Source organism: Pimephales promelas, chromosome 11 (assembly GCF_988280905.1).
Source record: "Pimephales promelas chromosome 11, fPimPro1.hap1.1, whole genome shotgun sequence".
Lineage (NCBI taxonomy): Eukaryota > Metazoa > Chordata > Actinopteri > Cypriniformes > Leuciscidae > Pimephales > Pimephales promelas.
In genome coordinates, this window is record NC_142779.1 from 10,640,021 (window position 1) to 10,712,109 (window position 72,089).

The 72,089-nt window shown below is 37.0% G+C and overlaps 1 protein-coding gene across 1 annotated transcript; it reads right to left on the minus strand.

Annotated features, from left to right (window-relative positions):
• Window positions 1-42,972: 42,972 nt before the first annotated feature.
• rab11fip2 (RAB11 family interacting protein 2 (class I)) lies at window positions 42,973-59,973 on the minus strand. The gene is made up of 6 exons (XM_039672143.2): window positions 59,733-59,973; window positions 58,414-59,014; window positions 52,230-52,633; window positions 51,111-51,459; window positions 48,206-48,302; window positions 42,973-43,349 (listed from the first exon to the last, which is right to left on the minus strand). The coding sequence occupies exons 2-6, from the start codon at window positions 58,764-58,766 to the stop codon at window positions 43,119-43,121; spliced, it is 1,434 nt and encodes a 477-aa protein (XP_039528077.2). The 5' UTR covers window positions 58,767-59,014; window positions 59,733-59,973; the 3' UTR covers window positions 42,973-43,118.
• Between the last annotated feature and the right edge of the window lie 12,116 nt (window positions 59,974-72,089).

Consider the following 72,089-nt stretch of genomic DNA (forward strand, 5'->3'; position numbering starts at 1 on the left):
CACCTCACCAACCCCTCCCTTATCTACTCCCCACTTTCTTCTGGAGATCTCTGTCACTTTAATCCAGCCAGTCTGTGGCTGGTTAACAAGGAAATCCTGTGTCAATTATCACCAGGCACTTCCTGCTGGGAGAGCAATGGCGAATCAAAGTGGTCTGAGAGTCTTTCACACCAGAGGGAAGCAGCAGGCCTAATTAAATGGACCCTGTGTCCTGCCAGCAACCCGTAGCCCTAGCTACAGATAGCTCGCCCCTCGATAACCCTCACCTCTCGCCGGGCGATTGTTTTGATTGGGTGGAGCTGGCCGTTCAGTTTTCCCCACAGGCTTTTAAGGAGGGTGATACTAGACTAAGGGAAAGTGATGGATGAATATTTAGATGTGGAGGAGGCATGTGTGAAAGGGAGATCAGGACAATTTGTCCACGGTGATATGGATGGTGACAGAGAGGAGGGGGCAACATGCTTGACTTGTTCTCCCATTTTTTTAGGCTCCTGTGTCGGCTCTCTTCCTCTTTGATGATCATTTTTGGTGTCGTTACTTATTCGAACTTATTTTAAAATGCATTTTAGAAGACATGCTTATTTAAAGTCTATATAATTTAGTCTAAAAAAACAACATAACTTTTTTATGGTATTTATTTTAGGACATTTATTTCACTACTGCTACAATCCATGTACTGAGGGACGCTTTTTAAAATGTCAGAAGTGTGCTTTTCAACACCACACATTTAGATATATGACTTGTTATAATACTCTTCTCAATTTTGTAATGACTTACTGCTGCCATGATCACTACAAAAGTCTCCAATACAGCCATATTGTGATCTGAGTGAAAAGATTGCCCTAAAGAAAAACATTGTAGGGCAGGGACTTGGTTCAATCCATTGGTTGTTGGTTGGATAGAGGCAGCTCTAAATATGAGCTTACAGTCAATTATAAGAAAGGTCCAGAATTTAAGCAGACTGAAAATAAAGATGTTATGCGACATTCACAATAAGATCAATAAATTGCTTTTAGAAAATAGATGGGGTGAGTTTTCATTTCATACTGACTGTAAATTGGATTAAGGGTGCTTATAATGAATAAATCTCAAGTTATGGTGGTGAAATACTATGTATCAATGGTGCTACTATTTAGTAAATTTGCCAAATAGTTTTATAAATATTAATACCCCATGATTTACTTAAAGACTACTTAGAACTTTTCTTTGACGCATTAAAAGCCAGCAAATAATATCTGGATTTGTGTGCATATAAATATGCCTCTGGCAGTATAACACTCCAATATGCTGAAAATAGGAATTCTTAGATATGTTTCAAGTGGCTGTTTATGAACCTTTGACTTCAGGTTCAAACCAGTATTTATCATCCTATCAGTCTGAGGGGGTCAGAATGTGTCCCATTGCCTTTACTTGTAGCAGTCGCTTCACTGAAGGCTGTCATTTACAGAAATAGAGTCGGCTGCATAATGTCAGATTATGCTGTCCCCCTCGTGTCACCACTGGAAAAGCTCTATTTATGACTCCATGAATCTATTTATGAGCCCATCTGAAAGTTTAAACTGTTGAAATGAATCATTTAAATGGTGCCAACATCTCGGCCAGATAGAAAGCGAAGCGGGAACTGTATCTCCAATGCACCATTAGAAGTGTTGGTGTTGAAATTGAAAACTGTAAAAGAAGGCTTATATCCGCATTCTCGCACTGTATAACTTGTTCAAAAAGAACTTTCCCCGTGTTCCCGAGACACATTTTCCATAAATGAATCGAGCTCTAAAAAATTCCGACATGCTAGAAACTTTTATGATCTAAACAGTGACAGAAAATCTGAAAAAGACCATATATATATATAAATGTATAAAAAGACTATTCTGCCTGGAGTGCTCACACACTTCTCTCAGTATATCCACAATTCCATATTCTGTCATCTCCTTGCCGTCCACCTCATCCACCTTTTACATTTCCATATGGAGAAGCAGAGACATGGGAATGGGAAAAACCAATTTACCCACAGAGCGACATCATCTGCTGGGGCGTTTATCTCTGACACACCACCCCTCTGTCCACTGTTGACAGTACATGATATTCCATTAATCTGCCTAATGAAAATTTAACCAGTGTTATAAACAAATAATTGGCCATTATCCTCTCAAAGATCCCGAATAAATTACTTGGGCCTCTCTTTTTTTCCTGCCGACTAACAGGAGGAGGAGGGAGAGAGAGCTTTAGAGAGTGAGACGCGGAGAGAGACACTGAAAGCTAGAGAGAGAGAGAGACGGCCTTCCTGATTGATGTCGGAATAAACGCATAGGGTTCCCTCCGCCGCTGTGAGTGGGCTTCGGCTAAGCCTGTGATTGACTTAATGAGAGTCTTTGGGGTGAGTAAATGTTCCAAATTGCTCAGTCATTAGCTTTTGCGCGGCTGTCTGAAGATACCCCCGATCTGCTGCGCTGGGTCGACTCCTCTTGTACCATTCCGCCTGCAATTACATTTTCATTTAGAGCAAACCTCTGAAGTCCGATAGCCAGGCCCCCTTTTCATTATGCTGGCCTCCTTTTTCTTTTTTTATCTAAATGGTGTGAAATGTCTCTTCATTTAGACCAATTAAAGTTGAAAAAGACGCCACTGTAATGAATTATCATACAAATTATTTACTTAATGCTACGATCTCGCTCGCTCTCTCGCTTTCGCATCCTCTCATCTCGTCCGGCGCTTCCCATCAGGGATGCGGAGCATGGATGGGAAGAGGCAGGAAAGAGGACGGCGATAAGAGGGAAGTGCATTTGGCCTGCTGAGACCACATTAACATCTCTCGGCCTTTTAGAGAATGCTCTTTGCAGCGTTTTATGTGTTTTATGATGACACCGAAAATGAAGGCGACGTTATTATTCTATATTATATAGAATGTAATATGTTATTATAATATTATTCTACCATTCGAGAGGTGATGAGGATGGGGCATCCTATGAGCTGGGGAATATGAGGACATTAAAACTCATTTCAGGAATTTGATTTCAGTGCTCAACTAACCTCCTTTAATTAAGTAGCTTATGCTTTTAAATTAACTCCACTTGATTGATGGAGACAGACGTTGGCTGTCGGAGGCAGGGGAGAGGATATTCCTATATCTTCGGAGGCTGTCGGGTGTTCGCAAACACTGTGACAGTTTGAGACTATCACAGTCTCCACGTCACATCCTTGGGGAATGTACTTTTTTTCTGGCCGTTCTTTTTCTTCTCACTGTATATTGGCCTCATCATTTCGACCTTCGAGCTTGATGTTCTGTGATCTGTGATCTGTTTGGAGACCCAAAGAGAGACACAAAAGCCTATTTAATGGCTTTAAGTATATCGATAGGGCTGATATATCAAGATATATCGAAATATCGTAAATGGCAAATGTACATATCACAAAACTGCATGAATTTAAATACTCCAAAAGATTACAAAAAGTCCAAGTTTTAGGTTGATGCAGACAGCAAAGAGTAGACTGGACAAAACATTACATAAGTCTAACATGCTCAATGTTATTAAATGCAATTAGCGAAGTAGTCACGCACACAGAAAGCTGCTTCTCAGATAACGTGTGATCGCAAATTCAGTTATTTTCTGCCGCTTGTATGGCCATATACAGACAAAATTATGTCAACATAGCTATCTTGGTGAGAATTCACGTAAACAGTCAGTTATGCCTTAAGTAGACTAAACAGTTGAGAAAGAAAGCATGTGTGTAACATATTGTGTCAGTGCAGCTCTTAAAGTGACAACGGCTTAACGGCTTCATATTAATCAAACAACAAAAGACAAAGAGAAAATCACTCACTTCTCTTGACTGAATAACTTTTGTAGCTTTAATACAAATCAGTATGTATTTAATTCATACAGTGAAGATTATAGTGTTTTATTTGGACATTTAATTATTCAATTTCTGTCGTTAAATAAACCTATATAGGCCTACCTGAAACCCTAATACACCCTGTTTTAGACTGATGTCAAAATGATACTTGTAATGCAGTAAAACATAGCTGTTCACTTTGAGAAGTTGGGATGCTTTTTTCTCACAAAAGGAAAGTTATAGGCCAATTTAAAAGCTGAAAATGAACCAACATTTTCAGCTTTTAAATAGGCCTATAATTTAAATTTATTTTACACACCTAAAGCATAATCGGATCTCATGTCGAATAGCACATTATTTAACGAGTTATAGAGATTTCCTAATCTAATTAAAAAAATGTTAATTGATAATGGGCTTTATGCCCAGCTGCACTACTTCCTGAACTTCAGCCAGCTCCTTGTTTCCTGTCTGCCATTATTGGCCAAATTGATTAATTCAGGTGTACCTGACCTCAGTAGTCATGGCAACAATAATCAGACACACCTGAATTAATCAATTTGGCCAATAATGGCAGACAGGAAACAAGGAGCTGGCTGAAGTTCAGGAAGTAGTGCAGCTGGGCATAAAGCCAATTGACTAATTGAAATTAATAAATGCAGTTTTCACAATTTACATTGATACCATTAGAAGCTATTTCTTGGATCCAACCCTTAAAATTCATTTTGTCTGTGAAACCTAACATATTCAGTTTGATTCAGTGTTAGGTAATTGACTTCATGCAATCAAACCATTCAGATTTTTCTGTTATTTTTTAAATAAGAAAATTTGCATTTCATAAAAGAATTTCAAAGTATAATAATAAGTTCTATTTTATTTATAATAAGAAGGATTTTTACAATTGGATAATATGGATCTCTGAGACCTCGAAAAACATGAAAAACAGTAACGTTAAGCTTACCAGAAAATAATTACAATATAATTATTTATTCGTCATAATTCACAATGTCCATCAAACATACAGTAATTATTGTGATCCATAAACCCAACAGTTAAATTCTTCTATTCTTTCAAATTCAGTTTGATTCAAAGCTTGTTAACACTGGGCACTGATTGAACTGAAGTGGCTTGTCACCATGGCGACAGCAGCTTCTGTGGCATGCCAAGCCTCTGTATACTGGGGTGGTTTAGGGAGGGCTCCACCAACGTATCTCTGTAAACCCCTAAATACTCCCATTCCACAGCTTAGAACTTTATTCCAAACGACCCGCCTGCCTAATTTTTTTTTTACACACTGACATGTATAATTTGTGACTGGGGTTCTTATCAAATTTAACCACAAAAAAAAAAAAAAAAAAAAAATATATATATATATATATATATATAATATATATATATAATAAACTTGGGCAAGTGGCACATCGCAAATTTTACACGAGGTGTCAAGCTGCTATTAGCCCTTCTGGGCAATAACGTTAAGTGCTGGGTGATTTGCACTAATCGCTATGAAATCAGCTACAGTGCTAAAGTGCCACTTCCGACACTGCTTCAGCACAGCGTCTGTTCAGCATCAGCCCGTATTCATTCTGACAGCTAATAACACAAATGCCAGATCACTCCTAAAGTGAACACCCAACGGGGGGACCATTTCTCCATTGGTAAAAACAGATCCCAGGTCACCAATCAGACTCTTTGCAGTTCCCCAAGCATATTTTTTGAAAATAAAGTAGCCTATTTCTTTTAAAGAGTTAGTTCACCCAAAAAATGAAAATTCTGTCTTTAATTACCCACTTCATGTCATTCCAAATCCGTAAGACTTTCATACATCTTTGGAAGACAATGAAGATCTTTTTGATGAAATCAAATCTTACTGTCCCTCCATTGACAGCTACGCAATTTCCACTTAGTTCATAGATCCATATGAATTGAACTGTTTAGTGCAAATTTTCTGAAAAAACACAATTGCTTTGTATGATGAACAGATTTTTTAGGCTTTAGGCTTTTATTCACATTTAAACATCGATCAGCGAACATAAACAGAAGCTTAACCGAAACTGCTTGATACACAAGAACCTCATAAACCTTATTCAGAGCAACGCCATGATATGAAAGTGAGGCTGTGAGGGATAGATTAATCATGTTTTAAATGATATCCAGTGTAAAAAGCTGTATAAAGCTCTTATATTACTTGTTTTCAGCAGCTCATATTGTTTAGAGTTTTTTGTCTACTGAAATGTCTTGGAAACATACTTTTGCCGTGTTTCATCATCAGAACAATCCAAAAAAACACATACAACCAATGAAGAAAGGTATGTCTACGTCTACCCAGGGGCGCAACTACCCAGTTTCAGAGGGGTATGCAGCAACAATTTTAGCGCCCCACACCTCCCCCCCCCCAAAACAGGAAAAATAAATGTAATGTAAGTGTGCTGTGTAATAAGTGAGTAGGAAGAAATGAGAGCTAACAGAAAAAAATAAGTGCAAAATTGTCGTTTATTAACACAATTATACTATAGCTACTCCACCTTGATGAACCCCCCCCCCCAAAGAAAACTATAAGCTCCATTGTAACAGCAATACCAGTGTTTCTCACAGGATTTTAGGTAAAACTGTGGTAGGTGGACCTCTGTTTCTCTAGGGGGGTTCGGGGGCATGCTCCCCCGTAAGAAAATTTTGTGTTCTGTAATGTTAAATTCAGCAGTCTGGTGCACTTTGAGAGTTCAAAATTAAAAGCTCCAACCCATATTCAGGGTGCAAATTAAACAGAGAAAAATTTGAACCTCTTTTAGTTAGTGTCTGTCTACATTACACTACTGGCCTACATAATAATAGTTATAATATTAATCCCATGATAGTAATAGCCATAAAGGCTATTGTAAAACAAATGCACAGAAAAATAAAGGAAACTTTCATAATTAGTTTTGCACTAATTTCTATAGTTGAAAGATATAAGCGCATAATGACATATTTCATGGGCCAGTGTGTCAGAAAAAAAACTAAAGCTGACTTTTTTTGACCAATGCATTACACCAGCACAGCGCCGCCAATTAAGCAAAAAACAAAACAAAAACAAACAACAAACAAATGGGCCGCCGATGTATGAGTTTTGTGGGCCGTTAAAACAAATAAATTAAAAAAGGATGAAATGTATTGGCTGAAAAGCACGTCGGCCCAGCGGGAATCTCCCGGTAGTCCCGATGGCCATGCCTGGATGTCACATTTTAAATCCTACCTGTTGGCTTTCAGCAATGCATGCAGTTATTTAGCTGCTGTCGCATCAGTTGACATGCCATCTCCTTTTCTCTCTTTCTTTTTCTATTTTTAGCCCCACAGTATTTTGTTTTATCCATCTTTTTCGACGACAACTCCTGCTCGCTCAGCGCTCACGGCGCCCCCGCCCGCTCGCGATATTACCCGCCCCCCTTCTCCATGAGGGCGCCTACTCTAGCCTGGCTGTTAGTCCTCTAAAATTTTATAAAACATTAAAGGAATGCAGAAATTAGATTTTCTAGATTTAGAAACGCACAACGGCAGCTACATATAGAAATACAATATAGCCTATATAATTTATTTATTTTTATTTTTTTTACCATCGCTTTGGCGCCCCCCATTGTGCTGCGCCCCTATGCGCCGCATATAGCGCATACCCACTTTTTGCGCCACTGTGTCTACCTCGTTTCATTCCCGTCTTGGCTCTGCTGCAAATAAGGCCTATAAGTTCTTGCGGAAGCTCAAAGGTACTACCTAGCATGTGAATGAACCTTAGTGGATCTTGTGGAAGCTCAAACGTGCTGCGTAACACATGATTAAACCTTATTGGTTCTCGCATGTCAAGCTAACATACTTGAGCTTCCGTTTACCACAAATATTGTGTGAGATGATGAATGTTTAACTGTGAATAAAAGCCTAAATTCAACGCGTTCATCATATAAAGCGATCTTTTTATGAACTTTTTCCAAGTGTAAAAGTAGTAGTTGCATACAAAGTAGTAGTAGTAGCTGTCAATGGAGGGACAGAAAGCTCTCATATTTCATCAAAAAGATCCTCATTTGTGTTCCGAAGATGAACGAAAGTCTTACTGGTTTGGAATGGCATGAGGGTGGGTACCCAATGAAAGAATTTTCACCATCTCTCATGGAGTAAATGATGGAGTATATATATTTTTTTAGTGATCTATCCCTTTAAAAGACAAAAAAACTAATTTGTGATGTAAGGTTTGTAATCTGGAAAAATATGCAGTGCAGAAAGAGTTATGACCAAATAATGTTCTATTGCTCTGGTTAAACTGCTTGATAAGGTAAGGTGGAGTTTGATGTCAAAAAAGGATTCTGTGAAGTTGCTGGTAATCAAGGCTAAGTCCCACCTAAACACTGTGTAATTAAATTGTTGACATGCATAATTGCTCACCAATTAGAAGCCTGATGCACTTGACTCTGCTTTCAGGGTCACTCGGTAGGGTGGCTAGCATCCAGTCAAGCAGACACGTGTTTGCACACTACAGCACCGAGCTGCCTGCAAGGGGTCTAGATAGCAGTGTACATAAAGCAAGGCTGCATGCTGTCTGCAGCAGATGTATGCTAATTGTTAGCCGAGTGTGGACAACTGATCCAAAAGCAAACATCAGTCACACCGATGAACAAACACAATGCTAGCTGTCTAGGAAGCATGCTCAGATTGCCTTCACTGTTGTCATTTACATTAAGGAGTGGTTAGGCTTTATTTGGGACTGTCTCTTCAGATTAGCAATACTTTATGGTAGAGGTTTTCCTAATAACCCACACATTTGCTTTAAATTGGCATAAAATGAAAATTCACCCTAGATTGAAAAAATGTTGGTGTAGAAACAATTTGCACTCAAAAAATGTCAGTAAATTTCACAAACAATTATGAAACAGCAAGTAATTGAATTAATCAGGACATTTTGAAGTGCAATATATTAAATAGTATTTTCTTGTAAAATGTACTCTAGTAATCTAGCATTTGAGTGTGTGCTACTATGAATGATTTATAAATTTATTCATATTCATTATTTTTTTTCATTCATAATATACAATAATACTGTATGTGTGTAATAATAATATGCCAATGTGATGCTCAAGAAACATTAATAATTATTATTAATGTTGAAAACAATGTTTTTTGTAATGTTTTTTCAGGATTTTTTGATGAATATAGAAGAGTTTTTAAAAGCATAAAAAATCTTACCGATCCCAAACTTTAGAACAGCAGTGTGTGTGTGTGTGTGTGTGTGTGTATACTGTATCCTATATTACATATTAACAAACTCAAAATGTAAAAAAGTCCGACTACTCTCTGCTTCCATGCAGCCCTTCTCCAATCCTTTGGTCTGCTTAAACCCCATACTCACAAGCTCCATATTCGTGTGCCACGCCCACATCTCAACATCCAATCAACTGGTATCATAGAGTCCCAGTCCCACTCAGATTTACGTCACAAAACAGAAGAAAAGGTCTGTTGCCACTTCTGTTTCATCACGACTAAGGTACATTCATAATTAACTGCCAGAAGAGCTTCCCGAGTAGGCTACATCATGACTTGAGTCGACGTGAGTTTTGAGCAGGCTATTTATAATAACGAGCAGTAGAGTTACGTAATTTCGGTTGGCAGATCACATCAGAATTAAAAGCTTTTGTAAACCTGTGTGATCAAATTACTCCCCTGCAATCCTAGAACAATGCTTTTGTTTTTCCCCGTGCTAATGAGCAAGCTCACCTCCGGAATCAATTTAAAAGTCTGCCGTAGCCTTTGAATGAAGAAGAGTAGAACCATTAATTAAAAGTGGAACAGGTTCTTATTTTAGTGGAAAGTGGAAAAATCGTGAGCCTTTGTTGAGGAAAGCCCAGGAGCCAGGCTTTCATTAGCCTACATGCATGGCAGAAGCAATTCATCAACCGTAATTTTCTCTCAATGGGGAAAAAAGAAGGGGATGAACCTCAGTACGCTATTTATGGTGTTTTACGGAAGTGGGAAAACAGTAATGTGATTAACAGTTATCTACAACATGTTTGAAATGGCCCCTCCTGCAAGTGTTTGGGTCTAGATTAAAAAATAGACTGCAGCAGAAAGAGAGAGGAAGAGCGGGAGGGAGGAAGATATAGGTTGATATTAAAAAAATCTGCTTTGCTGTGCATGCGGCACTGTAGCACATTGATGGAGATTTTCTTTCTCGCTTTTTAGCCCAATTCTCTGTCACATTAAAAGCGGATTTTTTTTGCGCCTCATCCACCCCCCTTCTCTAAATATCTGTATTTAAATGTGTCTGTCCCTTTGACGAAGGCGCGACGAGCCGAGTGTCTGCCTTTGTCCTGCGCGAGAGTATCTCCACGACATATGAACTGCTTTTAGGATTAGCTGAGTGCAGATTTATTTAATGCAACCTCGTGAAGTATTGTTGAAAATCTATTTTGGGAAACACAGGGCTTGCCAAGCTCTAAGCCTGGTAATATATGCCTGCTACAGTTTAAGAGACTAGGTTCAGGCACCCTCTTTATGCTGGGATCATGTGGTTCATGCACACCAATTCAATATGAAAATATCGCAGGGGCTGATGGGACACTATGCGAAATAACCCCCTAAATAATACAATCCCTCCGGTCACTTGTTTGTCCGGCCTGTTTAAATATTTGGTATTCTGAAAAGATATTCCGTTGATAGGATACTGTGCATGCATATGCGTGGATTGCTTAAGAGACATGGCTATATGGCTAACAATGGAGGAGAAGATGTGAGGGAAAACAAAAACCAAATTGCTTTATGAAAAATTTAACATTTGAAGTGAAATGGTTCATATGGTCATGTAATTATTAGTATTAGTACATTTAATAGAAACTCATTTAACGTATTCACGAAACCCTTCCTGTATATAATTTCCTCATTGTTCTTTACAGTATATGGCTTTCATATGATGAAAAATGATCTATTTTGAACTAAAATCTAGCCTGAAAGGCTAAATATACACAGCAACAGCAAGGGTCAAACACAAAAACAAATGGAAGAAAATAACCCACAAAACTATTCCCTCAACTACATCTCCCATGAAGCCTCGGGATAAGGCTTTGGGCCCATTCTCCACACAGTGTAATGTGGGCATGGTGACAGGCGAGCAGACAATAGAGGGGAGCCAGGGGGAGCGCAGGCAAGGGGAAGAGAGCGTCAGACAAAGGGGGAGGACATGGGCTTTGCACGGAAGACACGCTAAACCCGACGGCTTTATCAGAAGTGTGAAAGACAGGGGCCAGACTTCAAACATGATTTTCTTCAGCGTGACAAAAGCACTCTTCAAACATAGCCTACCTCTCTATCCGAGAGGCTGCAGTCGATGTAGAGAGCCGCATATTCTCTGCTACGAGGAAAATGGATGATTTGGGCTATAAATAAGCGCTTGTGATTGACATTGAGGAAACCAGTGTAAAATAAGTAGAGTGATTTCATTTTAGTCATTTTAAAACATTAAAAAGAGTGTTCAGTGTAAACTCGATTATTGCTAAATATAAGTCTGCCTTGTTCAACCCAAAAATGAAAATTCTGTCATCATTAACTCACCTTCATGTTGTTTCAAAAATTTATTCAAACCTTTTTTGAAGGATGCTTTAACTGTCAGTGGGGTCCAACACTGCATGTTGAACCCCACTGATTGTCAAAAACAACCCCATACACAGTAAAAAAATATTTAAAAAAATTAAGTAACCTGGCTGCCTTCAAATTCTAAGTTCATTGAAATGGAATGAGTTTAATACAATGAAGGAGATTGATTTAATCATCAGAAACTCAAAATACTAGGCTATGTTATCCGAACTATATAAATTATTTAAGTTGATTTGACAAAAGAAATAATGTTGTGATTACAAATCATGAAAATATTTTTTTACAGTGCATTTTTCAAAATATCTTTCTACAGGAAAAAAAAAATCATACAGGTTTAGGACAAAATGAGGTTGAGTGTTCCTTTAATGATGAAAAGCTCAGTTGTCTTCCATTGAAAAATAAGGAATATGCATTTTTAGCAGCACGCAACGTATAAGTATATAAATATTTTGGCTCACTAACATATATTTCTGTCTATTGTAAACATGACTGGATGCATAGTTCTCAGACTCTTGGGAAAGAAATAAGTTCAAATATTTCTTCTGTATTTCTTCTTCTTCTACTCATTACTTTAGCAAACAAAAGGTATTCAACAAGCAATTTCCCTGATCATCAGAACCTCATCCTTAAAAACAAGTGGCCTAAGCATCCCTCATTATATTAGCTTTAATTCTATAGACTTCAAGGGGAGCTCTAGGCTTGTCAAAATATCTACTCTCTGGCTAGGAAGCACACAAAGTTCAATCAATTAGTCAGTGATTATTATTACTACTGTTGTTATTACTAGTCCCACTAGCCAGACTGTTATGGTAACCCCAGACACAGCCCATAATACTAATCCTCACCCTCTCAATGACCCTAACCTTTACACCTTTTAATCAAAATCATATTTTGTGGAGAAGGGCAAAATATTGACATGTTATTTCTTAATGTGTTCACCGAGAGGATCATGTGCAATGTTCTGGGAATGAAGTTTTTTTTGTCTTGTGAAGCTCTCGCTCTCTTTTTTTTCCTCTCAGCATTTTTTCGCCTTTTGTTGCTTTTTTTTTCCTGCGCTGTAGCGTCTGTAGTCACAAGGCCATTAGGTTTGGAGCAAATTAGAAGAACAAAGAGAGCGGTTGTAGATGGGCTGTTTTGGGTGTGTGGCTTGATGTTTTATTGGAATCAGTCATGTACACAGCCGTCTATAAAGGGCTGTTTAGCATTGTCTAGCTCCCAAAACTTGCGGTATGAAATCCAATATTACTATTAAAGAGAAACAAAAAAAGGAAATTCTGGTTTTTACCATAGCTGAAGCAGACAAAGCAGTGAACTGTTTCTTGTCCTTCTGTTTTAATATTTGACCCATTTTTGGGGTAAAATAACACAAATATAGACAATAAATATACTGGGCGCCATGATAAAGACAGCAGCAAGAAGCTTCCCGGCGAGCAAACACAACAGAGAAGACAAAGATATTTCCTATGCAAAGCTCGCACACAATGTCATGTGTGATAGCGAACGAGGTTGTCCAAGTCACACGAGGAGTGGGGGTCTGGACGGCAGGGGGGATGTGCCGAATCGAGGTCGGCTGGGCTGCATCTTGCGCCGACTGGAACTCCTCGCTTTGATTCGGTTGATCCCGGATCTCAGAGTATTCCGGGTGACACAAAGCAGAGCTAGGCTTTGGGGTAATCTCATTACAAAACTTACCAACAGATGAAAAAAAAAATGAGGAGAGAGAGAAAGGGAAAAGCCTCACAAACTACACCCTGCCAAAGCGGTGGCTCACAGAGGCAGGTGTAATGTTACCAAATTAGCCTCTAAACGGTAAAAAGGAGATTATTGCATATGCCCCAGCTAGCCAGAGCTTGGAGCCCCCTGGGGCAGCCCAAATTAGAGGCGCTGAGGACTCCCTCAGGACTTTGGCCCAGAGCAGACACACTGGCTGGAGGATGAATGGAAGGGGATACAGTTTGAGTACAGTGCGATGGTCTTGATTTCGACAGACAGACAGATAAACTTTTTCGTAAGATGTTAGTTCATAAATAAATACATGTTTTTAGAAAAATATGGATTGTGAAAAATCATTGATAACATAAAATATCTTTAATATCTAAGGCAGGAGAGATAATAAACAGAGATTCTCTGAATGTGCTTCTCAGATGTTTCTCATAAGAAAAGACTCCTGAGTAATCTCATATATGTTGCTTTTGCGTTTTAGAAAAGATCAACAGTCTCTCAAACTGTGCTCATCAGGTAAATATTTAAAAATAAACACTTACATTTATCATCAAATTCTCATCAAACTAATCTACGTATGTCTCTGTATCAGTGTGTGTGTGTGCATATATATGCACAGACAGAGCCAATAATTCACTTTTAAGTCTGAGGGATCAAACTCTCATATGCATTTTTTCCAAACTCGAACCCATGTGGTCTTAAATTACAGCACCCTGCAAATCAACAACTGTTGTTACTCATGCTGTTGGGCCTAAGATGACACTGCTGGAGGTAGATTCCCCACCACTGGCAAATGATTCTGTCAACCACCACTTAAGGCTGCTGGCTATGTTCTTCTCATAAAAATAGTGCATAAAGATGTGATGGAGTGTGCATGATCTGGGGAGCCCGAACCCGAAGTCATCTAATCTCTGGCTGGATTAGTGTGGCAGATTGTTGCCACATGTGGCACGGCGCTCTGCTTCCACCATGACAATGATCAAGTGCAGTGTGCAGAGTTTTCATCTCTTAGAGCGACTTAAGTGCTATTACTGGAGTTTAAAACCCTATAAAAGGGCTTCCATGAATAAAAAAGGGAGAAAATGACTACTGAGCTGTCTGGAAAATGTGGCAATGGGGCACTGGATTTAAGATATTCATCCAAAACAGATAAACCAGAGGCTATAAGTGAAAAATCCAGGTTTCATTTAACATTAAAGAGGGTGAAGAGGAGAGACGAACGATGAGTGCGTATACATTCCTACGTTGCTGGACCTTCCCACCCCCTTTTTTTCCTCTCAGACGCATAGAGGCTTTGGCTCATTGTTACATAAAGTTGTGTAACAAATGAGCCGTGCTGCTTTGAACTGGTTGACCACACCAGGCTGGAGGAACCGCTTGGAGAGGGACCTCAACATGTGGCAGCAATAAGATGGCCCCCTCCCTGCCCGGGACATGTGGGAGACAGAGCATTCCTGCCAAGCTCATTAAAGCTGAAAACACTCATCCCACAAACACTGTAGCACTCTCATGCATGGGGTGACGAGACATGTGTCTTTATTTTCCCACTAAGACGTTATTTTGCTTGTGGAGGGTCAGCTGAGGAATCTGTGCTCTGTGGAACAAGTTGTCAGGTTGCCTCTGACATTCATTTATATTGGGTTTCAATACAGGCTTAATTGGCAGCATTTGTGGCATAATGATGATTAGCACAAAAATGTATTTCTACTTGTCCCTTGTTTTCTTTTAATAAAGCAAAAATTTGAATTACAGTGAAGGGCCAATCCATAAAAATGAAAATACTAACTGTTTTAGTAGTTACAAGTAAAACAATATGCATGATGATGAGTCTAGTGTGAAAAAAAACCCACACACACACATTTTATTTCTTGTAATCAACATTATGCCTCATCAATTGAAATTCATTTGTATTGTACCTGAAATATTCATTTAATAGGATGTTCTTAAACTCTATATTGAACTAACCTTTGTTACAGAGATTAAGAAAAGAAATACGTTTAAAAAGAAAAGAAGCTTAGTGTCCAGTCGTTTACATTCTCCTGTAAGCTACTGACTTTAGACCACTAAAACGTTTAAGGCAGTTAACTGTACAGCCTTAAATTATAAATCAAAGAAGAAAAGTCCAGTAAAAGCGCATTAGTTAATTTAACAACGTGACAGAAGCAACAACGCCCCTCTCTAATGAAAATGAACATGCTATTAAAGTTCTCAGCACTTTAAACTCATTCTTCTGCCTACTTTGTTTAACAAAAGAGGCATTTCGGGTTTCTGCTCGGACAAGTAGCACTACAAAAAAACAGTAATGAATAAATCCGGTAATGTTATAAAACTTGACAGACATCAAGAGAGGACTCGAATTTGCTTTCACAACATCTTGACATGAGATTTAGCATGTCTAAAGGCCCCGAAATGTTTTCACTTAAAAGTGATATGGCAAAAAAAAGAGAAAAGGATAAAAACAAAATGGCCACCGGGGAGGCTCTTTCTCTGGATGTAAGGAGACATCTGGCATGATTATTTTTGAGCTCTTCTGCTAATCCGCTAGAAATGTAAACTGGTGAGGGGACGTGCCAAATGGCTTTGGAGCAAGACTGCCTTTTGGACTTGTGGAAGATTCAAATGAGTTTTCATAGAAGCGTTTGCGGCATTATTGGAAAACGCAGTGAAACAATTGTAATTAGTTTTCATGCTGTCACATTTATCATCATTATCCTAGTTTTTAGACATGCCAAATTTACTCCACCATTTAATGCCACTGCCATATGCACGGAAGCCTCAAAATATGCTGTAGCGTATCTGTTCTTTTTTTCCTCCCATCTTCCTTTCCTTTCTTTTTTTGCAAACACAGAGCATTGTCAGATGTATGATATGTGGCACTGATGCTCGGCGATGCTCGTCGCCATGGCTGCAAGTCGTGTGGGTACCATTCAGAGGTGGCCTTGCCTCCACTAATCCACTTGTCAGCGTTGACTGCCAAGCAAGTCGTCCCACACACTCAACAATGTGAGTTTATTCAGTGATCTGGGACAGAGACTGCATCTGCCCACTGCTAAGGCCAGAAGAGCCATTGAAAAACGCCCACGAGCCTAAACTCATAGCCATCCATAGCTCGGTTAAAAAAGGATCATGTAAAACTCTTTAGCTTAAACGCCGTAGCTTCATTTCCAAATGTTTTCGAGTAAACTTAACATTCTGCCAACTGAGCACATACTGTTTTTTTCACAGTGGATGCAGAAGATGCGGTGTTTAGTCTATGTGTCCGTATAATCTCATGAAAAACTACTGCTATGGTACATCCTTTTTGTGTAAATTACAGTGTAAAAGCATACAAGAAAGTGACAAAATGAAGTTAAGTAAAAATATTTATAAGAAATAAATAATACTTTAAGGAATCTGGTCACTTAAACTAACAAAGCCATGTGATAAAAAAAAAACCTTGCAGACATATTCAAGTCAAAAATATTTAAATAAATAAATAAATATATCATATTTATATAATTATATAATGATAATATCAGATAATTTGACCTTTGTATGACTGGGCAACGTTAGATCAGTGTGTAATACATAATTTGGTGTGTGGTATGCAAATATATATATATATATACAGTCCCTCCAGAATTTCAAGATTTTTTTTTGTGATTTTTGCGATCAAAATGACTGATTTTGTGGTGGTAATTTCCAAAAATTTGTGAAAAAATTTGCGATTTATATATAACATTTACCATAATAGTATTCAGTCCTTCCAGAAAAACGCGGAGTTTTTTTGTGATTGTTGCGGGCAAAAATTGATTGATTAGCCTGCTCGGCCCGTTTTCTTTAAAAATGCGATGGAATATGCGGGATATTTATGCAATTTTATGCGATGAAATTGCAGGAATTTGCAAAAATTGAGAGAACTTGCAAAAATTGCGGTTTGATGAAAAAGATTTCTCTTTTTCAGTGATTCCCCCAACATCCTGTTCTCACTAGGCTAATGTAAGAGTCATTTCTTATTACTTCCTTTGATAAGCAAGCATACTACATCATAGAAAGTGCTGGGAATATTTAATTTCTCATCTTGTTTTATTTTAGACTATAACGAGTGTAAATAAGGTGTGGCCCCTTTAAGAGCTGCGCGCTCCCTGTTGAACTCTCTGCAGTGTTATATGTGCGCCTCAAACGCCCCATGTGTGCGGGTAATTTCTGTTTGATGCTACTTCTTTTATCTTATGTTGTTTATTAAGTAACGATGTGACGGTAGAACGTGTGAGACAGTTATACGAGTTCGATTTGTGAGATGTCAATCGCCTCCGTGAGTCTGTCCGGCGTCGCGTAATTGCGTCACTTCATAACGTTCCCATGGAAACAGAGGGAAATGGCTGCTCTTGTGTGAATATATACATATAGGCCTATATACACACATACACATATACAATAAAAATATAAAATAACGTATAACTTATAAGTTCATATGATATATGATGGCAAAACTGAATTTTCTGCAGTTTTTAGTGTCTGTACTATAGTATTAACAAAAAAAACCTTTGAAAAACAAAGATGTCTACAAGATGTTATGTGTTATTAAAATATTTACTTGGAAGCAAAAAAAAACAAAAACATTTTTCTTACAGATAGTTTACTCTTATCGCGAACAGGCTTATTTCATTGATCCATGTAGTTTGAAAATGCAAACACATTCACACTATTGATCTTCGAATATTGTCCCACCTTATACTTAGTGATATAAAGAGTCCTAAAGAGACCGTAATACACTGGGTTACAAAAACAATTAGCTTATTCATCCACTTGCTTTGACATATGGAGGAACATGTTCTGCATTACACAGTGGAAGTTTAGATGAAGCTTTTTCATACTGAGAAAGAGGGATGGGCTCAATCCACTGAAGTGTGCCGTCTACACTGATCTTTGAATCCCCCTTTGACTTCAAACAAACTTCCACAATTTACAGAGAGTGATGCATTTGATGGAGGTTATAACGGCGGAGTCACAACAATGCTAGAACAGCGTGGCGTGATAGATTGGGCTTCTGTAATCGTTCTCAGTTGCCGTTTCATAAATCTTCAATGGGCCGCTGACCTCAGTCCCAAACACTTCATAAATCAACATATTCAACATTCAACGATGGAAGGGGGGAAAGGGGGAAAACGCAGCAGGGAATATGTTCAATCTAACTTTGCAGCTATTTAAAGCATGCTTCAAGTTCACAAAGGCAAGGTTCACAGATGCACAGGGAGCCACCTGTTGAACAATCATTTAGGAAGTAATAAATTGTGAGTCTTGATAAAGAAGAACCGAGGCAGGCATCTGCTGCTGATTACAATCGCACAAATTAACCAAAAGGAGGATGCGTTTGATGTCAAGTATTAAGCAAAAGGTTTACAGTTGTTTCAGCTTTCACTTGTTCATAAGGTGTGCAATTCATTTAAGGTGCTAAATTTCGCTTTCTAATTCAACGTTCTGTAACCTAGGAACTAAATTCCCTGAAAACAGTTTGCTTGTATGGGGCATGTTTGTGAAAGTCAGAATATTGTTGCTTGGTACCTGGCCGGACTTATATATGAATGAGCGCTTGTGCGCCCATCTGAGCAAGACTGCTTGCTGAACTGAAAATTCAAATACCAAAAAGGTTTTCAGTGTCTGCTGAATAGCAGAACATTTGTTGTTAAAGTGGTGTTTCTAATGTGCCATCTGTGATAAAAAGGGTAAGAGACCATTAAAATGTTACATTTAATTTTCTATGCTTGGGATATAAAACTTAAGCGTGGTTAATGGTTAAGAGCTGCACTTAGGGTAATACACACCTTAAACTGCCAAATTCAGACTCCATGGCTAAAACAGTAGCACCTGGGCGGAAGAATTATCTGCATACTTTGGCTTTAATGCAAGGTTCTAAGCAGACCATGAATCAGCACTGTCTGAAATAACAATTATTAAACAGGATTTTATCATATGCATGTTCAAAGATAACTGGCCATGCAGTGCAAACAAGTTATAATGAGACCATACCATTTCCTTTTTCAAGGCAGGAAACGGAGTATGTGTGTAATTCAGTTCCTCCCCAGAAGGGGCACTGCATGTATTATACATTTCTATTGAAAAAAAAAAGTTTCTAAGTTTCATAAGTTGCCAAAAGGACATTACCACAAATATTTGTTTTGGAGAGGCATGTTAAAAAAAAAAAAAGAAATTTAGTCATGGATCAAAAGTGGATGTTACATGCAATGTGAATAAAAACATTTTGGCTAATTAAAAAAAAAAAAGGTTCTTACATGATTATTTTTGTTTAAGTTATTGTAGATTGTAGATTTATCTAAAAATGCTACCTGGCTCACAAAGTGAGAAAGGACTGCCAGGTACATGATGCCCCTCTAGTAATGCTGTGTTTCTAAAGATGCATTTCAAGGCCTTGTGGAAATTTTCATCAAAATCTTGCTCGAACAGGAATGGGTCTGTTATTCATCCCAGCTGTGCATCCCTACACTTCAATATCCTTTGCACTCACCAGCCCCCATTAATCCTAATGTCTAAGTTATTTCGCTCCGGCAGTATCTACAACTACATTAATAATCTCTGTGAGAGAGAGAGAGAGAGAAAGGAGAGGGCAGGGGAGGGGAGGGGGACGAGAGAAGGAAGGCCAGCCTGTCATATGCAGCACAGTCTTAATCATTGCATCAAAGTATTATTGTACAGCACAAAATCGAGGCTGCCCGTGGAGAGCTTTCTCTGGATTCTTCATGGCAGATGGACTATTAATATGAAATACAAGCTGGTTGAAGAGACTAATATTCAAACCTGCTGTGATGCTCGGCGGGCAAAGATACTGAAACATGACTAATGTTCAGCAGACAATAGCAGCGTTTAGCTGTCGGTGACAAAAACTACCACATCACAATGTTGGACAACCACATACATGCTGTGTCGCTGTGAATCAGTTTTGAACATTTTAAAATGTCATTCAGTAAATTATAACGCTGATAGTTTTCATGAAAAACATAGCTTTAAAAACACTGAACAGGTTTCAGGTTTAGCATGCTCCATGTCAACCTTTCTCGTTCTTATGAAAACCATTATACACATCTAGATACGAAACAACAGTTTGTATGGGCCACAGCTATATGCAAAAGGGCTCTCCTCCGATTGGTTATTTGATTTGGGCTTGTGTCAGTGTGTGTGATGGGTAGGTATGTTTAGGGGTCGGGTTAGTGTGTGTGTGTGTGTGATGGGTATGATTTAGGGGTCGGGTTGTGTATGTGTTTGTGCAAGTTCTTATCTGAAGAGATGATATTTCACAGCCAAATCAAATAACCAATCGGAGGAGAGCCCCTCAAGCCAATCAGAGGTAAAAAAGGCGGTACCTTCCCCTACCATCCTGGGGGAAAAAATAAAAATAAAATAATACGGGCAGCTATATGCAATCCGTCGGCCATATTTGAACGCCACACGTGAACATTCCCACACCATACATGTTTCAAAGTAGCCAGAGCAACTTTTCTCAATTTATAAATATGACAAGACACACATGGGTGAAATCCTGACACTTCTTTTGAAGAAGGATTAATGATGTATTAACACATTATTTAATTTAATTTAATTTAATTGACTAGCTATGCCAAAAAATGCCCCGAAAAATATTTTCAGAGGTCAAATATTCCCAATTAATGAAAAGGGGAATTCCAGACACTTAAATGTCATACATGTGAGGGGTAACTTATATCAATGAAATGTTTTGGATGGATTGCACTATATCGCACCATGTTGAGGTGCTGGGAGGAGGAATGATCCAACGATGAGCAAATTAAGAGAATGGCTATGGGAAAAATGAAAGGGTGTCACTCGATTAGCCACTTGATTTGAGTGACATGTAGGTCTTGGCCTAAGTCAATCCATTGAGTCTCTCAAAGGAATAGATGATGAGCACAACATGGCAGCCATTGCCACCCAAGGCTTATTTACATTAAATTAGATTCTATTAATTTTCCAAAAATGCAATTAAAGGTGACCACAGGGGTATGTCATTTATAGATAATAATATTGCCAGTTTGATAGCCTACTTGTGATTTGCTAGAGGCTTTGTCCAACACTCCTTTAATTCATTATTTGATTGTTTCAGAGGAAATGTACTACACAGAAGCTAGTTATGTCCACGTCTATTTTTGTACAAACGTGTGTCTGTGGGATTTGATGCAGTATTCTCATTTAAATGTATCCTATACAACACAATACACTGCTTTCTGTATGTACTTGAACTTGCATCCTCAAATCGGTGAAGGTGTGTGCATGTGAATGCATTTAAACGCTTTTAATCGAGTCTCTGAGGTATGTAAACACATATTTATTTTCATGCATATGGTTTAATCTCCCTGAATGCATGTATATAATTATGATAATGTTTATCCGCGTTGATGTACGTGCAGCCAGGAGCATGATAAATCTATCCTGTTGTCTTACTCATCCTCCGACCCAATTTAAATCCACGGCTGGAGTCGGGGCAGGTCAGGGGTGAGGTGGGGAGAGGTGTGTGTGGATGGGGGTAGTGGATCTGTGTTAGTAAAAAGAGGACTGGAACTCGATAGCATGAGCTGAATCACATTCAATCTGTGTACCAAATTGATGGCGATGAAAATTGAAGAAGAGGGACAAAAAAACACTTGTTTGCAGATTAATGTTCTGAATGGCGGTCTGTAAGTCTGCCCTTTATGGATGGCTTCACATGTGGGCCTCAAGACCAAGCCTGAGGATTACCTACAACTCACTCCTGTTACACACTGCGCACACACACAGACACACGGGTACCAGAAATCCAGTCCAGATTTTGTTGCATGTATAAAATTGTCAACAAACCACACTCAGACTTAAAAGCAACATTAAAAATATTGCTAACAATTTATTTCGATAGTCCACTTTTAGACATTCTGTTATACAGTAAGTAAGTCTGCTAAATATCGGCTAAAACTTTATTTGATATAATTTTGCCAACTTATGCTAACCAACCCAAACCTTACAGTCCATTACTACTCTGAGAGTTAGTTGACATGTAGTTGCAAAGTTATACTTATTAGAATCTCTCAAGTGGACAATGGAAAAAAGTGTAACCAAAATATTCACTTTAGTACAATAAACAGCATTAAAGACTAAAAATAATTGAATGTGTTTATGTGAGAATTTACGGATTAATATATTTTGGATGCACTAAATTTAATGTTGGACCTCCCAGAATGGGAACACATGACAAAAATATGTCTTTTAAGACAATAGACAACTATTTTAAAATGCAATGAATTTATCTTGAGGATTCACACAAATGTCTGTTGACTAACAGCCATAAATAATGCCATAAATATTCAATATTTTTAATCTAGTCTAATATATCCTCCCGTTTTATGCAAATTATGAGTCATTAGCATAATCACATTTGAATACATCCTTATAAACCAAGTGAAAGATTACAGCGCATTTTAAAATACATGTAATATTAAAGAAACATATTCAAATGTTAATGTAAACGTGGTGTGGACTGTGAAGGAATTAGTGCGCAGTGTGTTTGGGCATTAGTAGACTCATATATGTGTGACAAATCGCACAAATTCTAGAGGAAAGTTTCCAAATGCCTAAATGTGTCATCAGATTGTATAAACGCACCTCTCTCATTACACAATGAAAACTCTGTGCAACTCTTTTCCCTGCAAAATTCATTACCAGATAAAATGAGTGTAAACGGGGAAGGGAAACAAATTGCAGAGACGGAGAGAGAGAGTGATAGTGAAAAGGGCATTACCTATAGCAGCACTTAAGTTGACATGGGGCCTGTTAAAGCTTCAGCCAGATATCAGGCTGGATAAAGACGCCAGCAAAGGCCATTATGTAGCCACGAGAGACTCTATCCCTCTCCCTTATTTCATTTGTCCCGCTCTCGCTCCCTCTCTCAAACCTTGAACATGTCAGGAGTTCAGTGTCTAAGGGGCCCCCTGGATGCAAGTGAGCGGTCCCATCGGATTCTCCGACATCTCACCAGCCCGGCTTCTCTCGTCTAAACTTGTGCGCTCTCACTCACTAACACAAGCACACAAAAACAGCAAACCGAGTTTTATCTTTGCCCCAAACACAACATTAACTACTGAAGAACTGGTATAAATCCGCCCCCGAAAGCCTGGATGGCTTCCTTCTCAAATAAGATCATTATTGCTCCAGTAATCCCATTAAATAGATCATTTTGCAAATATCTAAATCCAATTAATAATTTGTTTTCAAAGGCGGTGAGGAAAAACAGTGTGCTATAGAGAGTTGACACGCTGTGACTCACAGCCCTTTGTTGCCCGCCTCAGCGTCAGCACTGCACGTAAAGGCTGAAAAAGCAAACTTAAGCCTGAAGCATCATGTTGGGGAAAACAGGATGATGAAAGCCACACTCATTACAGGAAAATAAGACATTCACTTTCCACGAGCTTTTTAATTAATGCGTCAGACTCCGAAAAGGCCTTTCCCCAGAATCCACCACGGTGCTTTAGAGAAGCAGAGCTTTTTTTTGATATCCATGAACCCTTGAATTCATGAGTCAAGGAGCACTCTGGTTAAGTGAATTAACATGTAATTAAATAAGTGAGCATCTGTTTTGTGAATTTTAGAGAGATATATATACACCAGAGACTTTTTATTTTATTTTCATAAGCAGTAGTCCAAGCCAATTAAATGACTAGTCTGAAAATCATTTTAGCAGTCCAGAATAACAGAACCATGAAATACTGTGCATACTTATTGCCGGTGCAACAAATCACAGCTGCGGTGAAAAAACAGAAGTACAGTTAATTAGAGCAACGTTTAAACAATGACTACATACCTTAAATTATGCCCTTACAATGTTATTGTGTTACTCCCAAAACAGAACTAATCGCATTACTTACTTACTTTTTATGGGAAGTGATGCATTACATTTCTTTTGTGTTACTTTTTATCACCTGGACTGGGCTTGCTTGTTTGTTTTTTTAATAACAAAAAAAAAGGGTTATATTTTTGGCAAAAAATGAATAAGCCTCAGGCGGAAGAAAATGCAAAATCACTCTTGTACAGTATAGGAGCAGCTCAAACAAATCTTTCTGGAGTAGGACACAGGAGTATTTTAATTATTTAACATTTTAATTGTTGCAGGTTTACATAATATTCTGAGTTTGCATTTCACAGTTTTACTTCATTTTGAATATTTTTATGTAGGTGAGATGAGTAAATGCATGCATGCTCACATTTAGATCTACAAAAGCATCACGTTGTCACAGGGCACACAACATCTCAACACCTTACTTACCATCTCTAACAATATGGGGACAGAAGAGGTCAGTCAATAATTAGGAAACTTGCGTTACTTATTTGAAAAAGTAACTCCAATATTTTGTTGTCAACAATATAAAAGAAGTGTTACTTTACTAGTTACTTGAAAAAAGTAATCTGATTACGTAACTCGCTTTACTTGTAATGCATTACCACCAAACACTGGGCTGGTCATTAACTTTATTTATTTATATTTTTTTACTTATTTTTTCATGACTTTCAATTGTGCTGCTCTGAATTAATACATATAATACAATTATATATATATATAATTAAATTATATACAACTTAATGCTCTATGACTACTATCCCCATGTCTGTGCAAAAAAAAAAATACAGCGATGGGGCGATGTAAACCTATGGGGCCTTTAACTATAAAATCTATGCAGTAAAGTAAATTTTTTATCATGCATGTTAAAAGTCAAATAATGGAATAAGAGACCAATTTTTATAATAAACAAAAATATATGAAAACTGGTTGGTATTCCTGGTTTGAAAATATTGGTTTCTTTTTTTATAATCTGATAATATTATTTTAGATTATAATATGATGTCATAGGGTTGTCAAACACGTTGTGTTTTTTTCTGGGGACGTTCCATTACCATAATGATTTTTTTATACTGAACAAATTCTATCCCCTAACCTTAAACATAGCCCTAAACCTACTCATCACAGAAAACAAGATACAAGATGGCGATTATTAAGTTATTCCAATAATTAGAGAAACCTACAAAAATCTGTGCAGACAGGCATCATGTGACAATGTCACACTTATTAACACATAAGCAATCTAAGGAAAAAAAGATGACAGGGCTAGTTAGTACTTCAGGTGGGGGGTCAAGACCAGCATGAGGTTGTCAGAACACAAGTCTAATAGAAAACTCTTTAAACACCACAATAGAAATGAATGCGCACGCAAAAGAGCAGGTACTTTTGAGGAACACACCTGTAACTTAATATTGCATGTATCTCAGCTGCATGTACCTCATTTCCCAGCTCTACCATAGACAAAACACCTAAATGTGTTATCTTTAAAGAGAAAAAAGAAAAGTGTCCTGTGCATAAAGAGCGCTGTTTTCAAGTGTCTGAGCATGCAGATTGCCCCCTCTTGTTTGTTTTGATCTGTTAATGAGTGTGCCATTTAGATCTTTATCATGAATGAGAATCCAAGGCTCACAGCTTTACTGTGCCTGAAGAGGTGTGTGTTACTTTTGGGGAATTTATGCACAGACACTCATGCTGTTGATTTCATGGTTTTTTCCTATCTCTTAGTTAACAAATGTAGTTAACAGAACATTGTTATGGTTGAAAGAGAGAGAAACACTTGAGGGTGGTTATGACATATCTCTGTGCTTGACTATCCTTATTTGCACCTATATGGGGGGGGAAAAAAAGTCACTTGTGACCAATACAGGCAAGTCAAAGTTTGAAAGTATTTTGAAAATGATATACAAATATGCTTGCGTTTATCTGGAAATATGCTTAACCTTTACTTTGTGTTCCGGTCATTCTGAGATGATTCCCTGAAGATGCTGTAGTTTTTGCATTGGACAAAAAAAATTAAATTTTAAAGATTTGAAAAATTTTTCGATCAAAAAAGACCGGCCTACAAAAAAAAAAATGTTTATAAATCTCTCGTTATACGATGCTATTGCAAAATATTGGATTCAGTCTTTTTTTAAAACCTGTTGTCTTTCAATTAGGACAAGTTTGTATTTATTTTTGGAACGGACTGATCGTAGACCTCATTAATCTATTATTTAAGCTTACACACCTTAGTTTTTTTTAAGACGAATAAGCTTGAATGAACCTTTTTCACTCAAAAACTGAGGTGTATCATTTCAGATCAATGAGGCCCACAATCAGTCAATCCAAAAAGTAATACAAACCCTGTGAAAATTGAAAGAAAATAAGTTGACAAAACAGCTGTGACAACTAGATTGATTCCAAATTGTTGGCCATAATATTGCATTATCAGAGATTTACAAGCAATTACAAAGGCTGGTCATTTTTAAACATCAAACTAGGTCAACAACAGCACTAGGTTCAAATATGTGCAAACACCTGTAGCACTGTTTCGCATAATTTAAATGCCATGGAAACGGAACTAAAATGAATTGATAAAACAACACAGTGAAATGACTGGAAATTACCAATTACCTCCATCCCCAAACAAAATCAGAAAGAGATGACAGTTAATAGAAAAAAACATGTGCTAAAAAAAAAAAAAGAAATTGGGGGGCCAGAGAGAAGGAGAGAGCGAAAGACTCGGAAAATGCAAGCTGAATCTGAGCAGAGGTCAAACTCTGGAGGTTAATACCCGCTGTTGAACACAGTGGCGAGCCTGCGCTGAGCTCATCTCACTAATGAAACAGAAACACATCCTCTCCTCAGCTCAAACGCCAATCGCTGCCAGCTAAAAAAGCAGCCCATTCATGCCTCCTGGCAGTCTGTGTTTAAGTATGTGTGCGTGTGTATGTGTGTATAAGGGGAATGTTACCTGCCCTAGTGGAGTTTGATTAATGAAGAGAACAATAGCGCTCTTGTGGATGGCTCAGTCAGCCCCACTTGGTTCTGGTCCAGTGAGTCAGAGGGTACTCCATACTCCGGCCTTAAACTCATCCACATCTATCCATCTGTCCATCCGTCTTCCTATCTGCTTTCTCCCTCAGTATCTATGCTCATCCCGGTCTCTCTTCTTATTCAATTCAGCCCCTTCCTGCTCTTTCAGGATATACAGTATATCACATCTGAGTGTGTGCTGATAAGCACTGAAAACTGATGTAGAGTTTCAGTCCTAATGGACATTCTCTGTCAAAAGAGAGTGGAAAATACCACCGCCAAAGACTGCAGGACATTTTATACATTCACAGGCGTTTCTTCAACATGGCCACTTTTGGCCCTTTGGATTACACAAAACTTTTTTTTGGAAAATTCCCACCAGATGATGTATTATGTTTTGGCAGCAAAGACTAATTTAATTGATAGCATTTTAAGTATCCCAAACGTACGCAATGAAATAACATTTAATATTAACACTTATTTCACAATTTGACAAAATTACATCTTAACTGCAACAATAAAAATTATGCTCAATCATAAAAAATGCGCTTATAAGTGACATTTACATTTTTGACAATAATATCTGGATAAAAGTTTTTGGGGCACATAAAATAACACCACAAATGAGGGGCAGTCATGTTTTTTGATGTACAAAAGTGTGTATTAAGCATAATAAGATAAACCACTCCCTCTTTTAATGCACTTTAGACATTGCACATAACACATGCACACAAAAAATAAATAAATAATAAAAAAAAAAATTTTTTATAAAATAATAATAATTATTTTTTTTTTAAATAATAAAAAAAAATTAGGAGAAGATTGGGACTGAAGAGATGTGAGGGAAGGTTATCTTATATTATCTTATTATACCATCTTTTATTTTAGACATTGAAAATGGCAATTGTTACATAGGAGGAAGGATGGAAATAAAAATCGACTAATGCAATATTGGCAATATGGTGGTGGTGGGGAGTGGAAGTGGTGATGGTAATGATGATGGTAATAAATAATAAATGGTTACTTTGTTTACGCATACACACACATACACATTCCCACCCACTTTATGGAATTACAAGATTACTCACTACTGCACTATGTTGGTTTGTATGTCTGCTGTTAAATAAAAAAGATAATAAAATAAAATAAATAATCAGATAAACCAAAATATGTCATGAACACACACACACATACAAAAAGATTTAAGCATTTTTGCAACAAAATACTGTACTGTTTCTGATTTCTACAGTTTGCTAGCAAGAACACGATGCATGTTTTCTTCTACTATACAGGTTTTCTCTTTCAATTCATCATGTGACAGCCAGCAATTACTCCATTTGGATGAGGATATAAGAATCTCCATTCTTAAAGTCTGACAGCTTAATTCTTGCCCCGTCAAAACTGATGCCTCACAATTAATTACTCATATTTCCCCAACTCTCCCAGTCAGAGACCACTTTTGAACCCCCTCCCTCTATCTGTTGGCTAATTGTATCAAAACACCCCTTCAAATCGAACCACCTGCGAGTAGTTTACAAGGCCGACTCTTGTGCTCATTTTACTTGCAAATCAGGAACGTTTCGGAGAAAAACGCGGGTGGGAAAAAAAAAGAGGGGTGACCGAGGGTCAGTGATATTCCAGCCAGCCTGTGCTTGATGGCTCATCACCCAGCTATGTGACACTTGCAAAACATTGGAGAGTTTCCACCTTGTTTGCACTATGGAAACGGAGCGCGAGAGACCCTAATGAGGACATATGGACGAAAAGCGGCCGGAATGACGCTGTGGGCCTGTTTTGAGAAGTACTGCGCGATTATCTGCCATGTTCCCGTGTTTATAAAATAAACCTTGGCATGTTTGCAAGCACGCCGCTAAGAGGGGATTGTGAGAGCCTGGGGTTGTTGGCCGTGACTGGGAACTGAACGATCATTCTTCATGTCAACACCACAATCATTTAGAAAGTTTGCCACAAAGGCCGAAAAATAAATGAAACATTGTGAGGCCGTATTGGCTCTCCAGGATAATTACGGCGTCAAAGGAGGAGGGTGAAACATCTGTGCTGACTCATATTCAGCGATGCTTCATTTAGGCACACAAAAATTCGCTCGGCATGATTTGGCATCGCTGCTTATCATTATAGCCGTGTTGACCTCGTGACCTCTGGGATTACTAGGAGATGGGTTTTCGGTCCTCGGTTTGTTGTCAAGCGGTGTCAAATCAGCAGAGTATTTGACTGTAATATAAACGGTCGGGCACACAGAGGGAAGGGAGGGAGGAAGAAAATGAGAAAGTCTCCCGATAGCAGAGAACGAGGCGAACGCGAACGACTCGAGCTAATTCATTTCTTAAATACCACTGTAATCCTCACTGGTAGCAGTTTTATAGTGGGGTAAATGATTGTTTATCTCAGATTAATTTGATTAAAGAGCTTTTAAGTCTCTTCTGTGGAGCGCCCATGGAGCTTTTCTTTGTAAGCGGCGGAAAGCAGCAGTGCATCTTTCCAGACAGTCATTTTCTGTAGATTAGAGGATTGTAATTAATTGGGCAATTGGCTAATTGTCCTGTTTCTTAATGAGGGACCACCGAGAGACTGATGTCTCCTCTTGCACAGTGACCTTTTTCGCGCCGGAGACACTGCCAATTTTCATTCCGCCAGTATATTCAATCCACGCTCAGCTATAGGCTAAAGAATATCCAAACATAAAACGTCCCAAAGAATTATTCTATTGAGGTTCAAAAAATGGGAAGAATGGGAAAAAATACAGCTGGGAAATCATATCACCTGTTGTTAGCGGCTAGCAGAGAGGATTAGAGTGAAATTACACTAAGTACCTTGACACCTCTAATGCAGGCAGAGAAATTAGAGTATTCACATGAGACCGACTGTTAAAGCTTTACAAAGATTTCAGACGTAGTGAGATGCAATAAAGGTGAAGTGACATTCACACTGGGAGAAGCCGGTTTGATTTTAGGCACCTGTAAAACGGAGATGGCAGGTGTGAAGAGGGATTGGGTCCCACCATCATGATCTATCAAAAGCAATCTTATATATCGTTATGCCAACAGCTTTCCAAAATAATATGTTCCGTCCCATCAAGAAAGATTATACTGCTTTGCTTTGTGCAAAAGTGCACAGGACCATCATCACTCTTTAAAATTAATTGTAAGAATTAAAAAAAACAATACAAAATTGGAATACTCAATTAAATGGATCAACTGTTTATGATATCTATATCAAAATGCAAGTGTCAAATTTTGTGTAGTATTCATGTTGGTTTCATACATTTAAAAAAAAGGGTCATTTAAAAAAAACTCTTTACTCTAAAAATAAATTTTTTTTCCTAACACACAATGCTTAACACAGTGAGGCATGAACACTGTTTTCTTTATGCTAACTCTCTGTCTTGACAGCCAAAGCTACAGTGTTACATTGTGCTATTATAACTCAATAAAAAATAGCTTGGTATCATATCCTTTAATACAGCAAGACTAGTCTAGTCACGGCCATCCTGTCCTCCTTTCTCTCTGTGCCCATTTGGCATGATCAGACATCTGAATGTGCCCTCTGTTAGCACTGACACAAGACAACTAGCAGGCCAGACATTTTCAGACTGGCTAGTTAACGAATAAACAAACAAATTGGCACCTGGTTAGCTGGCACTGTCTGTTATGTGACACATTGCTAAAGCTGTTCATGAACATAACACTAAAATTCAGCAACACTCCTTCAAAATTCACAAATTTCCTAGTACTTAAATGAAAACACAGAGGCGCTAGCTGCTGGAATGATACCTCAATCTTATCTCATCGTTAATCATTAAGCCTACATGCTTTTGTGCACTGAAATATGGGGAACAAATACAACACCTGTCATGTTTTGGTGTCCATTTAGTTTCCATGTTGCCTGTGCTTAATCAAGAAATATACATGTAGCTATATTGAATAGTTGTTAAAAGCATACATCTTTTCTGCAGAAATTTCATTAAGCACATTAAGCACAGAGCAGCTTTCCCTAATGTGCATCTAAATCCATCCACTTCAATTCTTCACGATGTGTTCAATGATCAGAAACCGCATAGAGGAGGAAGATGTGAATTTAAATACCACAAAAAGTGTCAGCAAGGCGCCGGAAGAATAAACATTTACGACGGCGAAGAAAACAGAGAGAAAGTGTGCAAGAGAGCAAAATAGGAAATAGAAAAAGGCAGGCTGCAACTTGCCCCACATTTACAAAGTGGATTATCATGGTTTAGGATGGTGATTTGAGTCTCTGGGAGTTGACACATCACAGATGTTGCTTTTGAAGAGACCTGTTAAGGCATGGTGGGAAGCCACTCAGCCTCCCAGCTTCCATCGCTTCCCTCCGCCCAGATTGCTGTGATTTTGGGCCGTGTTTAGGTGTAAACACCATTACATTTTGTCAGTTTGTGATACTGTTTGTCTGGCCTGCAAAATGACAAGCTCTTACACAGGAACCAATAGAAACTGTTGAAAACATTCTGCTTCTGAAAGCCTGCCACCCCTCTGACACATTAGAATTTATGAGCTGGTAATTCCCGCCGGAGTAATTTGGCTGGTACAGGGTCCTGCGTGCTCCAACTGGGCTTTCATGTTAGAGGAAAGACAAGCAGACGACTGACTGATTGACTGTATTACTCCGTGTTTAGCAGCATATTTGAGAGTAAACGTGCTCAGGAGAGCAAGAGAGAAACCTGCTTCCCTGCGGGCCTGAGGTTATGTCGTATCAGCTTAAACCAGAAAATCTGGTACCACCAGATGGGTAGACTATGAACAATGTAAAGACTTGACTAATGAAGCATTTACAGATCAACACACACTGACTCATGCAAGTCGTCCTTAACAAACATTCCAAAGTTCAATTTGTCATTTGCATTTCAACACATCTGAACAAGTGCTTTTGTTGGTCATTATCTGACAGGAGTTATATAACCAACAGACATTTCTCATAAAAACAGAAATATGTTATGATAAGTTAAGATTAAATGCTATACAGTCCAGCCCGGATGATATATCTTAACTGATTGCTCACTGCTCGGAGAAAAAAGCTCAAACCTGCATATGAACCAGTTTGACAAGGCTGGGAGACCAGAGATAAGATAGCCTGGTAAAATCAAATAAGTGTGTGTGTGTGTGTGTATATATATATATATATATATGTATATGTATATACACTCAACTAAAGGATTATTAGGAACATCTGTTCAAATGCAATTATCTAATTAACCAATCACATATCAGTTGCTTCAATGCATTTAGGGGTGTGATCCTGGTCAAGACAATCTCCTGAACTCCAAACTGGATCAGAATGGGAAAGAAAAGTGATTTAAGCAATTTTGAGCATGGCATGGTTGTTGGTGCCAGACGGGCCGGTCTGAGTATTTCACAATCTGCTCAGTTACTGGGATTTTCATGCACAACCATTTCTAGGGTTTACAAAGAATGGTGTGAAAAGGGAAAAAGGTGAGAGCAGAATGGGCTGACTGATTTAAGCTGATAGAAGAGCAACTATGACTGAAATAACTGTTACAACTGAGGTATGTGGTTTGTGAAGCCACAACATGTACAACCTTGAGGCGGATGGGCTACAACTCATCTCCACTACAAATAAGAAAAAGAGGCTACAATTTGCAAGAGCTCACCAAAATTGTACAGTTGAAGACTGGAAAAATGTTGCCTGGTCTGATGAGTCTCGATTTCTGTTGAGACATTCAGATGGTAGAGTCAGAATTTGGCGCAAACAGAATGAGAACATGGATCCATCATGCTTTGTTACCATTGTGCAGGCTGGTGGTGGTGTATTGGTGTGGGGGATGTTTGCTCGGCATACTTTAGGCCCCTTAGTGCCAATTGGGCATTGTTTAAATGCCACAGTGTACCTGAGCATTGTTTATCATGTCCATCCCTTTAAGGCCACCATGTTCCCATCCTCTTTCAGCAGGATAATGCACCATGTCACAAAGCTCGAATCATTTCAAATTGGTTTCTTGAACATGACAAATGAGTTCACTGTACTAAAATGGCCCCCATAGAGTATCTTTGGGATGTGGTGGAACAGGAGCTTCGTGCCCTGGGTGCGCATCCCATAAATCTCCATCAACTGCAAGATGCTATCCTATCAATATGGGCCAACATTTCTAAAGAATGCTTTCAGCACCTTGTTCAATGCCACTTAGAATTAGGAAAGTTCTGAAGGCAAAAGGGGGTCAAACACAGTATTAGTGTGGTGTTCCTAATAATCATTTAGGTGAGTGTGTATATATATATATATATATAAAATCACAATATTAAAGTCAGATTAGGGGACACTGGGTGTAATGGCAGTCCTCACAAGCATTAAATGATCACAAAAGTATATTAGTATGGTGTTCCTAATATGTCTATATATATATATATATATATATATATATATATATATATATATATAAAATCACAATATTAAAGTAAGATAGGGGACACTAGATGTAATGGTAATCCTCACAAGCATTAAATGAACACAAAATAATATATTTTGAAGAATGTCAGTAACCAAACAGCCATACAGTTGATGGGCCCCACTGACCTCTGTAGTTTTTCTTTTTTTGTTTGTTTGTTTTTACATGTCCGTCAATGGGGCCCATAAAATGTTTGGTAACCCATATTCAACTGAGTAATGTTGTTTAGGGTAAACTAAAGCAATGTGCCAAAGGTCAGGACAAAAGCTATAGATGCACATAATCTTATACAGAACAGCATTAATGGGATAGTTCACTTTGAAATTAATTTTTGATAGGTTTTAGCTTACCTCAAAGGCATCCAAGATGTAGGTGTCTTTGTTTCCACAGCATTTTCAATTTTGACATTTTTTTTGGTCAAACCGTTGTTGTCTGTCAGTCATATGGAGTTATATGGGTCCACCTCAAAGAACATACACAGAGAAGTCCAAATTAAACATGATTTAATGACTCGCAAACGTAAGTAGACATTGATGGCCTAAGACATGAAACAAGTTTGTGTGAGAAAACGAACAGTATTTATAGTTTTTACCTCTTGTTAACAGGTTAACAGCCGTCGAACTCACCTGAATCAGACTTCCAACTGAACCGAACTGAACCGTCTCCAACGCGACGCCGGAAGTGATCGCGTGCGTATGTATTTCGGAAGATTTCGGAAGTTTTGCCTTTCAGTGCTAAACATATTTAGATATATCGAAATTGTCTTCCATTGCGATTTCCCGTATATCTAAATATGTTTAGTGAAAGGTAAAACTTCTGAAATCTCCGTGTAAACAATGCGTGACGTACATACTGCACGCGATCACTTCCGGCGTCACGTTGGAGACGGTTCAGAATCAGTTCGGTTCAGTTGGACATCTGGGGCCTGTTTCAGAAAGGAGGTTAAGTGAAAACTCTGAGTATGTTAACCCTGAAATGAGGGAAACTCGGGGTTTTCCGTTTCAGAAAGGGAGGTAAGTTAAACCTGAGAAAGCAGAGTAAGCCCGTTTCTGAAAGAGAGGTAACTAGTCAGTTACCATGGTAACTTACTCTGTGAACCTAACCTGGTCGAGAGAAGGTTTTCTTCAGTAAACCCAGAGTTTCTTGCAGTTTCCTCCCCTTTTTCAAAGAGGAAGTGCTGTTTAAACACCATCAATAATACTAAAATGTATTTACACATTATATTGTTTGTCCATGGTTTAATTGACTAAATCTCTTTTGCAGCACTTTGCCAAAAAATAAAATTATTTAAAACGTTTGCTAAACTTTTATTTGATAACCACCGTTTTTGATAATATATTTCTATTAAATCATTAAAAAAATGGAATAAAAAAAATTAATAGAACTCAGTTATTTTTCAAACATAATTCGATAAGTTATTAATGTTAAACAATAAGATGTTAATCTTATTCATAATCAATTATTGAAGTTAGTTGATTAGATATGTTTTATTGAACAAATGTATCATTTATTTAACTGTCATTTTAACTGATGATAATAATAACCGTAATTTAAGAATGCAGTTTATATATTTAATAATTGTTTAATACCATAAACCGTGATATTTTCTGAGACGGTTATCATATTGTGAAACTCTCATAAGTTACAACCCTACATGGGGGAGTCCCTCACCCCACCCCCGCGGTTAAACAAGTTACTCAGAAACTTTTACCCATGTTTTAAATTAACTACTTTTTACTTGAGTAGATTTTTAGACTGGTATTTTTACTTTTACTTAAGTAAAAATTTTTCAAAGTAATAGCCTACTTTATGTTGAATAACATTCTTCCAGTTTCACCTCTATATTATAACTGTGAGTTACTCTAAAATATTTATGAATTATTAACTACAAATGACATCTTCAACGGTGTAGTTAGATTAATGTAATAATTAGGCTACTATCTCTAGAAAGTATTGGTCTACATATTACTAATTGCTAAATCCTATATCAACCTCAACCACTTGAACAATACAAGGAGGAGAAACAAGAAACTGCACTTTTAATTCTTTCAAATTAACAATATACAATTGCATGAATTATTCTTGAATTGATCAAAGTGTGTAGAGGGAGAAGGTTACATAAAAAATATACCTTTTAAAAATGTATGTTAAATCCACTATTGTTTTATACTGAATTGGTCTGTAGTTTATGCAGTAGCCTATTTAATGTAATTGCATCATATTTTATTTTAAAATACAGAAGAATTAAGAGTGATCCCTTTAATCAAATTACAATATTTAGATTACTTGGTAATTAACCACACCCAACACCTCTTTTTGTCTGGCGCTGTTGCCATGGTGACTCATAATATCTGCGCTCCATTGATAATGGCTTTTTATATGCTTAACTCAGAGTCAGTCAACTCAGAGTTGATTGAAATAACTGATTTCAGCTGTTCTGAAACCGAAAACTCAGAGTTTCCCATCTCAGGGTAAGTCAACTCAGAGTTCAAGCTTTAACTCAGAGTTGGTTGAACCTCCTTATTGAAACGGGCCCTTGATTCAGATCAGTTCGACGGCTGTTAATAAGAGGTAAAAACTATATAAATACTGTTCGTTTTCTCACACAAACCGCTCGTTTCGTGTCTTAGGCCATCAATGTGTACTTACATTTACAAGTCATTAAATCGTGTTTAATTTTGACTTCTCTGTGGATGCTCTTTGAGGTAGGCTCCATAGACCTGCATTATATGACTGACAGACAACAACGGTTTGACCAAAAAATGTCAAAATTGAAAATGCTGCGGAAACAAAGACACCTACATCTTGGATGCCCTTGAGGTAAGCTAAAACATATCAAAAATTAATTTCAAAGTGAACTATCCCTTTGATTATATTCCAATATTTTAATAAAAGTTCTAAAAATCTCTTGATAAATGAAGTCATTCCTTATTGCAGTTCTCTAAAAATGTTTTGAAAAAGTCTTCCACTGGCCCTGATCTCTTTTGTAAACTTTATCAGCTTTGAATTTCTCTTTGCTTTCCCTTAGCTTTGGTTCAGGTCCTTGCACCTCCTTGTCTTTTAATTGTCTTGTAGTCTGATTTCCCCTCGTCCTGCACCTCAGAGTGTCATCTGGCCTTTGTTCACCTGATCCAGGACACGTGGCACCAATCAAGCACACAATGGAAAACACAATAGGGCCTGATGGGTGCCCATCCTAGCGCTGAGAGGCTCATTTGACACCTTGCCGCGTGCAGGTTTCCCCTATAAACCAAGTGCTTTGCCAGATTAACTTACTGTTCTCTCCTAAAGCTATAGAGCAGGATGGAAGCCCCAGTGGAAGCTAACATTGACATCTGGCTTATGTTAGGTCAGGTTTAGACAGAGCTTGAGCCATAAGGAGGGGCCGACGGCCTGTCATTTCCGAACAGCTCATCCATGTGTTGAGTTTCACTTGTCGAACATCCTGTCGCAGCAATTGCTGCCGGTGTTTCTCTCTGAATGGACGTGTGCCGTGTGTCACCGATCCTGCGCCATGACGCCCATCCATTTTTAACACCAGCACAGATGAACTGTGGGTGGCCTCCACCTGCACGCGTGTTCCTGTAAACACACGCGCCGCCAGGTGAGCTCGAACCACGGCTGTCCGTCTTGTAATTTATGATCACAAGCAGGTGCTATCATGTATCATATAAAACCCTGTCCTTATGGGCTTCAGGCCGAATGGGATGTGACGCGTGCCACGTCCACTGGACACTACATAAAACGAAACAGTATCTCGCAATGAATGTGTTGAAGTTATTGTTCCTATTAGAGCAGATGAAAATGAGATGTAAACATATACAGCGTTAGTCATTGCTAATTCATGAAAAGTTAGCAAAAAAGATTTCAGATTACAAACACTTGACTTGACCAAAAGAAGATCACATTTCTGATTCAGAGGGGAAAAACATTATGCTGTAATGAATGTAACTACTGGCTTTTAGATGTCCTTCAAAAAGGGTAATTAATGTATTACCAGCCTAAAATGATCCACAGTGCACCTCATTAAACATTACACCTTCCACCATCTGTGTCTAATGCTGCATAACCATTAACTTTAGTGGTACACAGTGGAACATTTACAATGACCTCAGGAAGTATTTGGACACTTAATTCACTTTTAAACATGTACATCATTGTTTTCCATTGTTTACCATAGAAATGTGTGAGAAAAATGATATATAGATTGTGGAGTCATTGAGCAAGCATGGAAATATATCTCACATGTAAAGCAAGACGCCGCAAACTGTGAAAATTCACACATTTACAGATTTATGTTATAATTGATGCTATAATTTTGACTTTTAACCAGTTTAAATACTCAGCAAGGTCATTATATTTAACAAATAAACTTAAATGAAAGAATGCATGCATACACAGTTTTATTTTTTCATCCAGACTTATGGACTATATTTTAATGGTTTCCTATTCGCCTGCACTCAAAAAAATAACTCTTTGAATGAACATAAAAAAAAAGTATGGAAAGGTTTTCCACATGATTAACTTGCTTTATTTCAGCATTATCCAATTCTGTTATTCCAACTTAATGTATTAAGGTTGATTCAACTTATTTACAATGGTTGGGCGCAGCTTCATATTGTCAGTGAATTTAAAAGGATCCCTGATATGGTTCAGGTATTCAAATTCATAATATTCATACATCTAATACAATAAAATTTATTTTAGTGTCACACTAATACATTTCTAGACTATAACCAAGTATTAGCTACAAATAGCACATATTAGAATCTTAAAGTATAACTTTCACATGCTTCATCAACCAAAACACTTACTGAAAATATTGCTGAATCGGGTTTCAGCCTAACCAAATGCTCCACTCTTCTCCACAATGGTAACCCACTGTAATTTAAATGGTACTAATAATTGCAATGTAATTGAACATTAAACACAATTACGCACTATAAAGTCTTCCCCTTTTCTCATTTTCTCAAAAACACATAAAAAAACACTTAATTTAGGCATTTATTCTCTCTTAATTCAGCCATATGCAAAGCATACTGGGAACTAACAAGCACAGCCCAGTTTCAGTTAATGCAACACATATCATTCATGTAATCCAACACAAACGGATTAAGCAATCTTAAATTTTACATATTTAAGTAGATTGAACACAATCAAATTAAGTTTGGACAAAATGTATAGCAATTGATTTGCTTAAGCTCATTTTAATTAAGCAATTTCAAAAAGCAGCAAAAATCATCAATTTTTTGAGTGAAACCTTAAAAATAAATCTACACCGCTAGTGACCGAAAAAGCTCTTTGAATACTTTTAAGCATCTGTCAGGCACAGCACATTGTTTCTTATTGAATGAACTACTGGAAATCCTTGCTTTGAGAAGCGTTCTGTTTCAATGGGGAATTCTGTTCATCTACATCTCATTTCGTCTGAAAAAGCTCCATTTTCATCCAAATCGGAGACGTGGAGGACCCTGGGCTGATTGTAAAGCGCCCGGTCTTGTGAATGAAGAGCAATGATACTGCTCCTCAGGAGGAGGAGATGGTAAACAGCTTGAGTGGCACTCGTACATGCAGCCGTTCGCATACACACACTCCTGTTACTCATAAACAAATGAGGTGAGAAGTTTAACAAGCTACCTTGTCACTAAAGAGGCTATTTTATTTGTTTGGGCGGGCATGAGAATTTCCTTCCCATTAATTTCCCTGAAAGAAACAACATCCGTGAGGTACGCAGTGTAATGCAAATAGAAAGCTAAAATCCCTCCGCTTCGAGAGATAATTGCAAAGCCTAATGAATTTCCATGTAACGGATATGTTGATGTGGACACCAGTGGCTCGCGGTATATTAAAATACAGATACACACTAAATGCTGGCGTGGTGAAGAGCAATTGTTGTCAAATAATATTTGAGTTTACCTAGCATGGAGCGTGAAGCTTTTACACGTATATCAAAGCAATAAAAGACACGTCATGAAGTACAGGAGATTTATTGAAATGGGCTGTACCATCATTTTTCCCCTTTTGTACGGTAGGTACACATAGACAATACACTCAGCTCTCTCTTCTACACTCATTCATGCCGCATGCCAAGAATGCAAAGACAGACATGTTACTTCTGGATGAATCATCAATAACTACACTATGCAAATGTTTAACCACCCAACAGGAAAGTGTCTCGAACTTGCTTATGATCAGAAGCAAATTCCTAGGGTCAAATTCTATATTCTAAGTAGTGTTAATTACACACTATTGTAAATTCAAGTTTTTGAAGGAAAATAAGTATTTTAAAGGAAGGAGTGTCTGAGTAGAAAGTAGTTTACATCAATTGAAACATATATGATGCAGAATACTGAAAAACTGGTAACTTATTAGATATGATTGCAGCACCAGAGATTAATGTATACAAGACACCAAGTGGAAAAAAAAAATTGATATTCAAATATTATTTTCTATTTGAAGATACTGTGGCTTTCATATGTTTTAATTTCATGTTTGTCTTGCTACTATCCTTTGCTAAAATCACAAATATAATCTTTTTTTTTTTTTGTCTCAACAAAGCTAAATTCACCTAAACTATCTGTTAGGATAATACAGAAAAATAGCAGCATACAAAAACATGATAACCTAAAAACATTAAGCTTTAAGTAACTATAAACGGCTAAATAAACAACAATGAAAAGTTTAAAATCAAAGATCAACAGCCATGAGAGAATCAGAAGAAGAAGAAAAAACTCATTTTGTAATAACAAAAAGGTAGTCTTAACATTTGGACAATTAAATCCATGAATTTATCAGGTAAAGTACTTATTCTAAAAAAACAAAAACAAATATGTCTTCTTGATAATCAACCACAGTGAAACCACGTACAATGTGTCGACCATTATTCTGTAAATATGAGTGAAGGCAAACAATGTATAATTGTCATTACAGCTGTATATACTGTAAAAAGTGATAAAAGAAGTGCTAGATAATATCTACACAGGGTGATCAACACTGTTTGTGTGATTACAGACATTGCTGATTGGTCAAAATACATTCAGAGTACCACACAGATTTGCTCTGGAGAGAGATGCATAGCAGTTCCAGTTCAATGAGACAAAACGGAGAGGAGAAGGAAAGTGCTCGGCTGAATATGTGAAAAATACAACAATGCATACTGTTCATGGGAGGCAAAACACCTTAACTGCCCAACAATAAGATCTACAGCAAATCAAAAATAGTTTTGTACCTTATTTGATCGAAAGCTCGAGAAGAAAATTAAAGCATAATGCATAGAAGTCCAGATCAATAAAAAAAGGGGAAAAAAAAGAAAAGAAAAAAAAAGGATAAGCTGAGATGGTGAGTTAACTCTATTATAACAAACTTTACTCTTCAGCTAATTACTTTCCTGAACTGAATCACATTCAATGGAACATTTTTTGGGCTGGTGACAAATATAATGCTGAAAGATCATTAATAAAAATGTAATTAAGCCCAGCGTATTATAACATATTGTGTGAAATTTGTAAATAAACGGGTTATGCATATTAAAAAGGTTAAAAATTTAGCATGTACAGAAAAAAAAATTAACTAAAGACCAACTTCTTGCATAAAACCTAGAAAAAAAACAGGGTTTTAATAGCAGCACTGTGTAACACTGCAAGTGGCACTGAATGATTTTAACATGAATCGTCAATTACACACATGTAAACCTCTCCAAATACATATTAAAGTGTAAGTAAATAAAACAATAATTTATAACTTGGATACAACGCTTGCTCATTCTGACCCAATATAGTAGATGATGTGTCCTTTCCAGCACAGTGTTTTGCCGTGTTAATAAGAAAAACTACAACTGGGAAGCTTTCTGCAGAGCTATATAGAGAGAGTATACACTATTGTGTTTCCATCAAATAAACATAAAAAAGGGTATTATGGTCAAAAGAATTGCCCGGTATCAGTTTTCGGTCTTCACATGAAGGGCTAACACATTAGAACCGATTATTTTACAGTTAAATTCATCTTTCTAGTTTTCGCAAATGTACATAATTTAGTATCTGATGCACGCATGCACCACTGTTGTACAGTATTTCACTACACAGATGCTCCAGGCCATCTTACCAGCCTAAGGTGCGAAAAAGATGCTCAATTACCAAGACCTACAGCCAAAGTCATTTTCTCACCACATGAGAAGATAAGAAAAGGAATTGGAAATGTAGTACAATGTCAGAGTCTGTAAATCTGTAAACCGTGTCAACATTGTTCATGATTGTTTTGCTTGTAATAAAATCAAACCGACTGAAATGTTTGTATAAAGAGGGATTTTGAACTAAATACTTGTTCAGACTTCCCACTTTAATCAGTTATTTGCTGTGGTTTCAATTTTAAATGGGCTAAACTTGCTCGGTTAAAAGTTAGAAATTAAGTTCCAATAGTTGCTAAAAGAAGTTAACACTTCTATGCTTGACTGACCGACCGACTTAGCTTAAGTTTAATCAAAAACCGTCAACACTTTGGTGTAGTCAACTGTAGGCAGTCCACGTGTTTTTGACAGTCCTGCAGTATACTGAAGATATGGAGCATCAGTACATTCCAGTTCAACAGAATGACATTCAGAATAAAGTCTTTGGAGACCCGATGCTCATTTCTACACTGCCGTTGTCACTAGACATCACAGAGGCAGTTTGTTTCTTGGACTTGTGTTAGTAAAGTTGCTTGTAAAGTGAACAGTGTTATTCACATACACATTTTGCTCATTACACTCAAGCTCAAAATAAATAATTAGTAGTGTACCAGTCTATTATTTCATAGACGTATGCTCTGAAAAAGTACCAAAAGGTCTCATTACCAACATTCTGCAACTAACGTATCATTATGGCACTAAACACATGCCAGTATCAAGAGTCTGATCACTCAGTGTCTACAGTGTAAACACCATCAAGAGCGATAGGAGAGTTACCCTGTCAAACCCAGCCTGGTCTTTCAGTAAACCAATCCGCCTTGGTGCTAAAACATCCAGTAAACATTCACTTCCATGTCACATGGTACCATCAATCTAAGTGTTTCCTTGTAGGACAAACATGTACATCAATTGATCTGGTACAGCTTTTGCAGTGTGAATTCAGTCACAGCAAATTCAACGAATTCAATCACAGCAAAGGCCTCATATGGACAGTCCATCCCAGTGATAACTACAAAAACACAGTACTACTAAGAGTATTAAGTGCGGAATTATGTTATACTGACTGAATTCAACGAAAAAGTCAACTTAAACACAGTTATTTTCGGTATAGACACAACATTGGTCTCCTCGCACCAAAACGCCGCTCTAAACTAAAAATGGCTGCTTATGAATATTTTTAAAAACGGTTCCATTCACAAGTATTAGTGAACAGCTCACAGGAACCTTAAAAAAAATCTAAATAAAGTTATGGACAATTTACGCAATACGAAAAAGGCCATTTGGCATCTCCACATTTAGTGCCCGTCTTTTTTCACAACATTCGGTTGTTCTTGCAACCCTAGAGTAACTGAATGACATTTATGTGTCCGTGTGTGAAAGAATAAACTTGCGTTCTGTCACAAGTTCTCAACAATGCATTGTCCTTTTATAAGAAATACATATTTTGCCAGCGCTTCTGAGATCTTTTACTTCTTCGAGATCTTCCCAGCTTTTCTCTTGGGCTCATAGGGTGTTCTCAGGATGCTGGGCGTCTCTTCCATAACCCTGACCAGCAGGTTATCAATGTAGTCCTCCAGCTCCCGAATATGAGCATCTTTCTTTCTTACCACCTCTTTCTGCTTGATGAGCTCTTGCACAACTTCCTCAAAGGAGAGATTGCTGTAGGCCGCCATATTCGCACGCAGATGTTCAGGCTCCTATGTGTGAGGAAGAACAGATGACATATGATTGTTAAATTTATCATGTATTAAAAACATTACTTGATTGCTCATATGCTGGGAATTCAAAGTGTTCTCTGAAGTGTGTAAATCAATCATCTTTTGACCTATAATTTGATATTTGTGCTAAACTTTCGACATGAAACAGTGTTAATTTAACACTTCACATTGGTTTGTAAAACGGACAAGAGGATAGGCAATAATGCCACATACAGTAGTAGCTGGACAAAATAAATAGGGTAAAAGATAATAGTGAAATAAACATGTCAATGTTTCCTTCAAAACAGAACTCACTTGATAAATGAGCTTTTATTAAAGGTGTTGCTCTAAACGTTCAAGCCTCATTTCTCTCAAACAGTGATTATGTGTTGACATGAGAAGTGTCTGCATCGGACTTAACCATTGCAATTTAGAAACATTTGCTCATCTGCTATCATGCGTCTGACAAATTCACACGTTTTTGCTGTCAAGGTGAAAACAAGCACTAAATGCAGTCAGTTGATAAAATCTCTCAAAGAGCTTATCCATTTCACTGTTGCCAAAATATGAGCCAATGTCTCTCAGTCCTGCTTAATTACTGACGCTTAGATAATTACAATAAATCTGCCACCCAAAATCAACATCAACACAACAGGACACAGACCTGAAACTCATCTAATTACCAAACACTCCAAATAGCTCCCGAAACGAAGCACTCGTACCAAATCTACTCTGATAAGGTTATCTGGGTGTTTAAGGAAAAGAAATTTAAGTCCTTAATATTTTTTTTTGATGCAAATTATTATAATAAATGACTATATTAGGTAATTAAATAAGGTTTTAACTGGGACGTTTTAAATAACATTTCTTTGGTTAGTTTAATGATGGTGGTTAGTATGGAAGTTTCCGCCACTGAATAAAAAAAAAGAAAGTAATTGCACCCTTTTATCTGACGATTCTGACTTTTTATCTTGCAATTCAGACTTTTTTTCTAAGAATTGCATATAATAAAGTTGCAGTTGCATGTTATAAAGTCAGATTTGCGATTCTGACTTTATTCCTCGCAATTCACCTTTGGCTAAGCCCCGCCCCCCTTAGTTACTGTTGCTACTTCCGTCAAACTTTATCTGGGCTCTGGTTTGGTATCAACATGGCTTGCTGTGACAGCTCTTCCTGCTGAAATGTTATCAAACTTTTATAAAGTAGCAAATAAAGTGCCCTATAGAAGTAGTCAAAAGGGGCCGCAATATGCGTTCGAAGGCTATATTCAAGACATACAAGTGAAACGCAAGAAACAACTCGTCATCCAAAATAGAGGCAAAAGCATAACGTTAACTTACAGGTCACAGTCAAAAAATGAACCACCGCATATACAAATCGAGACGTAGGCTGGGAATAACAATTTAAGGGAGCAACACTGCTTGTGCAAAGCTGGGTAGGTCTCTATTCACTTCTATAATCCAATCGTTATTACACGAGTATAACGTTGCATTTATTAGCAGCGTGTGCTAGCGTATCAACTACCGTTATGAGAACCGAAATCATAACCTAAAACATTATAAAATGGTCTAACTAGTATAACTTCACAGTAAGGTTAGAAGTAAAAAAGATGTGTTTGTTGATCTTTGAGGGGTTTAGCTGACTCTGGACGTCCACACAGTTTAATTCAAAGACGACACTTGTCAGGATTTGACTTCGATTTTGAGAAGGAAAAAAACGGACACCCCCTCCAACCTCTCTGGGAAACACGTATCTGTGTTACAAATGCCCCAGGCACAATGTTTAACCATATTTTTGATAAAACTACGACGGTAAAGCCTGCCGAGACCAAAAATATGAGACGCCTGTGTTGAAAGTCAATGGAGCGCTGTCAAAAAGTGTCGGACCTCTGTGTGAGCTCGTTCTTGGTAAATCTACATTCTAGGGCGTGGCTTAGCCAAAGGCGAATTGCGAGTTTATATGCAGCAATTCTGACTTCATAACTTGCAATTGCAAGAAAAAAAGATAAAAAAAACCCATGCGAAAACAAGGATACATATCGGAAGGACATTACATGTAGTCACGCAATGCAGACGTTGTTAACAATTTGAGAACAAAGTATATTTTGCACGGTTTTGCGTGATATAAGCGATTTTTAGGTTTAATTAGTGTGATTTACTGCAATGTCAGAACCAGAACAAAAGTGGATGTTTCTTACTAGTTCAGATGACATTTTCCGGTGAAAATTATTATGTTCGTCATAAATAATAATCAAAAAGATTAATCTGTGATTGCGAATGCCAGTGACTGACAGCCTCACAGTCTCCTTTAACATTGTGTTCATCCACGCTGTGCCGAGTTGAGTGTCGAAGTACAACTCACGAAAAGTTGATGTTGAATGACTGCAATTGCAGATTTCGAACAGAGATGGCGACAAAGAGGAAAAACGCCATACTGCAGCTTTAACTTTTGAAAAGTGAATTAAACACATTCGATTATTTTATGGGTAGCCTATGAGTGATTATAAATCTAATTAAAAAATTAAAACCTGTGTTTATATAATGTATAATATTAAATGTAAGACTAATACATTCCACTTGTTAGAAAATAATACTATGCAGGAAGCCTCAACACTTTTAAAATCTGAACTGCTTCTGGGTTTGAACTTGATCCACCATATCGGACAGATGTTTATACATGTGACACTTTGATTACGATTATCCTCCTTAGATTACGGTAATGAAAACAAAACATTCCTTCTCTTTTTCCCTGAGGAAACAGCAGAACAAATTTGACTCCATAAAACTGCCATTCTAGAAACTAATGCAAAAATACAGTGGCCCTAAAAAGCATTTAGAGACGTAAATCAAAACGTGAATGTCATTGCATTAGATAACACAATAGTAAACCAAGTAGAATTTATTTTAAAGGGAAAAAGGTAAACTTTCCAAGAAAAACATTTGCAGAATGAATCTATTGTAAAAAAGAAAAAGAAAAAAAAGATTTATCGCTCAAAAATAAGGCAAAAAGAATTTAGTGGAATGTTTAGTTAATGCGATGAACTACACCTTTGGTGAACATAAAATTTAAACATTTTTAGGTGTGCTTGAGTTGATTGTTTGGTAATTCAGATCAACAGACAATGCAAGCCAAAACAACACTTTCTAGCACATACAAAGTAGCAAACACTGAATCAAAGGAAGATTTAGAGAAAGAGATGCTGCATGAATAGCAAAACCACCAGGGCACAAGCAAACGGGGGCAGGAAAAGAGCCCAGGAAATGACCATGAACTGGCAAGCAGCTGATGAGCAGATTTAGGCAATCAGGAGTGTGGGAGAGATAAGACTTCCACTTGGCATTCTTCAGTTGTCTCATTATGAGCACTAATGAGAGCCTTTGCGTTGAAAATCTAAAACTCCGAGTCCTTTGAAATGCCTCGGCCGACTCTCCCACCCCCCACCCCCCATCCTTTAATTAAGGCCTTAGAGTGCCAGAGACACTATTTCACGGATGCAGTGTTAACATAACCTCAAAAATGGGTGAGGAAAGCCATTTTCAGCAATGCGTCTCCAGTTTCAACATCACTTCAGCAGCTATTCTCACACAGCAGACAAGCAAACGTCACATTACTCTGCGCTGGACACGATGACGATCACAATCAGTATAATTATGACAACGTGAGAGAGGGCTCCTTTCCACGTTTAATACTGACCGTGGTTTGACCTACAGTGTAAAATTAGACCAGTGACAAATTGCGTATTATTAATGATTAGATTTCCAATTATTGAGTGAGAGAACATACTGTCCAAGATGGTTCACTAACGAAATGGAAGCGCACTAATAACATCACACTACTTCAAATTACATGCAGATCAAAGACGATGACCACCCATTTCAGCTGTTAATTAGATAAATGGGCCTCCAAGCAGAGCGCCACAAGTGATACTCAGTCAGAGATCAACATCATCAACTTCCATGTATAATAGGGCTGGAATAAATGACCAATTAAAACTTTGGGCAAGTTTGGAAAACTTGTGAGAAATGTGCTCAAGCTGTGTCTGGACAGACTCAGTGCTTTAAGTGGGCCGGTACACGGTGCACATCTGTTTTAATCCTTTGGCTGTGCTGCTGCTTTTCAGAGCGCCCTTCACAACGCACGCTTCCTAATTCGACCCACCGAGAACAGAGACTACATTGCCCATACACCCTCGGGTTTTACTAGTGAAAAGCACATGCATTTCTTTTGCCGTTGTCTATGGTGTCAACTCAACGTGGTCCGGAGACGGTGTGTGAAACGCAACCATAGCTGCTCGGTTAAAATACAAATACCATGAACACTTAATATGCTCTCCTGGCTTCAGACTCTGAGTACCGTACAACTTCAAATAATAGCCCATACTTTTATTTTCCCAAATCGTTGAACTGAAGCCGGATTGTCTTTCAGACAGGGTTAAAGAAATTAACCATCTTCAAGACATGTTCTACTGTTCCATTAAAAATTTTATTAATGTTAGGTAGCTCTTTCTAGCTCAAGCACATCCACAAACTAATAAAAGGTTTTATTATTTTTTATAAAGTTGTCTGTTGACTGCTGTTTATAAAACCCCTTCAATATAGTTGTTGTTACCTCAGGAGAGGAGGGGGAAAAAAATCAAATTATTAATAGAGTACCGTCCAGGACCTCTTTTGGGCAACTTAAAGCACTAGACAGACTGGACAGTGACAAAGTGAAAGTACAGTGTTTACCAATGCGTAGAAATGGAAAATAATATTCTTACATTTAGTGTGGTTACATAATTCAACATTATTGGTATTGACAATAGTGTAAAGCATAAAATAAATGGAGTGTGCAATATTTCTTTTGAATGAACGTACCTGTTCTCTTGCATTTTTCATGCCATGCTTCTTCTCAGGAGAGTTTCTGAATCTCTGAGTAAGGTCCTCATTACTAGTGGGTTTTCTCATGTTGTCACTGTTTAAAAAAAAGAAAAGAAAAAAAAAATGTCAGATTAAATTTTACTCCAATAAATGTGTAAATTGTGTTCCAAACCACCTGGTAATATGCATGCATAGGCAACTAGTTAATAGTGAGAATTGAAACAAAAGAGTTCTGCCTTTTTTATCTCACAAGTCATTAATTAAATGTTCTGACCTATCAATACTGGTGAAATCTTGCTCAACACTAACGAGTACTGTCATAAAACGCATCAAATCCTCTAGCGCAACTACTACTTGCCAGCAAAAGTTTGATATAATTTTTGAGTTGACCTTTAGTAAAGTGACAAACAGAGGATCAGGAAATGGTTTGACACCCCCTTACACGCAAAACAGCCAGTCTACTTTTCATTTCCTAACAATTGGTCACTAACCACAGCAAAGGGTTTGCCGGCAGTTACGGCTCAAACAGTAGGGGTGGGCGGTGCGACCAAAATCATATACCACAGTATGAGCAATTTTATATAGCACAGTAACGGTGTACATCTTAATTTCCTCATTCATTTCAAAAATTTAAAAGCTTAGGGTCGGTAAATAACAAAATAATAAAAATGTTTTTCAAAGTCTCTTGATCAAAAATACAGTAAACATTAATGCTGTTAATATATATATATATATATATATATATATATATATATATATATAAACTGTTTTCAATTTTAATCTGTTTTAAATGTTTCTTCATGTGATGGCAAAGCTGAATTTTCAACAACATTACCCCATTCTTCGGTGTCAAATGATCCTTGAGAAATCATTCTAATTATGCTGATTTGGTGCTCAATAAACTTTTCTTATTATTATTATTATAGCTAAAAAATTTTTTTTTGTGGAAACCCCATTTGGTTTCTTAATTTCAAGAATGAAAACCGACAGTAATCACTGTGTATTGCGATCCAGATTCCACTCAGTATATTTTAGAATAAGATCATCCCCAAAATGGCTTGATTATCATAGAGATGAAGGAAGTGAAGTTCACCATTTGGGTTGATCACATCATTAGCCAATGGGCATCATCAATTGTAGAATGGGAATGGGTGTGGGACACAGAGAACGTTCTCAGACAGCGGGGTGTCTCAACTTCATTAACATACAGACCACAGCTGGTACAACAAGAACAACTTAATTTATATTAAAATTAAGTGGTAAACTGTAACAGGATAAAAAGTTTGAGATTTGGATGTTCTGGGTTCATTTTGACGATGGTGCTCTGTTTATCTTGCCACTGCTATGCTGTAATATACTTCATTTTTGAGATCTTCGACAATCAGATATGGTTATGGACGTTTTGTTTCAGACACATATTGTAAGCTAGACCAATCACAACAGGTTGGGCCATCTGACCAATCAGAGCAGAGTATCCTCTAGGAAAGGAGGAGAGTAAAGAGACCGGATCCTTGATCAAGCCGTTTCAGATCCTGTGAGAAAAGAGGTGATTCTACAATCTATATTATGAGAAAATCAACATGTTTTTGACTTTGGATACATGTAAACCTATTGCAGGAGACATCCGAAACAAAATTAGGAACCTTTAATAGGTGCACTCAAGAAAGATCTTTTTTTTTTTTTTTGGTAAAAAAAACCTTGTGTGACTCTTTTGATCAGTTTAATGTGTCCTTGCTTGTTTTCATTTCTTTCCCCAAATCTCCTTTCCTTTACACAATAGTGTGTATATTGTATGTGATGTACTAATCTTTATAAGACAATCTAGTTACAAATAGATTTATAAAATTGTTAAAAAATGATATATTACTACCGGTATATAGGATTAGTATTATATATTATAATAACATTATTATGTTTGATTGTATTCTAATAAAACTACACATACTGTAGTAGATGAATAAGTCTAACATCGAAGCAAAAACAGCTTCACATTTTTAACCACACTTCAGTTAAATTTTATATAATCCTGGAATGTATAAAAATCCATTACACTGTTATCTCTACACTGAAAATGCTTGCCTGTCGATATTTTGCAGATTATACTAAAGGTTGCATCATAAAATAATCATAACGGGAAACTAGGAAATTTAACCAGTTGACATTTTTTCCACCCAAACCACAAAAGTCAAACACCATTGCAACTTGCAGGAAAATAAACTGACTTTAAGCTTACGTGGGCGTACCGTTATGAGTAATGGTCCGATCCTTTAATGATAAAAACTTGTGAATGGATGGGATACATTAAGGATACTGGTTGTAAAAAGTCAGCTAATGTATAAGGATGGAAAGATCAGATATCTTTGTACACTAGACAACATTAAGAATGTTTGTTAAATGTCTTTTCAGCTAACCCGTGACCCCTGGAAGACCTTTGATTTAAGATGAGAGAGTAATCTGAGAGGATGAGCGGCCTGGTAGGCTACGGGCAGATAAATTGTTAATTGAATGGTCTATCTCTCATTCAGATCTCATTACTGTGACTTGGTCAGGCCCCTGTAGCCTGGATTGGGCCTAATGACATCGATAAGGTCTTCCTAATGACAGACTTTCTCTGATAAACATTAAGTGCTTGACTGTCCTCACCTAACTCTACTGAGAAAAGAGCAGAAGTTGGTAATGACATTGGCAGACGTACTACTAGTACTCAGCAATAATTTTAATATGATCTATATTACATTATAGTACTATGTATAATACTTAAATATCTATTTGATTGTTAATTTGAATTATTGATTCAATTTTTCCTCATTGAACAGTAAGGTGTAAAACAAGATACTAATGGCAAGTAACTATAATGAAAGCTTGATAAACAAATTTAAGAATGGCTAAAAACAAACTGTACCTGGATCTGTAGTGTGATATGAAAGGGTTGGTTTCACTTGAGGTTTCATTGGTAAAGGGGTTTGGAGATCGCAGGTCTCCAGAGCTTCCGGTCCGTGCTCCAGCGGCTGCTTTCTTTCCTTCCTTCTTCCCAGTCACTCTGCCCAGAAGACCGAGCTTCTCCTTTTTCTCTCTCTTCTCTGCCCCCCACATCATCCCCTGATCTCCCTCGAAGGGATTGTGGTTTCGAGGGAGAGTGGCGAACTTCTGGGGCATGTTGTCTCCGATGTCGGAAAAGGGGTCACATGGCACGTCGCTGTTTGGGACACCATATCCATCGCTCTGAGAGTGTCGGTGAGATGCAGTGCCCCCTACGGATGAGAAAGACAATGTTTTCTTTAGCATTTCTCTATAGAGTGCAGCAGGGATTACATATTTGTTTAGTTGACAATTTAGTATTTTAGCACTTTGGTTAAATGCATGATATTAGGCCTGTGGTGAACAAGCTCAAGTTCACTTTTTGTTCTACGACGTAAAATACACAAGTAATACCCCTTGTGATAGCTAAATGGGAATACAGAAGTTGTCGAGGGCATTAAACATCACACTGAACAGGTAATCTCATCTACTTACTAGTCCGCTTTAAAGCCTTATTGTGTTTATAATCCTGCTCTTGCAAGCTATTCTAATTTCTAACTCAAATTTTCAGTGTAAACGTATGTTTTTTAAAATAAAGACAGAAAGAGTTGTCAGAAGCTTAGTGATGGTGATGATAAAGGCTATATTGAAATTTATTTAAGGACTAAGTTTAGCTTTTTACTTATGGTTGTTTACGCTGGTTGTTCATTTGTGAAGGTGAAAAATACGTTTAAGAATCATAAACTTTTGTTGGTCACAGCTTATTTTCCACAATAATCTAAAAGCCAATGGAAAAATCCTATTGTGTTTTTGTCGAGGGAACCAGGGTGATGCTTAATTTCAGGTTGGCCAACAAAAATGCATCACTCCATAGTAAACAATACCTTTTGCTGCTAATATGACACAATAATTAAACACATGAAAAAAGAAAATATAAAAGAATAAAAATGCAATACTGAGCATAGTAAACTACTTGAGCAGACCATGTACTTTATGTCCTCACCTTTCTCCTCAATTGAGTTCATAGAGTCGAGTTTAGGCCTGAAGTGAGTTCCTATCAGATCAGACATGGAGTGAGCAGCAGAAAGTTTCTGCGTCCCAGTGAGCAGCGAGCGTTTTGGCTTAGGTTCAGGTGCAGCCTGAGGGTGTGGGTGCTGGTCTGGCAGAGAATCACTCTCGCTCCGTCCTGAGCGCGGAAGGATGGCAGAAGATGTGTCTGAAAAGGCACCGTCGTGCTTGCGACCCTTCATCTTTTCTTTGAGCTTGGAGAACGGCGATCTGGGTTTGTCTCGCATCGACAAATCGAACATGCTGGCGGTCATGTTGTTCCGCATGAACTGGATGCTAACTTGAATCTTGCCTCTGTCTTTCCTCTTCTTACCTGGCCGTGAGTCTAGATTGTACCAGCTGACAAAAGAGAGACAAGAGAGAGACAGGAAGTATGAGGCATATAGCTCAATTATATCAATTAAAACTGTCTGAAATACAGAAAACGTTGAAAAAAGACAAATTAACAAACAGAGTAGATACACTTGATGTCACTTGGACTGGACTATGTATGCCAGTAAGAGCTTTGTGTGTAAACCTCACTCCCCTGGTCTAAAGAGGAGTGTTAACGACTGATGCTAGCTGCTGCAGTCTTTATAGTCCTTGTTAGCGTGCCCGCCTCTCACGCCAGAGACCAGGGTTCGAATCCCGCTCCGAGCGGGTCGATTAGGACTGGTTACATTTTGTGCCCTGACTCAGATGAGAGTGAGGTTTAGGTGAGTGAGTGTAACGGACTTAGGCCAGTAAGAGCTGTGCGTACCTCACTCCCCAGGTTGCGATCTTTAGAACTTTGTTAGCGTGCCCACCTCCCACACCAGTTCAAATCTCGCTCCGAGCGGGTCGAGTAGGACCGGCTACTTTTGTTGATGTGACCCAGATGAGAGTGAGGTTTAGGGGAGTGAGTGAAACAGACTAACACACAATGGTTCGAATGGTTCGACAATGGTTCGAATCCCACTTGGAGCGAGTAGAGCAGGACCATTTACATGTGCATTTTCAATCATGCTCTTCTTATCAATATATAATGTAATGTTTGACTAATATATAACATTTTTTTTAAAGAAACATCCTATGAAATATATTTTTCCTATGAAAATGTATTATTGTTTATACTTTTTTTTAAACTGGGTAAATAACCAAAAAAAAAAAATCGATTTTTTTTTTCAGTTCTAGTATTTCAAAAACTCAATTAGTGGAGTTGTCTAGTTAATCTAGATTTTTATTTTATTTTTTATCCTGTCACATGCATGGTTGGCCTCTTAGGTGTTATTGGAAACAGCTAGGCTGGTGCTACATGCGCCAGTAATTTGCAGATGTTCCAGTGTACTTTCACAGCTTGATAAAAACAAACATGAGAAAACCGCACACTCTTTCACTTCTCCTTTTCTGTGAAACCCCCCTGGTGGCAAGACTCTCTTTCAGGCTTTGCTCTGTATGTATAATTCATACAAAAACGACATGGGGGCAATGTGTTTGTCTGGCCAGAAACCCAATTTCAGTTCACACAAATCCACAGCATAGTCCATTTAGTCCATTTGAAAGCCTTCCCCCTTCCTGAGAACACATATTATAGCAGGGATAAACATAATTCCCTGGTAACTGCAAAGGTTTGGGCCACATAAAGAATGTGAAGTAATACGCCCCCATCTAGGCCATTCCCCAGCTCCTGTTTATTTAACCTCTTGCTCTTTTTTTCTGCTGGAAGTAATGTGATTGATGCTGTAACTGTGTGAAAAGGAGGTGGCATTTGCACAAATCTGGCCTTTGTTCATTGATGCTCACACCGGTATTTGGAGATTATGGAATGGACAATATTTCAGCAGAGCCGCGTGATACTCCTGCGATATAAGACACTTGGAGCAGGATCATTAATTTAGAAATGATAGTTGTGAACACTTAATGTAGGTTCAGTACTAGACTGAGATTTGGATAGTGTTCAATGAGTGAATTATGCAATACATCATCTTACACCTGCATAGGCAAACATATGGTGGCAAAGCATATTCCAAAAGATATTTTTTATTAAGTCGATATTTTAAAATTTTGACATTTGTCGGCCGATATTGTATATTTATTGTGTGCATGCTCATTTTCCCTATTTTTTTAGATGACCTTTTGCCGTCATTTAACACTCAGAAAGTTAATATTTAAAACACTAATAATTATCTCCTTAACGTGAAAAAAAAAAATTGAAAAAATTACTGATGTAAGATTTTTTAATCAATAACAGATACAGATTAACTGTATAATTTAACTCGTTTTCTTCTGTAAATTTATTATTAGATTTTTTTTTTGATGTTGGAAAGTTGTTATCGTTCTATATTTTGTGTTCCTTTGGATAGTACAACTATGTTTTCCAACCATTTTTCATACTGTATATTATAACTCGCTTGTGTTTAAATTGACTGATTTTAGTATTTGATAATTTATTTTGACAGAATTTTGTGTTAGACAAAAAAAAAAAAATGTTAATAGAATTTTAATTTTGGACTAACATGAAAATAATTATTGGTTTATGGTATTATATCTGTCCACCAATATTCAAATGAAAAAGGAATAAACCCTGATAAGACTGTGTTGAATGGGATTGAATATTTTTGTACAAACAGTTTTTTTGACCTCAGCACTGATTAAAAAGACACTCTGTACACTCAAAAACCAGCCCTGCAGAAACGTAGTTTTACACTTCCACCCTAGACGCAGTTCTTTCATGCAAACACTACTGTAAACACTCCTTCAGTATCGAAACACTGCTCCCTCTGGGGTCGTTACAGGCTGCCATCTTGCTGAGTGCTCTTCTTCCTTCATGGCACAGCAAGTGAATGGTGATTATGTTTCTTTCCAAGACCATCCACACACTGGGGAGCTTGTAGATCCGAGGGAAGAGGGTTTACCTGGTCTCAGGCCCAGTAAGGGAGCTCTGATCTGGGCATGTGGAGAGTCAGCCAGCCCCTGTTCTTCACATGGGAGTCAAGGCCAAGATAAATCTTCCTCTGCCTGGAACCACAATACTCCCACTCTGCGAGGGCCGCTGGGAACCAGCGTACAATCAACAAACACAGGTGTGCGATAATTAGGGTCTGTCGACTCCAATGTCGAAACGGACTCTTGTACCCTAGCGTCAGTTAGTAGGAAACCATTGCAAGAACAGAGTCATTGGGGACTGCAAACCCTGAGAGTCCATGGGATGCAAGGTTGGTAGAGTGATTTGTGCCATGAGTGACAAAAATGATCTCAGCAATCAGTTACAGTAACTCCCTCCCAAGGGTGAGACACCACCATAGTAGGCCTATCATTGAATAAATACAGGCCCTGATTGAGACATACCGACAGTATAAACTTGGAGGAAGTGGTGTAATATCCAGGAGAGTAAGGATGCATCTATATTAGTATTGTAGCAGATACCAGCAATAAGCTAATAATTATGCTGTAATGTCATAGCTGGGAATGATGTCACACCCTAGTTAAAATAGACTACTTGGATGGAAAACTAAGATGGGCGCATCCAAGCAAACCTTTGTTGTGCTCTTTTTTTGCACAGATAATTAAAAAAAAATAACTAAAATTTTAGTTTATTTTTATTATTCAAATGTATTTAAGAAAATATATTAATATATATCTGATTTATTGTTGACTGCCATGTGTGTTTGTTTCCGCTGAATAAAATGGAACTGTTGTAGAAAGCCTCCCTCCGGAACATTATTGGTTGCTATGGTTGCTGGGGGTTCCGACAGGAAAACTTTCAGCAGCGTCTGCACCATAATAATGGCTAAACAACTTTATTTAATGTGTTAGCCTGATGCGGGTTTACCCGCCGATCTAACTGCGATATTATTATTTTAGCTTACTTTACTTTCGGGTGAACTGTCAGACCGGTTATAATAGACAGGTTATGTTCTACTGGTTTGTCCAGCCTTTATAGAGCTCTGTTGGTTGAACATGATGATTTGCAGAGTAAAAGGTGTAACCGTTTTTGCAGTTTGTTTATTATTTTGGTAACGCTTCCTTTTACAGTACAGTACTTGCAGTGTACTTACCTAGAAAGTAGTGGCTACTGGCTATTATAAGGTAAGTACATGGAACAGGGGTAGGTTTAGGGGTAGGTTCAGGGTTAGTACAAGTTATTACCCAGTAATTGTAGTTACTAAAATAAGTAAGTACATAGTATTTACATGGGTAACTGGACTGTAAAAGGAAGCGTTACCATTATTTTTTCTATTTTCTAAGGTTAATTATTATCGAAGTCATTTTTTTCTAAGAAAAACTATGATAGGCTCACTCACATTTTCACTGGCCCACCCAAAATACAATTTCTGCCTACGCCACTGTATTGATTGGCTTCATCACTCTGTCTCCTCTCCACCAATAAGCTGGTATATGGCGGGCGTTCTGGCGCAATATGGCTGCCGTCGCATCAACCAGGTGGATGCTGCACATTAGTAGTTGTTGAGGAGATCCCCCCTTCAATATGTTGAGTACAAAGAAAATCACTATATAAATGTAACAAATTATTATTATTAATTTAAGGCATGGCCTTTGAAGTCTGCATCCTTCGAAGGATGAAAACTCTGAATTGGGACAAAGCTTATATTACTACTGATTTGCTATGGTTGATCCACAGACTTTCCCACTTCCGAAAGACAAATGGAATGCAACATTATTTTTCATATTATGGCCAATAACTGTAGATAATTAAATCCTATACTATTGAGATTCTTTAGTTAAATAAATCATTTTAAATTCCACAATCATCAACAGATCTCCAGTGCAAAACATGTTTACACTTTACTTGCATGTAGATAAAAGCAAAAAGTAATATTTTCAAAACTACATTTAGTAATTTCTGTCATTTTCTGCATTCAGTAACGTGAGGTATGCAGCACTGCTCAAGTTTTTCTAATTCAACCAGCCATACCTGTTTCTCTCCAAGTACTCAAATAAGCTATTGCTGGTCTGTACATGCCTAAAAAAGTGAAATCCGAATATTTAAGACGCACTAATGAAATAATCTTGACATTTATTTACAGAAAGTAGCCTGTCACATCTGGAAATACAAGAGGAGGAACATAAAATGATTAAGTTTCTTTAAAGAGAATACAGTCACCACTGCCTGACAAAAAGAAAGGAAAATATAGCAGCATGCAGAATAATCATCCTCACTTAACTGGTTAATCCGCCATGGGATTGTGACTCAAAACTGCCGTTAAAAGTTGTCAAAAGGCCTTTATCTGAGTTGCATACTAGAACAAAATGGCCAACATGAGATGGTTGCCCTTCCTTGGTATTGTACAGTAATGGCATGTCCAAAGACATTTAAAACTCAGACAACAGGTTTCAAAAACAAAGACATCATTACCGGTACACTAAAGTTCCATGTCAGCAACGTGGAGTTTAAGTTACAGGAGTTAAAAATAGCCCAGGTCATTTCAAAACATTTCATTCTTTTCATTCTTTGAGTATTATTGGCCTCAGAATGCAGACAAGCACACAGGGTCTATGTAGGCTGATATTAAAATGGCAGTGATTTCAAAAGAATTGCATAGATTGTGTAAATACAGAAGTGACGATCACTGGTACCATTAAAAAAAAATGTTACGTTGGGATTGCAACATTAGCTGCAAAACTGGATTGTTTAAACACCATTCAGAGTCACTAATTTCACTGTAATACTAAAAAAGGACAAAGCTTTAGTATCAGGTTCCTCTTTTAAGTCGCACTTCTGCTTATGGACCCTTTTCATGGACTGTGCTGGCGCCCCCTTTATCAACATCTAGTAGTTTTTCATTGTTTAAAAAAATTAATGTATATATGCTATAGTGATCAAATAAATCTAAATATGCTATAGTTTGTTTTATTACATTGGCAGTAATGTACATTGGCTTCAAATTAACGTTTTGTTTCTTTTCTTTTGCTATTAGAGCAAATGGGAATACAAAAATGATATTTGCTGTTGTCTCCCATTCACCACTATAAAAGTTTACCCAACTATGAAGACAACCGCTTCTGAAAAACCTGGAAATGTGAAACGGCTCCATTTGAAAAAATATTTTTGTTTAGTTCTATGAGGCTTTTGCATTAAAAAGTTGACAAATCATTAAAAGATCTGGCATCAACAATGAATGAAATATTAGCTCACTTACTCAGTTTTCCGTCGTTCCTTGTTGTCAAATATCTCATTTAAGTTGATGAGTTTTTGGCCCAGAAATTTATCCAATCCAACCAGGGACCTGTGCATCACTGTGAGGCACAGCTCATAAACCTCTGGATTGCTCTCCATCAGCAGCCCTGGCAGTTCAAACGAAGCCTCTTCCTTCCACACCGGGCTGAGGGTCTTCTCTGCCACTGATGTGGAGTACTTCTCTTTGCCCAGCTGGATGATGGTGTAGGCATCATTGGTGCCATTCTTGCCCTTTGGTTGCAGGTCTGTGGCTTGGAGAACAGTGGCTTGGACATGAGTTGGAAACCACTTCTGCGACTGTTCGCCCAATGACATGATTACTTCAAGTGTAAAACTATGGTTTTTGGTGTGTGAAATGATAAAGCGTAATAGCTACTTCAATTTGGCCTTGGCATTTTGTTTAGCTTCTAATCACAGTAAATGAGTGACCACGAGGTGATGAAGGTTAAAAGTTATGTTTAACAGCGTGGGAAGAACATAATTTATAATTACAAACGTTCTGTCTTTTAACATACGCGTCTACAAAACACTCCACGCATTGACCCCGCTCCAACTCAGGTCACCTAAAAAGACAAAAAGACAGAAAAATAAATATTAAACTTAAATTTATATTTCAATACAAATAAGATCCAAATTTAACATTTTTATGTTAACGAGTGACTTTAATAATACAAAAAACAAAGCTAATTTTTTTTTATTATATGTATCTCAAACTTATTTATATTATTCTCATGTGCATTTTTTTACATTGTGCACATGAATTTATTGTGGTAATCAAATTTACTTGCATCCAAAATAGTTATGTCCTGTCAACCAAATGTTAAACGTATAGGGAAACGTCATTCAAAAAATAAAATTAACAAATTAAAATAACTATTAACTAAAGATTCCAAAAGCTAATAACTATAAATCTATGAGTTATTCTAGAAATATGGTACACCATTGATGTGGTAGATTAATAGGTTGTTTTATATGAAATTGTTTATTTTTAAAAACTGCAGTTTCAAATAAGCTTTCTGTTCAGTTCTGTCACATTCATTTATTTTTTAATCAAGACCTGAAATTTTACATTTTTCATCTAAATTTACAACTTCAAATTTCAATTTACAATTGGTGTTCATGGGTTAAATTGGTTAAACTGATCAAGTACTTCGCGGTCTACCCTTTGATTCAATCAGACAACATGGTACAAAACCACTGAAGCATCAAAGCTAGTTTTATCATTAGCCACAGTTACTGCTGCTGTCAAACATTCATCCAGCACAAAGCTCTGATAATTACCTCTGAAGCATCTTTCTTCGAGCACAGCTCGCGACGCCACTGCATGTGTGAGGACTGCTTAAACGAACCGGCATCAAGTATCTACATCTGTGGTAGATGGAAATTAATAAATTGCTTTAATCGACACTATTTCATCTTAAACAAATGTAAGTGTGGTATTCCACATCAGTCCTGTCCTCGACTTCCTAGTTCCTCATTTCCGCTGACGCGGTCACGGGTCGAAGCGGAAACTCCTCCTCTGTTGCCGTAGAAACACAGGATTTGATCAACGCACGCCTGGCGCTGTTCCTGGGATTCCAATGACTTGGAGGATTATTAGAGTTTTGAGCATTTCTTTTTTCCCTTTCTTGTCAGTTTTGACAAGAAAAAAAGAGGAAAAGGAATAAACAACAGCTGTTTGTAAAAGATTGCAATTATATAAAGATAAATAAACGTGCTATATAGTGACCCTTAGATAGTTTACAGTAGCCTATAATCATTAGAAGGCATTCGTTTTTATTGTTAATAGCATATTGTTAATTTAATAGGTCATTCATCAGTAATTCAATTCGCAGGTTAAGTAGGGTGTATTATAGACTGTAAATCAGATTAATAGTTTACTACAGGTGAAATGGTAAAGACTGGATTAGGCTACATTTTAAAAGCATGTCCCAATTACCACACTGTAAATTATATATATATATATATATATATATATATATATATATATATATATATATATATATATATATATACTGTATATATATATATATATATATATATATATATATATATATAATCAACATTGATAATTAATGTGGGGTTGTAGAGGGAAGATCAAGATTAACGCTTTGAATCATACACCTGTGTCCCATTCAGGCTATCTGGGATTCTTATAATGTCCTGTCTTGTAGACAGTTAAGTCAATAAATGTCGATTGGGGGGTCTTGACAAAACTAAACCAACCATGTTAACATACTGTCTGCCAATGTTTCTTGAGTGGGGACATTGAGGTACTGATAAGAGATTCATTTAAATGTGTGTGTCACCCACTTGACGGGTAGATCTTAACCAAACACACCTGCTCTTTCGTTTTATTCTCTTTCTCTCTCCTTATCCCCACCAGTCTGCCATAACCGCAGAGTGTTGTGTACATAACAGAGTCAGAGGCATGAGTCTGGCACATTTGTCACACATAGATTATAACTCTTATCTGGACTGTATCTCAGGATGAAAATGGACCTGGTGAGGTGAAATATTAGGTCATATAAAATGCATTTAATGCAGCTTAAACTGAGGAGGCCGTTCTATGTGCCATTTCCAGTTAAGCTTCATTGCAAACACCAGGAAACAGCTAAGGAAGAGTGGAAGAACATCCTTACATACAAGCCCTGGAGATATGGTCCTTTCATGGACCAATGAAACCATGTTTAATGTACATAGTCGTTCCTTATTTTTATCACCCTGTTGTTTATTTTTACACATTTCAGACAGACTATGAATTAGTAGTGGAGTTTTTTTTTAGGGACTCTTTCTGCAGGTTACATGGTTAGTTAATGATGACAAGTGACTTTATGTTGAGTCAGACATTTGAATCATTCCATGACTTATTCATTATAAAACACTGATTCATTAAGAAACGAAATAGGCTAAGTGACTGTTTACAAATGAGTCATCAAATTATTCACTCACTCAACCCATCAATTAAAAAACACAGATTCATTCAGGAATGCAAAACAATGTCTTTATGAATGAATCACTGAATCATTTACTCAAATAATATAAAATTCAGGAACAAAGCACCATCGTCAGCCTAGTTTGAATCTCGGCTCTTGATCCTTTCCCATTTGCTTCTTGTCCAATTTCTAACTATCCTATCTGAATCAATGCCAAAAAAATAACATTCGTAATAATAATAAAACACCACTACTGTGTGTTGGTTCTCCTATAGCGTTCAGAACTATTTTCATTGGCGGAGCAAAAACAGACAAAGCAAAGATAAATAGGAAAGAAGACAGCTTTTTCCTCTACATTCCATAAATGTAGCTCTCAATTTTGCACAGTTTTAAAGAATCTCAAGGGGTGGAAGAGGCTCACGGCTGTAAAGAGACACCACCAGGGGTCATGACACCAATCCTTAATTTGACAATTTGTTAGACACTTTCATGTATTACCTTCTAAGACCATAATATGTCTGTGTGCCTCTGGAGTGGGATAAAAACATGAAAGGCTCTACATTCCAACCTCACCTGCTTCCTTTTATTGTTCTCCTCTGATAGAGTATATAAAGGGGGAAAAAAATCCATCAAGTCATAAATTAGCCAAGAGCAACGTATGGCCTCAGTCCACTTTTCCAGAGGAATGATGTTGTACCCCATAAACTGTCCAATATTCAACAGGACCCTGTATTGTGTATCAGTAAGGTCCACGTGTTGGCCTTTATTAGGCATCATCTTTATGGGCCTGGATCCTCTGTAAGGTCTCTTGCCACGGTCAGACAGCTGGTTCTGCTTTAGGCCCCTTTCTTCAACACTATATAGGTTGTTTTACATTTATTAAACACTTTTAAGCATCTCTGGCTGCAAGATTGCCCATCTGTTAGCGCACGACAATATACACGCGTTCCAAGTGCAGAGGGAGCGAAAGAAGGTGAGCGGATGCCATTGTAACATCAGTAAGCCTCATAATGCACTTCAGGTTTACGGTCGGGTTGCGAGATTGATTTAAAAGGCTGTGCTTTTAGTCAAGACGACATTCAGATTGCAGATGAAAATTTAATAATAATAATAAAAAAAAGTAGGAGAGAAGAGCACAAATCACTGCCGGCGCTGCGCTCTGTGGAATGTTAGGGTGTGCAATGCACGGTGATATATAGATCTGCAGATGTGCATGTAGCCCGCGACGGCTGGAGCAGAAATTGTTGGGGGCGTACGGCTGCCGAAAGGTCCATTGTGTGGAACAATACTTCAAGAGTGTTTATTTGAGTATCACTAAAGGCTATCACCTCTCACCCCTTCATAGCCGCTCAAGACTGTCAAGGAAGTTAGGTTTGCTCTTCGAGCGAGGCCAAATCATAAACGGTGATGGGTTTGAAAAAAACAAAACAAAAACAATGTTAACATAGTCAAAGGTAACATTAAGATGTTTTATGAGAGCACATTTCTTTTATCTTATCTTATGTCAGCACAAATTCTCTTCATGATCCAACTGTCCGTGTGTGTGTAGTCATTTGATGATATTGAGGTTACTATTTTATAACTACACACAAATGACAGTAAATGAAACAAACAAGTCTTTTTATTTTATTTTTCATGGCTGCACATAGAATCTGCTACTAGGATGACACAGTCGAGTAGTGCTTATTTAATGATGCTGAGCATTGTGAACTGGCAAGCAAGTCAGTTGCAAATGTAAACATACTGTTGGTATGTTGAAAAATAAACAAGTTATCCGGATTTCGTCCACATTCCACTGCATGAATCAAGTGCTGCCTTTGAACGCTCGTTTGTATGCATGAGAGGACGTGCAGACCAGGGATATGACAAACAAATTAAACAAATGAGAGTGATTAAAACAGCTGGATCCACAAATGGCATGACCAATTCAGGGAATTATGGAGGCAAATGCACGCAATTATATAGCAAATGAGGTACACCCACTTTGCGCTTCTCAGATGTTGCATTAATTTTAAATGGTCTGTTTCTACTGTGCAATTCATATTACATTAAATTAGCAGTAGAATCCCATGTGTCCTTCTGCTGTAATTTAGCTGAAGTCTTTATAAAGCTCTTCTCTCCAAAGCAATTCATTTGCAGTCAGAGTTCTTTATGTCGAAATCCTCAAATAGCACCGCATTTCATAATATTGTTGGGAAATTTAGAAAAAACAATACTTTCATAAGGTTGGGTTTTATGTGTTATCATTTTGTCAAAACTAATTTTGGCTTTGCAAGAAGTGTAATTTTTGCATTGGAGTTTAAAATAATATATATACTGTATATATATATATATATTATTTTAAACTCCAATGCAAAAAATTGTTTTTACAGTTCATCTATTTAAACATTTTATTCACAGTAACTGCATTTCATAATGCTTTTACTATCAAACTTTTAATTTAAATTTATTCCTTATATAGATTAGTTATTAGGTCACCTTTAAAAAAAAAAAAACATACTTTTTTTTCCTCAAAAATAACTGTTCTTGTTGCATCGCTGCATCAATAGGAAGAGAATCCAGGCACCAATGGGACATTGATCACCATAATGGTGACTTCAAACTAAGCTATTTTGGAAAATTAACAAATTTATTAACAAAGTCAGCTCACGATGTTCTTTCAACATTTTTATTTGTATTGACAATTCAACATTCAAGTAGTATTTGTAAAATGAGCGAAGGCAAAAAAGATAACTACACACGTGGAGGAAATGAGTGAAAATTCCATAATATCATCTAATTCTAAATTCTAAATTTATTAATTGTATTATTTGTTTTTAGTTTTATTATTTAATTTCTTTTTTTTGGTTTTATGTTGCATTTATATTTTTTGGGGCAGAAAGGAAGGGTTCAAATAGAGACAAGATGCTAAAATCTGGCTTCAAAGAAATAGTATGCAAATTTTAAAACTATAATTAAGTTAAGACATTACGTAAAGTTAACTAAAAAGTGATAGTTACAACTACTATTAGATTTTGCAGTGTATAAAACTGGATTGCAATTTTCAGAATTTATATCTTAATGATACATTTTTGTTACAGTGTAAGCGATTTATCTCTGATAATAAGTTCAAAGTGTGTGTGTGTGTGTGTGAGAGAGAGAGAGAGAGAGAGAGAGAGAGAGAGAGAGAGAGAGAGAGAGAGAGAGATGTTTGTGAAAATATGGAATAAGAGAGAGAAAAAAAATCAATGACTCTCCATAAGATTGATCAGAGATGCTTCAGAAGACGGATGAGAACAAATACAGGCATTTGACATTACAGTATGTCATATGATAGGTAGAGAATGCAAAATCACCGCAATTCACGCTGAAAGTGTCAACTACAGACAACTAGTATACAGTATAGTACATATACTCAGTCATATGGTAAGTCAACTGTATTTGCAGCAAACACTGCACATATAATATTGCAAACATTATGGATTAATGTATTTTCCTTAAGTAAGGTAATGTAAGTTTATTTTCTAAAGTGGCCTGTTTTACTCTAACATCTTTAATTCAGCAACAAAGCAAACCAAATTTACCTCATTACATGATATTGTGTTTTGAAGCTGATTATGTGAAGAAAATGTGGATAATGAAAGTAAATTAGGTTTTGAAAGAGTGATTAGTAGTGTTTTTTTGATTAGTAATTTTGAAAATGTTCCGAAAACAGTTTGAAAGTGAATTAAAAAAATGGAATTTCCCAAGTTTATTTAGTCAGATTAAACATTCATCATTCACGGCTTAAATAAAACCCAATTAATCTAGCGGTTACCACATGAAACGCAAATTATGTTCAAAGAAACCCTGTTTTTACAGTGCAATTTGTAATTCAGTTTATTTTCTCTTGTTTCAACTGTACATTTTCAATTGTAAAGCATGTCTAAACTGCTCAGGTTTTTACTCAGTCATTCCATTCTCAATGAGTCAGTGAATGGTTAGCCGCTGCCATGTGTTCAACAGCCAGGATGCTGAGAGATTGACAGAGCAATACTGAACTCATGTCTTCAGGGGGCGAGTGAACAGGTGTCCCTCCTGCTGGAGTTTAAGAGAAGTCCCCTGTGCCCCAGCCTGAGAGAGTGAGATAGTAAAGAGAAAGAGAGAGGGAGAAAGAAAGAAAAGACCCACATGTGTGTGCCCCGCGGCCCCTCTTTTCCCCCCTTGTGTGTATGTATATATTAGAGTGATGGGGAGGTATGCAGTGCCATAGTTCAGACACATGCTAATGCGCTCCCAGAAATAAGTTGGGAATAGCGAACGAGAAAAGCTTTGAAGGTGTTGTGTTAAAAGACACAGGGGCTTTCTGAAAGATGAGAAAGTTATGGGCATATAATTATAGGTTGGATCAGCAATAATATTAAAATAACAACGAGAAATCATTGTAAGGGATGGACTGACAGTGTTAGAGCTGAATGACATGTTATATCTGATTATAATAATAATGTGTTGATCATTTTCATGCCTTGTAGACAGGGAAAGAAATGTGTTAATTGCTTTTCAATTAATAAATTACTCATCTTTTTGACTGCCACAGTCCGCATTAGTGCTGAGATATTTCTTATTAACAGATTGCAGACTGATTCCATTTAAGGTCGGCATGAAACGGAAGTTGCAATAGAATAGAGAAACAGCTTCTCGAACAAGAAAAAATGTAGGACGGGATTTGATTTTTTACTTTAATTGATTGGATGGTTGTGTGAGTGACAGGTCATCTCCCCCTCGTGCCAGTAAACACGTCACCAGAGAAGAGAAGTCACTGAAAGAAGGAAGGGAAGTTATTTTGATATTTTGAGGCCACATAAAAATCATAATAATAATAATAATGTGCATGGATAAACCATTTACAACAAACACTGCGATACTCCATAAAAATAAAAATGATCCATTTTGATTTCAAAGTGACTTTAATGTTTGAGTAACTGTAAAATGCGCAAACCCATCTTCATTTTACTCTTGACGAAAAGAAAACGCGTCATGTCCATATCAAAGACCTGTCCATTAACACAAGAGCCATGTGAGTTTATGGTGCTGATGAGTTAAGCAATAACATGTCAGTAATTCTGACGACTGATGAAATGTGCTGGGCAACCCAAGATCAGGCATCCCCCCGATACGGAAACTGACAGGTTAGATTTCACGAGCCAAAAATTCCTCTGGAATTTTACGATGCTTCATCACTGCCTTCATGAGAGCTTGCAACTTAATGTGGTTATTGTTGATGATTTCAGTCTCAGAATATCAGCGCCGGCCCGAGCCTTTTGGGGGCCCTAAGCAGAATTTGATTTGGGGGCCCCTCCCACGACGCGGAGTCACCTGTGTTTGACGATTATTGACATAAATGTCACGCAAAAATGATACATTATAAATGAATACACTGAGGTTATGTATTAATAAAAAAATAGATGCCTACTTAAATAAAAAAGTTTGAAAACAGTCTTAAAACTGTCTCAAAACATATACAATAAATTATTTGCTAAAATTATGACAAAACTGAGAAATTAGAAACGTAAGAGCAATGATACTTTGGCCTATCCTCCTGGGACCCAGGAATAGACTTTTGTCCACTGTAGTGGACATTATATTTTAGTGTATTTCTCTGACACCATGCATGTCACATTTTTTTTTCTGGATGTCCTGTAAAGAGCACATTCAGGGCAATACAGAGATACCAAATGTTTGGAGGTTTCACCATGAAAACAACTTCTCCTTGGTCTTTAAAAATGTCTAACATTAATTTAGTGATCAAATGTAGCACTCTTATTGAAATATGGTAATATATTGTAATTATAATTTAAATCTAACTACTTTTCAAATTGTATTTCATCAACCAACATCTCATGAAAATGTTATGGGGTTTCAAATGAAAAAAATGACTTTGCGTTACAGGGCATTGATTTCATTCATGTCCACTGTAGAGAACATCAGGACATAAATCATGTTTATCAGGCATTCTGGGAGACATAACAAGTGAATATGTAAATAAATTATACGTCAATATTCTTATGACATATTAGATATTATTATTAAAATGTTGCTTATTATTACGCCAATGCTTACACTTCTTTCCTCATTAAATGTTGCTCCAAGAACACATTAATGTGCAAATTAGATACAGTGTATAGATACTTTGCATTGAATGGGAATATTAATTTATGCCAATTTTACCCATATATTGCATAAAGTAAATTGGTGTATCAATTAATTCCATTATATCTTTCATAACATAGTTGATAATCATCTTTATACAAATTTTAGTTCAAAGAAATCCTGAAACCCCAAAATGTATTGGTGATTGGAAAAAAAATCCCATTGTTTTTGCCTACACATTGTATGTCATTTAATTTTAACAACTGAGTCCTGGTGTCCACTACAGAGGACAAAGTATTACATATGAATAAAATATAATTTTTCAAAAAGGTTGTTGTTTTTTTTTACCATTTGTTTATTATGCTCTAAACAATGTGATGACATGAAAAAAAACTAAATTAAAAAAAAAAAAACTTTCTGGGTCTCAGCTATTGTTGAAAACTAAAAATATTACTAGCCTATTTCTCAACTGTCTCAATACAGAGTAACTATCCTCAAACTCTTTATTATTGTTATTATTATTATTGTAACAGACTTTGTTATATAGTACATGACATAATCAACACAGTCTGTTACTATAATACCGGTTATGATGTTCTGGCGCTCGTTGTATGTGTGTATGCAATGTATTTTTCCCCTAGGGGCTTGCCGTAGATGGGTCGTGCGCACTTGCTAGGCTACTGGAGTGTCGCGGGTGTTTGGAGATCTGATGTGTGGTATAATAAAGTGGAGAAGAGTTCAAACTGCTATGTTTATTATTTATTCAAACTGCTACCCTTACACCTTGAAGGATAAGTTCTCCTGCGGGCTATTTTCTCCAACTTAAACCGATACCGTGACTAGGCGCAGTTGCGCACGAATTGTCTATGCACGCGCGAGGTGTCTAGAAGATTATGCGTATGACTTAAACGCTGGCAGACAGAGCAGCAGTTGTAACTTGTAGGCAGGTATATTGACCATTAAATCAGAATTTTGTTGTCTTGAACTATTCATTCAGTCATATTCATTCATTCATTGATTTATGTCACTTGTTTAAGTCATCTAAAAAAATAAAAATAAAAAATAACCTCGATTAGGGGGCCCCCTGGTGGCCAGGGGGCCCCAAGCAGCCGCTTAGTTCGCTTATGCCTCGGGCCGGCCCTGCAGAATATACACATTTAATATATAAATTAATACTATTTAATACTAAAATAAGAATATTAATATACTGTAATGCTCTCTCTCTCTCACTGTAAAAAACTTGTAAGTTATTTTAACTTAAAGAAATAAGTAACCTGGTTGCCTTAAAATGTTAAGTTTATTGAAATGGAAAAATTGAGTTAAGACAGTGAAAGAGATTAATTTAATTACCAGAAAATCAAAATATTATGTTATCTGAACTACATAAATTATCTAAGTTGATTTGACAAAAGAAAAAATGTTGTGATTACAAATCATGAAAATATTTTTTTACAGTGATATATATATATATATATATATATATATATATATATATATATATATATATACACACACACACATACTTTTTTTACTTTTTGTATATTAAGGTTATATATTTTTTTTGTCTATACTATACTTTTTGTGTTGTTCATATCTATGTATCTGTATCTATCATGTTATATTAATATAATATGATGACTGCAACATTATATTAACATTTTATGAGTATAATAAGTATTAGTTTTTTTTTACAAAAAATAATTGTGCTGATAGAGTTATGTGTTTGTGTGTATATTCTTAGGTAAATTCCTTAGGCCGATATTTTTTTTTTTCTGTATTGAAGATGAGCAAATACACAGATGTCTTTGAGGAAGGCAGTCAAACATTTTTGCTCTCAGAATTTGAAGTTATTATTCCACATGTTTTGCTTATAGCCTGAAGTAGGAGAAATGGAGAAAAAGCTGTTACGGCATTCCATTTTTTTCCATGTAGGAGTATAAGAGCCTGTGTTATTTGCATACCAGGGACATATTTAAGCTGTATTACATGCAGGAGAAGTGTTACGGGGAAAGAGGCTATACATCTAAAGTAATGATGAGTTCAAAAAAATGTGTGAGAAACAGCTTTACCCTGCATGGAAATACACTCTGTGGGATCATTAAGTCTCCTCGGCTTCAAAGTGCTAAAGCGCTCTAGTGAAAGCCTATTAGCAGTCACTGGGAAGCTCAACTCCGCACTAAACGGCGTACTGTTTTCATGTCTTCCCTCAGTGATAAAGCCTTATCTATTTAAGATGCTTGAAAATAGCTCATATTGAGCAGCATATTAGAATAAATTAAATAAACACATTGCACATATAAATCAAACTCCATGCGGTTAATCACATACACAATGAAAAGACACCCACATTGAAAGCCTCGCCGAATAAGCAAAATCTCAGCACAAGACAAGGCTTTTCTCAATCTGTTTAAACAAATCAATCACAATTCCTGAAGATGTTTGTGAAAATGTGTGCAAAGATTTATTATTGAATGAGTATGGACAGGACTCTTTCAAGAGCTTTATAAAACCTCTCACTTTTTCTAAACAGACAAACACATGATGCAATTACAGTAATCAGTAATGTCAATTCAACAGGAAAAAAAATTACTGAATACACAACTGATAAACACAGGATAATAATAAAATAATGGGCACGTTTTGTACTCGCCACCACATTGTGTAAATGCATATGATTTATTTTTGATTAGCATACAGATTCTTTCCCTCCAAGATTTTTTAGTCTTTCACAACAAAATAATGATGAAAAAAAAATATTTTCAAGATTTGTTATCACAACATTTTTTCTTTTGTCAAATCAACTTAAATAATTTGTTTAGTTGAGATAACTTATTATTTTGAGTTTCTGATGATTAAATCAATCTCCTTCATTGTATTAACTCACTTTTTCCAGTTCAATCAACTTAAAATTTTTTAAGGCAACCAGGTTACTTACTTTTTTAAGTTAAATCAACAATATCTTTTTTACAGTGTGATAAAAATTCATACATAATAATTCATTTGCAAATAAACTTTAAGTAGCGATTCATAACAATTGCAATTATTTCGGTCATAGTTTCATCATTTTACAGACAGCCTTCATTTGGTGAACTTTACTACCATGAACATGATATTTATCCATCAAATATTATCTAGCTCCTAATGTCATTGCAGTTTTCTTTTGTAATATATGAGATAAGTAGATACATCTCTTTTTATTGGTAACATTTAGCTAAATTGATGCCCTTTGTGTGCACCTGGTGCCAAAGGTTAGGATTGTGGCGAAGGTCTTCTCTCTCCCACGGGAATGCATTACACCGATAAAGGTTGTCTCGACCTGCCATGCACATGAGCGATACCATAACTGATGTGCTGTTGCATTGTGAGTAGTTTCAAGACACAACCAAAGAGATATTGGTCCATTATAAAATAAAGCAATGGTCACACTTTTCATTAGGTGTATTTAATGTACTTAACAACAACACAAATGTCTGGTTCAATGTGCTTATTGTGTTCATGTTGTATTGCAGAACACTTTTGCTGCTATTGAGGTGAGATACGGGTAAGGTTAGTAGTATGGTTAGGTTTAAGAGGTAAGGGAAGGGTCAACAGTGTAATTACAGATGTCATTGCAAAAATTAATTACAACTGTAATTATGCAGGTATTTAAAAAAAGAGTACAAAAACATATGCAAACAAGAAGTGCATTGTCTCAAATGACTAATTTAAATGCACATAAAATAAGTTAAAGACACTTATCATGAAGTGGGACAGAAGCTATTATAGGGAATGTGAATTAGAAAGAATATTTAATACAAATTATAATTGGAATTTTTTAATGTCATTTTATTTTACTTATTTAAATACTACGTAACACTAAATTACTTCCTATAGATTTACTGTTTGGTTTAGGGTTAGTTGCATGTTATTATGCATAATTTACTGTTATAAGTGCATGTAAGACATGTAGCAAGGACACTGAAATAAAGTGTTACCTTTTAATTTATTTATGAGTTAAAAATTGGCTAAAAACACCTTCTGTATTGATCTATCTTTAAGTAAAAACACTGATATCTTTGTGACTGTGTATACATGCACATTTTGCTTTATTGTGAATCATACATTTTAAAATGAATATATTAAGATGATTTTTAGGTTGACTAGTAATTTATCAGGTGACTGCATGCTTCATTTACTGCTGATTGTCTTTATCGTTCCTATTAAAGCAACAAATATTATCATTCATTTAATATAATTACCACAAATTCACACTAATTAATTATTTAATAATTTAAATGGATATTTAAGAAAATCGTTGATTTTAACATACATATTTACTCACACAAAATATATTTAGATGGTTTTAAAAAACACAATGAACGATCCATAAAAATATACATAACAAATGCATTTGGTTAGACAATATTTCCTTGAATAGCTTTTTTCCCGTTACCTTATAGTCAGAATGGTGAGAGCAGAGGCCAGTGCAGGAGAGGAAAAGTTCTACTCTACATCAGCACACTCATCTTATCCCTGAGGCAGAAGAGAGCGCGGCGCAAAACTACTGTACAAACACTCACACATCTTCACTCCGCAGCTGTGATGAAGTCATCTC

Excerpts from the sequence above, each read along its gene's own strand:
- rab11fip2 (XM_039672143.2), bottom strand. The coding sequence starts at position 58,766 with ATGTCATTGGGCGAACAGTCGCAGAAGTGGTTTCCAACTCATGTCCAA. Across the intron at positions 51,460-52,229 it reads GAACTCAATTGAGGAGAAAG|GGGGCACTGCATCTCACCGA; the intron begins GTGAGGACATAA and ends TCTCATCCGTAG. Across the intron at positions 43,350-48,205 it reads TGAAAAATGCAAGAGAACAG|GAGCCTGAACATCTGCGTGC; the intron begins GTACGTTCATTC and ends CCTCACACATAG.